General features: G+C 39.5%; 2 protein-coding genes and 1 long non-coding RNA gene across 3 annotated transcripts; all 3 read left to right on the top strand.

Annotated features, from left to right (window-relative positions):
* Nucleotides 1–2316: 2316 nt before the first annotated feature.
* Nucleotides 2317–3228, top strand: LOC310958934 (GTPase IMAP family member 7-like; the record flags this gene model as incomplete). The annotated part of the gene is made up of 2 exons (XM_083930097.1): nucleotides 2317–2344; nucleotides 2441–3228. 2 exons carry the CDS (start codon nucleotides 2317–2319, stop codon nucleotides 3226–3228), a joined length of 816 nt encoding a protein of 271 aa, XP_083786223.1.
* Nucleotides 3229–40327: 37099 nt separating this feature from the next.
* LOC310958530 lies at nucleotides 40328–44001 on the top strand. Its single transcript, XR_014593545.1, has 3 exons — nucleotides 40328–40394; nucleotides 42200–42271; nucleotides 43798–44001. It is a non-coding gene; the product is annotated as an uncharacterized lncRNA (long non-coding RNA).
* Nucleotides 44002–44452: 451 nt separating this feature from the next.
* On the top strand, nucleotides 44453–62468 carry LOC310958933 (uncharacterized protein; the record flags this gene model as incomplete). The annotated part of the gene is made up of 11 exons (XM_083930096.1): nucleotides 44453–44515; nucleotides 53087–53221; nucleotides 54817–55243; nucleotides 56022–56264; nucleotides 56431–56843; nucleotides 60013–60784; nucleotides 60947–61156; nucleotides 61283–61405; nucleotides 61658–62032; nucleotides 62144–62284; nucleotides 62436–62468. Exons 2-11 carry the CDS (start codon nucleotides 53088–53090, stop codon nucleotides 62466–62468), a joined length of 2871 nt encoding a protein of 956 aa, XP_083786222.1. The 5' UTR covers nucleotides 44453–44515; nucleotide 53087.
* Nucleotides 62469–72089: the final 9621 nt, after the last annotated feature.

Below are 72089 nucleotides of genomic sequence, written 5' to 3'. Positions count from 1 at the left end.
CCAGCTATCTGTAATCTGGCTAAGATGCACAGATCTGGTGTTGCTTGTTTTGTAACTTTAGTTGATAAGGTAGTTTGAAAGACGGCAAGCCAGCCAGACCAGCCCCGGGAGTCTGGATGAATTAGCTTAAGTTAGCAACTCTAGTCATAACTGTGCTGCCTTAGTTAGCTAGTGTGTATTGGAGGCATCCAATACACACACTCCCCATCAGAGCAAACTATTTGCTGATGTTACAGGACAGCTGCCAACCATATGTCCATCTACGGTCAACACCTGCCCTGGGGTCGTTTCACAAAGCAGGTTTAATGAAAACTCTGAGTATGTTAACCCTGAAATGAGGGAAACTCTGAGTTTTCCGTTTCACAAAGGGAGGTAACTCAAACCAGAGACAGAGGGGTAACTCTAGCCTGTTTCACAAAGAGAGGTAACTTAACCTCTCGGTCAGTTACCATGGTAACATGCTCTCTGAAACTAACCTGGTCGGGACCAGGTTTTTCTCAGAAAACCTTGAGTTTCTCTCTGTCTCCGCCCTCTTTCAGCCACACACGGTGTTTGATTTCCTCATTCATTCAGTCAGCGGGCGAGTTTTGGCGTAGTATAGTTCTCTCATCTGTTTTTTCAGAAAATCAGTCATTATAAGTTATATTAGGTGGCGACTATTTCCACTACCATGACATGTCTTTTTGATAATGATGTGGATGAAGGTTCAGCATTACTGCACAGAGAATTAAATATTCGTCGGGAGATGATTATCAGACCGCCCATAGACGTTCTTGCATTTCCAGGCAATTCTCTTTTTGAGCGGTAAAGTTTCACGTCACAGTCCATCATTTACATACACAACCTCATCCGTCCTTACATTTCCAACATTAACAACCAAAGTCATGCTCTCATATCCCAGCAGATATTGTGTGTTGCCCTGCGTTTTTTGCAAAAGGGAGTTTTTTACACAACGTATAAAACAGCCACTTACGGTAATATTTATTTTTAATATTTAATATTTAATATTTACAATGTAAAACATCCTCAAAATGAGGTATCACCACGAGATTGTGTCGATGTTTTACCTGTTTAAACAATGTTGATGTTTTCATGTTTCATCTTAAGCTGCTGCCAAGTGCGCTTCTCCCCCGTGGGAATGCACCTAAATGAAATAAATGAATAGACTACCACTCAAGCAGTTCCCCCTGTGATATTACTGTGATTGCAACAGGACTACATTTAAACTTACGCACTGACCCGAGCAGCAATGTTCTCCCGCACCGTCTCCCTCTCTTTTGCTGCAGCAGCGGTATAAACCTGCTCAAACTCACCGTATGAGCGCATTAATATTTACAGTTGCCATGGTGACTCGTCAAATCAGGGCTCCATTGATGCTGTCTTTTGATACTTGTGGTGCACGCGCTTAACTCCAGGTCAAACTACTCTGAGTTGATCAACCTAACGCAAATCAGCTTTTCTGAAACGGAAAACTCAGAGTTTCCTATCTCAGAGTAGATCAACTCAGAGTTCAGGGTTAGACTCAGGGTTTTTTGAACCTGCTTCGTGAAAACGGACCTCAGAGTTTCTGCTCTTTTGAAGTTTATCAGGTTGTCTTTATATAACATCGTCTCATTGTGTCCTCTTTTCTATAATAGTTTAATGACACCTTACTAGAGAATTAACACTTAGTTTAATGACACCTTACTGGAGAATTAACACTACTGAATGTTTATCGCTATGTACCAAAATCCTTATTTCTTTCTTTTGCTATTCCTCTTTATTAATCCACTGTCTAATTTGGTTAAACTTTGATAAAAACATAGCTGCAAAAAGGTTATGCGAGTCATTCAACTATAAAATGACTCACATGACTCGGATTGGTAGTCAGTGTGATCTGCCAATGATAATGTAACGATTTGGTTGGTTGTGTGAAAAAAAATTCTTCATCCTTGTAGATGGAGAACAGAAAAAGAAATGTTTGTGTCTTCATTGTGACCCAAGATTCATGAAAGTCTCACAAGATGTGTACAGTTAGTCATTGAGTACTATGGGACCTTTGTCAAATGTCAGTACCGCAAATAATGCCCTAACCCCTAAAAGAGAAGAAATAATAACTTACATGGTGGATGTCTGTTGGAACGCATTTTAGTTGCTCAGAGAACAGACGGCAGGTTTCACTGGAGTCTTTGGATCAGCTTTGAAGTCAGTCACACTGAATCACACTGATATAGGCTGATCCACCCTGTGGGCGGAGTGCTGAAAACGGCTTCACACTAAAATAATAGGGAGCTCTGTGTCTGTTCATTCTCCAAAGAGTCCAGGACAGAGAGAGAGATGGGTAACCAATCCTCGATTCCTGATGGTGAAGTCTTTCAGCATTCTTAAGCTCTGTTAGGCATACTGCGGTCAGTTCTAATTATGTAGTGGGTTTTACTCTGTGATATATATCTGTTTGCAGGTGCTCCACTGAGGATTGTGATGATTGGGAAAACTGGAGTTGGGAAGAGTGCCGTTGGTAACACCATCGTGGGTAAAAAGGTTTTCCAGTCGTCTGTGAGTGCACAGTCTGTGACGGAGAACTGCGAGAAGGAACGAGTCCATAGTAGCAGAAAGATCCACGTGGTTGATACTCCCGGGATTCTGGATACGTCTAAAAGTGCAGACAGCATAAAGAAGGAGATTGCAAAATGCATCCAGGTGTCCTCTCCCGGTCCTCACGCCTTCCTGTTGGTCATCCGGGTAGGCAGGTTCACCAAAGAAGAAGAAAACTGTGTGCAAGCCCTGGAGAAAATCTTTGGACCCGAGGCGTCTAAGTACATGATCGTTCTGTTCACGTGTGGAGATGAGCTGGGGCGCAGAACCATTCAGGAATATGTGCAATATGGCCATCCGAAACTTCGAGAGGTGATAAACAGATGTGGTAACCGGTACCACGTCTTCAACAACAAGAAAAGGCGGAACAGAACCCAAGTGGCTCAGCTGATCAAGCAGATCGATATGATGGTGGCAGCAAATGGAGGACAGCACTTCAGTGAAGAAATGTATGAGGAAGCAGAGCAGACACTGCAGCAGCAGAGGACAGACCGAGGCACAACAGAAGAGGTTTACAACTTCCCCTTTATGACTGATCTGCTGCAGAGGGTCATTCTGTTCCAGGCCATACTGGCTGCTGCTGGACAGGACAACACCAACAACCAGGAGCACTCTGTCGCAGCCTCCTACTCCAACAGGAGGCCTGCTGCCTGATGGAAACGGCCTTCAGTTCCTGTCCAATTCTCTGCTCATCTCTACAGAACAGCACAATGAGATTCAAATGAAAATCAGCCACGGTAGCTGTAGAAAACAGACATTTAAAAAAAAAATCAAACATGTTTAATGGAGATGCATTGTAGAAACTGTGATTGTATTTGTAATCAAATGTTTTGGTTGATTAATTGGTCATTGGAAAATGGAAATGGAAACTGACCAATCAGTAACAGTTTCAATAGTCAACTAATTATCCAGTAAAAGCAATTTGTAGTAAAGCAAAGGTGTGAAGCGTCTCTATTGTCTTCCAGCGTTGATTTTTGTACAGTAGCTCCTTGATGCAACATGTTTTCAAATCAATCTTCTCTCAACACTCACATACAAAGCTTATGGCATGGTAGGGTTGAGTTTCAAACTGCTGCCTTGGACCTAGTTTTTTTCCACTATAATTATTTTTTAAAGGAATTTCACACAATGGAAATGCACTGTATGCTGATGACCAAATATTTGATCACACAGAACTTCCTTAATGTAACTAGCCTTGTTTGTAAATATTAATAAAATCGTTTTTTGTCTGTGGGGCGATATTATTAAAAATGAATAAATGTGTTAATGAGTGAAGAACTGGAATCACTATCAGTATTCAGTCTGTATATAGATCAGATACATCTTCATTAAACACTTTTTTTAAATCAAGTTCAAAAAGTTTTCTCCAGCCACAGTAAAAATTATGATTGTGATTATTAATTTGTTATTTAATTGGTTCATTGTAGGGCTGTCAATAGATTAAAATATTAAATCACTATTAAACGCATGATTGTCCATAGTTAACTCGAGATTAGTCACAAATTAATCACAACTTTTTGTATCTGTTATGTTTGTTATTATTGCAAAAATCCAAGACAGTGATAAATTATGTCCAGAATATACTCAGAATAACCTCAAAAGTATTAGAGCTCAAAAAATCTACTGAAAGGGCAGATTGACCTAACCTGACTCTCGCCTAGCTCCTCTCAACCTTCTGGGGTCGCTCCATAGGGAAGTGATTTCAGGTGGTCGAGCCAATCAGGACCACCGGGCGGGGTTTTATAGATGTGACGTAGTGGAGTAACGACTGTTTGTGATTCAGACAACAATGGCGGCTTAACATGGATGCTGCTATTTCATCCGTGTGTTGTCCAATCAAATATTTCTTATTTCTTATTTTCTTATTTTCTTTAAAAGAGCAGCAGAGAACAGCTCTGAAGGCTTCTGTTGGTGGAAACCATGTTTTCCCTCTTCTCCCGACCGGGTTTGGCTTTTCCCTGCGTCGCTCTCATCAGTGTCGCAGGTTGGTTTCGATGTGAGTGGTTGAAGTAGCACAAAGATGACGGACAAGTGGTTTTTGATAAGGTCTAGCCTCCGGAAATCACTTTCCTATGGAGAGATCCCAGATGGATGAGTGAAGCAAGGAGGAACCAAATTCATCTGGTGAGAATCAGGTTAATATTGACCTTCATGCATCACAACAATAGACACATTTCTACAACAAGTAAATTTGTCAGTTAAATTGGTCAGTTAAATGACAATGTCATTGTTTCCAACCTCACATGGGAAAAATAAAGGCTCACAAAAACATTCCCTTCTAAGTGGGACCAAAACAGGATGATCCAAAAAATAAACAGTGGCGAGTTTGATACAGAACTAAACTCAGCCTATACAGTGCAGTTAGGATACAGCTTCGACTTCATTTTCTTTAGATGAAACAGTTTGGCTTTACTTGAAACTGTATGTGCCTTTGGTGAGGGGAAGGAGGGATCTCTCCATCAGCTGGATGTTGGCCAGCAAGTGGTATTTGAGATTCAACCTACTCCAGTGGTAACTCAGTTCACATGGACAGTAAATGAACTTTGGTCTAGTCCAGATAACCATCAGGCTTTGAAGCTGAGAGCATCTTTCTTCATTTCTGTTCAAAAAAGGTTTGTTTCTGCTGCCAACCCCAATGTTAATGCTGCATCGCTCCCTGATTTTTCAAACCACGCGATGGGCCGAGGGTCATAATCACAGAATGTGTCAAAAAAATGTCGACCTAGTAACCAAATGAATATTTTAGTAGAACAAGGAATACATACATGATAGATACTTTTCACATAATTTCAATTGATGTAATTTAAAGACAGCATTTTGACTGAATGTAAGGTGAAATTGAAAAGTGAATAAAAAATGAAAAACCTTAAAAGGAAATTCAAATGAAAAGATTCAGCGGGAATGAGTGAATACAAAGTTCCAGGAGAAATAAATAAATAAAAACAAATATATAAACCAAAAACTGTAACTATATGTATATAAATAACTAACTATATATAACAGTGCAATGAATAGTAAAATACAAAGTAAACAACTTTTGGTTTCCTTCTTTATTTCAGTTTTCCTGCAGTTTTCTCACAGCTACAGAATACACCTTTAGTGTTAGGGTCTGTCAATGAGTTCTGCTCATCAATAACATGCAAGCTTTTTGACAAATTGATCAGACTTTTATAAATTTGGATGGGGATTTCAACTGTTGTCTGCCTGCATCTCGCTGCAGTCTGACTTCCTGTTTTTTTATCTGAGGTGAACTATTTGTCATCTTGATAATCTTTGATACAGAAGCTGAGAAAAATATTCCAGGAATTATTGTGGCGTCACCTTCAGTTGCTTAACGTCCTGACCTACTGTTCAACCAGTACTTTGAGGTTGTGGCTGTGTCACTCCAGCACGCAAAATGTTTTGCTGATAAAGTTTCTACCCATTTATGTAAGTCAGATTTGAAATGGAGGACTTTTTCTTAAAATTATATAGTTTCAATTGTGTTATTTATTCATACTCATTAAATGATGTGAATACTACTGTATGAGTTGCACAGTATAAAATGAATATGGCAGTCGGGAAATGTTGTTGTCCAGTTTGTATTATGAGTAAAGGGGAAAGCATGGAGTATGAACAACCTGTTGTTTTAGAATAAAATCATAAAGTGATTAAAAAGTCATAATATTTAGAGTTAAGTGATTGTAAATGTAAATTTTACTAACGTAATTTAGCCAAGACACACATTACAGTCAACTGTACCGAGAACATGACTTTAATGTGGATATTTGATAATGATATTTAATTAAAACAGTTGTAAACTCAGTTCTGTGAGTACATGCTATTCCATTCTATAGATGTATAATAGACTATTGATTTACCTTAGCTTCCAGTCTCTGAGACAGATATTTTCACTCACCACCAAATCAGGTGGAGCCATACATACTCATAAAAATATATATAAAACAGCAGGGAGCTCAGAAGCTAAAGGGGACCTTCTTTCTGCAGCCAGAGCCGCCATCTGCCACACACACACACACGCACGCACGCACGCACGCCCATCCATCCATCCATCCATCTATCCATCCACCCATCTTCAACCACTTGTCCCTGTCGAGGTCGGGGGGCTGGAGCCGATCCCAGCTGACATTTGGCGTGAGGCGGGGTACACCCTGGACAGGACGCCAGTCTATCTTGGCTATGCCTTTGTTAATAACCATATTTGGTGGTTTTACAAATTTTGATCTATATATATCTTTTAACTCACTTTTCAGGTGTGGTCAACTACTTTTCAAATCTCCATTGTACTTTTAAATCAGGGGTGGGGAACCTTTTTCATACCAAGGGCCATTTCAAATTTTACAAAGTCCTCCGAGGGCTACTATTATGAACACATAATTATGGATGAAAAAAAAGACAAAAAAAGTCTATAACCGCTGTGTTACTAAGCCTCATGATTGCTGCATTTCTAGACTCAGCTAATGCGATGGCTGGAACTGTTCTGTTTTTTACCAGGGCATCCGATGTCAGCTGGCAGTGATGATGATACTACTCAAAGCTGGTTTTTCTAAGTTTGAGTCAGTCAGTCTTGAGGGGAAGCGAGTCTTATCAAGAGTCAGTTTTGAAAAGAACTGTTCACAGCGATATGCTCTCCCAATCAGAGATACAAACTTCAGGGCATGTCTCTCTCAGGATGGGAAAATCCTCAACTGGAACATACAGTTTGTAAAAGTCCAGCAGAGAGAGGATGTTGTCCTTGGCTTTGAGCTCGTTGTTGTTTTGCAGCTCAATTATTTCCATTTGGAGGTTGTCTAGCACATCAGATGGTTGCAAATTAAACGGCGTTGCATACATGTCGAGCTCCTTTGTATATTGATTACATCAAGACACCTCTCTCATCAAATGCCTGGAGGAGTTTTGCACTCTCATCGACATATTCAGTCGTAACATCAGGCTTTTGTTCTTGTAGGGTGGGATAGTGCACAGTGTTTACCCTTTCCAGTTGTCCTTGCCACAGCCTCAACTTCACTTTAAATTATTTCACATTTCAAGGCAGATAGCTGATGAGCTGGTTGGGACCTTGCAGCTTGATGTTTAGCTTTGACAGGTGCTTGCTGATTTCCACCATGAAGGCCAGATCACACTTCACAGTGATAAACCAGATCACCGTACTCGGACTCAAGCTCGCTGAGTAGCTCCTTGAACTGGCGGTTGTTCAGCCCTCTGCTTTTAATAATGTTTATGGTGGACACAACTGTTTTCATCACATTGGTGAGCTTCGGGGAATGTGCACACAGACTCTCTTGATACATGATACAGTGGCATACAACCAGGGGCGGAGGGGCTATCGGGAAGACCGGGAGATTTCCTTGAAATAATTTTACTCTGTCGGGCGCAAGCAGCTCCGCGGCGGTTACGAGGCACTCCTTCATGAATTCTCCTTCAGCATGAGGTTTCAGCTTCGTCACTATTAATTCCCTCACCAAAAAACTTGCACGCACAGTATGGTTTTGTTTAAAAGCTGCTTGTTGAGCACCCAAACTCCGACGCAGAGCGTTAATTTTATCCAAACGCATTTGTCCTCTCAACTCATGGAGTTTAGCATGTTTTCGCTGTTGATGGCACTCGACATTTGCATTTTTCATCACTGGCAGAGCCTCGCCACAAACTAGGCACACTGGCTTACCTTTCACTTCAACAAAGAAAAAGTCATTTGTCCGTTTTTCCTGGAATCATACTGCATCCTCCTTCCTTTTCTCTACAGTCGCCCAATGCAATGACACGTACATCGCATGCTGTTTTCACTGACCCTGACGTTGACTCAGACATAGAAATGGCCGTATGTTTTTTCTCAGAAAACTAATGCCTGGCAATTTTTCCCATTTTTTATTTGTTCATATATGCATACATGAAGATATATAATATAAAATTGTATTGAATTGCGGGCCATTTGAAATGGAGCGTGCCGTATACGGCATGGAGGCCGGAAGTTCCCCACCCCGGTTTTAAATGAACCTACCAGAGCAGTGCCTATGGACACTTTACATTTGCTGCTAAAATCCTAATGAGGAACTTGATGATGGCTACAATTGAATATTCATTTGTGATCAAATCTAATCTAATATCATTTTTTGTAATACAAATCAATAGACTTGGTTATGTTAAGGAAAAGATTTGAGTTCTAATAAATATGTAACATATAACTAATGTGCGAGACGTTAGTTTGGAAATGTTACTTGACTTACGTATGTATGTATATAACATAAGAAGTTAAAATAGGTCAACATTGACTTTTGGTCTGACTTATACTGACCTAACTTTTGTATCACAGTCATTTGTGTTTAAAGTGATACTAAACTAAGACAACACTGATGATTTAAATGGACTGGTGCCTGACGAAAATGGTATTAGCAAATGACCCATCAGATATTTAAGAAAGAAACATGTTATATTTTTGTTAAACAATGATTAGTTATATGCTGATGAACATGTTGCATGATGGTGTGCATGTCACAGATGAGACTTGGGGACAGACTGTACAGCTCTATTTTTACCACCACCGCCATATGCTGCCAGTATATCTGTCTATCACACCTATGCCTGCTGTAAATCAGTCACGGATAAGGATATCCCATGTAAATATGAGAATATGGGTCAAACATTTGTACATACTGTTCAGGCTATATTTAAGCTTCAGTTTCTCTGACTTCATCCTCAAGTAAGGCCTATATTCTACCTATACTAAGATTCTTTACCACAGGCTCAATCACTTTTAAGATGGAAGCCCATAGTTATAATACAGTATAATATTACTGGTAGATCAAAAATATGATAAGATTTTTATATTATGTCACAATTTTGGTTGGCTTTATCTCGTAATTTTGATTTATTGTCCCATAATTTTTACTTTGTTTGTAAGTACTATCTCCTAATTTTGATGCACTTTCTGTCATAATTCAGTTTTACTCATATCTCGTAATTTTTAGGCCCATCCTGAATACCCTTTTTTGAGCTTCAGTCCTAACCAACAGTGAATATTCAGATATTTGTTGTCGGCAGAGGCTGCAGGAGGGAGGACATTTGCCTTCAATTGTGATTATCTTCATTAAATTGCCTACAAATGACACTAGGCTGCTACAGTTTAACCACACAGGCCTCTAAACACATCAGACTGCTTGGTTATAACGTGACTCAGACAGAAAGTTCTCCGTTCCCGGCTGAGACAGACGGCACAGTGCTTCAGCGTTTACACTACATATATTATCAGCTAGCGGATTTGATCTGATCAGAACACTGCGCTGAAATTCAGCCTACACTCAAGTTTTTTAAACCTAACATTGTTGAAAGAGAGCAGGGAATATTGGTCACAGAGCAACAATTTGATGGACTGCAGAGTCGTTCCCGAAGCTCCCTGCTGCACACCCAGCCCCAGTGAGAGGATAAAAACCCTAATGTAAATGACAGCAAAACGTAATAAATACACTCACACGTAGCTGAACTGAAAACAACGTGCTTCAACACGTCTTTCAGTTTAATTAAAGGCATTATTTTCTAAGGATTCTGTCATAACTAAATACCAAAGTTGAAATCTGAAAAACCAATCACCGCATTTCTGAGTAGTTAGTTTTTGTAATTTGACTTTGTATTAATTAATATGAGTACTTCTTGTCATTCCTTTCTATTTGTTCTTTTCCTGTTCACAGTGATTCACTTTGGACCATGTTCTTGTAAATGATGTGGAGGAAGCGTCTTCGTTACAGACGTTACAGGTGAAAACTGTACGAGAGCAAAACAAAAGACAAAACAGAAACTATGACAGACGAGGCTGATAACATTGTTTTCAACCACACCCATGACTCATCATTTCCACACTGTGTAAAAACATATGGGTCCAACAGCTGACTCCAGAGCCACCTGAGGACACATCAGAGACAGTGATTTCCCAGAATGATGTTCTTATGACAGATCTGCACACTTTATCTTATCTGAAAAGTGTTGGAGAATTTACCAGTATGTGTGCTCACGTAGGCTTATGTCCTTTATTATATTTCGCAATCCCTTCCACTGCTGTTTGTGCAGTATTCATTCATTTAACATTTACATAATATAAAGACTTCATATGGGTTTCTTGCATCGAGATAGCCTCTCTGCAACCTTTCATGAATAATACATGTATAAATAAATCACAGAATCACAGCCTTTTCAGCCTCAGGAGACATCTGAAAACCCCCTAGGGTACAGATCCTTTTTTCAACTCCTGCTTGGATCAGGTTCCATGTTGGTAAATGCTGATTGGTAAACCCCAATAAAACACCAAGCTCCTAATTTCGAGTCATGACAGCAATGAGCCATTTTTGCAAATAGCTAACATCCGAACTACAACTTAACACAGCAAAAGTGGCTCTTTCAGGCTTCATTTGTCATTTTGACCTGTTGGTGGTGCTAGGAGAAAAGGCTGAGGATCGCCAAATTTATTAAGTTTCATTCTTTGGAGACTACGACTGTACGATTAACTACAACATATTTCATAAGGGTCTTCCATCCATCCATCCATCTTCAATCGCTTGTCCCTGTCAGGGTCATGGGGTGGGGGGTGGGTGGGGAGGTGTGTGATGGGGTCTTTAATATACAAGGTCATTGTATAAACCTTTTCAACGATGTAAACAAAAATATTCTAAATGTGTCCAAGTTTTGATTCGTGTTGCAGTGAATGTGAACAGCTGACAGGAAGTTACCAATGGCCAAGTCTGTTGCCTAGCTATGGAATACCATTAAAAAGGTCTGTACTGTTACGTGTTAGATGCAACAGGCTCCATGTTACTGTTCGAGTAAGAAAACATTGTTAAATCTTCTCTTCTGACAAAGTTAACACTGTTCTCTAACTGTTTTTTTTTCACGAAATAAAGGTTTTTGTTAAAATGCCTTGGTTATTTAAAACACATGCTAGTACAGCAGCATTATAGACACAGTGGATATTCTATCAAATTCTGAACAATAACACATAACAGTATTTCAGAATACATCACGTATTACATTTTTTTTGATCTTCAGTGTAATTCAAAATGACAAGTTAAAGAGTTAATCATGAAACCATGAAAAAATAAGTCAATTCAAATTATGATATACTGTAATATATGAAATCAAAATAACGAGGTAGCAAGTAAAATAAAATGATGACAGTAAGTCAAACATATAGATTCCAAGTAAAAGTTACATGAAAATACATCAAAGTGACCGATAATGTTAATACAAATGATGGGATTGCAAATCAAAATGATTAGATATTATCTAAAAAATAGTATAATTTTGATTTACTAGTACAATGATAAACTTTTAATGACATGGGCTTCCATCTTAAAGCTGATAAAGCCGCCAAAATATCTTTCACAAGTTCAGGTCAAATTTGGTTTACTAAAGGTTTTTACAAATTCAACTCAAAACTCAAACAAAATTAGAAGAGCTGGAAATTCATATACTCATAGATTCATATACTGGCAGCATATGGTGGTGGTGGTAAAAATAGAGCTTTACAGTCTGTCCCCAAGTCTCATGTGTGACATGACACCATCATGCTTCACAGGCACGTTTTGAGGGGCTGTTGCTTTAACCTGACAAAAGGACATGTGATGTGCACATGAGAAGGGAGGGTCCGGTGTGTTTTGTTATAGTATACAGATTCTGCAGGATCCGTAAGCAAGGTTATTGTGACCTCACAAAAGGCGTTTTTTGGCCATAACTCAAGAATTCCTACGCTAATTACGACATTTCATACAAATGTCTAATGAGATAAAATTATGGAGTAATAGCTTTTTCTATCCAAAATGTCAATGGTCAACTTCACTGTGACATCATAATGGTTCATAACTCGGAAACAGATAGAAAGACATTTGGTCGGATATTAAACTGGCAGGGGTGAAAAAAATGGCCGGTAAACTAAAATACGAAAATATACTGTCTCTGAAAAAAATTGCACTTTCAGCACGACAACACGCCTGCTAACGTCAAATTACCAGAAGCAACACCTTTTCACAATATACATTTAACTCGTTCTGAACTGTCTCTGAATTGTGTCTGAACCTTCTGTGCCTCGTTTCACTCAACAGACAACAAAATAGTGTGCGCCAACATGCACAGCAGCTTTCGAAAGCGTTTTAGTAAACAGACGTTTGTTGCAAAGTCTCCCTATTAAAAACGCCATATACAGAAAAATATGTTGATGTTTCGATATTCTGTGTTTAAGTGACAGACAACGAGTGAGCAGCGCGCGTACGGCTGAACCAGATCTTGCGCCAACGTGTGCAGCTGGTTTTCAAAGCGTTTTAGCAGACAGACGTTTGTTGCAAAGTCTGAGACTTTCACACTTTTCACAACAGTGTGATTAAAAAAAAAAAGTACCAGAGTGATAAGAAGTCCTAATGAATGCTTCATAGGTAGACTCTATGAGGAGAGAGAACTCTATGGATTTGATCACATTAAAAGTTGCTGTCGGCTTCCAGGCAGGCTGCAGAGGTGTGTTTGTGTAGCTGAGCACAGCAAGCGAGGAGAGCAAGAGAGCTGTGACTGAGATAAATAAAACATCCGCATTTTAGGAGGGCTGACATTCCCAGCATGTTGTTCTACATGGCCAACTATACTTTTACAGCAGAGGGTTTGAGCCAGATATATGCACCATAAAACTGTAACCTCAAATTACACATGACAGCACTGACCATATTCAGGCTCAGGGTCCTGCAACACACCACAGCATGAAGTCAAACGGTCTCTGACCTTGAAGACTTGAGTTAATTCAAACTTCTATTAAGCAATATTTCAGACCTGCAGGAGTGAAGCCTCAGAAGCAATCTGGCAGTGCTTATGTCAAGCACTTTTGCTTTGAATTTGAATTTGCTGTACATATTCATGCTCCTCATTTTTCCTCAAGCACCATCATCAGAAGGAATATATTATTGCTAAATGACTATATTTTGATTTTAATTCCCACTGCTACAGTATTTGCATACATTATATAAGTATTAGATGCTGGGAGCATGCATCCACGTTAAAGTCCCGTAAATAATTTTTTTTTTAAATTACGTCTGGTGAAGAAAGTGGAACCTCTAGCAGCTGAAGAGTTATTCATAAACTGAACTCAAATAAATTAAGACAGTATTTATAAGACCACCATCTTGTTGCCTCAAATACTCAGAGAGAAGATATAGTTTGCCGTGCAGTTTTTTAAACCTCCAACCCAGGGCTACACCAGCTGAATATGAAAAAGAAGTAGAGAACCAGAGGCTGTCCAAGTTAGATTGGGGCATAATTTGCAAGCCTTGCGAGACCATCCTGATCTCACGAGCTCCATTGTATTTTACCATTTTACTCGCAGATCAGTCTGGTAATGTGCTCACTATGTTTTTTTTTCTCTTGGATCCTACTGTTGAATATGGACCGGGCTCCTGAAATTGTGCCTTTTATCAGTAAATTCAGGTTACACAAACAGCAAGTATCCTTTACCCACATGTTGTTTACTTTCCGAGCTTTGCCCCGATGCTGTTAGTATGTCAAACGGTTGGTCTGATTGATTGATTTGGCCTTATGTTGGTGAAGGACAGATATCCTCCAATATGGTTGGGAAGACAGCCCAACAACCTATCCACATCTGTTACAGAGTAGTAAAAAGTAGAAACATACTTTGACAAAAGTAAGTAAACGTAATGTAATCAGTAGTCTAATAACTTTTTACCGCGCTTGTTGGCTGTCTATTCATCTGTCTGGTCATCAATAAATAGGCTACCCGGACCCTTCTACAATGTATGAATATAGCCAAAATGAATGTATGGATATATTTATTTACACCTACTTGGATATTAACTGGTTATCATTGCTGTACACTGCACACCGATCTACTAACCCCATTAGAATAAAATAGAATAGAATGCCTTTATTGTCATTGTATCATTAAAAAGGTACAACAGGGAAGTCGATCGGTCTGGAGTCACGGAGTTGGTTAGTTGTTTTTTTTACCAATAGTTTTTAATAATAAACAATAACAGTGACCACAATATTACAAATCACCAGCACCACTTCTTGCTCGTATGGTCATGTGCACATTGTGCTAATACATCACTTTTGTGCAGTGGCAGACTCAGACTGTTTGAAGGGCAGGGGCCCCCACCAGCACCAAAAGCTATGACGCATCATGTATGATGAAATAGTCCTTATCCTTGATTAAGATAAGTATAGTATCTATACTCTGTATCGCTTTTCCACTACGGGAACGGACACACTCTTAATCTACTTTTTGCTTTTGTTATTCATTGCAAATTTAAGTACCACTTGACCACAACGCCTCTTTCGCATTCCCTGTTTGTTGGCTACCAAAGAGAGGGACGTCTGCACCTCATTCGCTAACCACAACATGTTTTTTCGGTTCATCATATTCTTGCTTTAGAGGGCACATCGTTTATTGTATGAAGGACCACCCTAGATGGCACTCAATCATTTTTTCACATGTAAAGGGCAGCCGATAAGGCACTTTTTCTCATTTTCAACACTCTATAGAGGACACTTTAGCAACACTTTTTAAACCATGGAGGCACCAGATCCATATTCCAACAAAAGGATCCAAGAGAAAAAAGAGTTAGCGAGCAGCTTCATCGATAGCTGCGCTCATCTCATCCATGGAAGCCGCGTCAAAACCAACGCAGATTGGTTTGGTCGCTTTGGCAAAGTTCTTCAAATTTTCTCTGTCACACATTACCAAACTGATCTGTGAGCAAAATACAATAGAGCTCGCGAGAACAGGATGGGCTCAGAAAACTAGCACCAGACACGCAGAAGGGCACTAGAAGGGCATTCATTAAGGCTTGTTAGCGAATTTTCTTGTTCTAGACGGGAACGTTATCATGATATATTGTATGAAGGGGCACCCTACACGGCACCCAATTATTTTTTGCACATGTAAAGAGCAGCCAATAAAGCACTTCCCCACGTTTTCTTCCAGCTTCCATGCAAACTTCACTGTCTCTTGCTTAAAGTGAATTTTGTTTGCCTCAGTGGCCGGTCACATGTAACTATCCCACAGGGTTTTTTATAGAGAGGATCACCTTGCGTCCCATATAATGTTAACTTTTGGACTCCTTGTTCAGTGTAAGAACAATCATGATTTCAGAGTAAGGACCAATCAGACATTGGATATCTTAATTTCCTCATATTCTGTATTTTTCAATAACCCATCCATCCATCCATCCATCCATCCATCCGCAACCACTTGTCCCTAATCAATTGGATTCGATTCCGGATTCGAAACAGGGACCCTGTTGCTGTGAGGCAACAGTGCCAGCCACCACACCACCATGCCGCCTATTTAAAAAAAAAAAAAAAGATAAAATAGTTACAGGATAGCATGCACATTGCTTGAGGTTATACAGATGGAGTTACCACAAACAGTAATGTTCCAGCCATGTGTTTGTAGAGTAGGCAGTGGACCTTCCTCTCTATTCATGTGTGTGTGTGTGTTGGAGGTTGTTATATTTTTAGTTAGGACAGCCCCTCAAACACCCAACAGCAGGTTAATGACGGAGCGACAGTATATAGAAGCAGAGCTGCTTGCAGTCTCTTCACGCAGATCATACGGAGCATCATTACTGCAAGGTACATCACCGCCACCTCGGCAGGGTTCAGGATATGACACAAATGATCAGCATCCAAAAAAGATTCAAAATCTGGACAAAATAATAATTCTTCTTAATCTTTTTCTCTGTTTGTTCAGGAAGTTTGAAGCAGTTTTGAAGATGTCTAACGAGAAGAATCCGGAGGTAGTCGGCTGTGACGCCTCCATCATGAAGAATGTCTGGGAGATTAGACAGAGAGAGCATGGCCAGAAGATACAGCTGGAGATGGAACGGAAAGACAAGAGTGCTCTGCCCTCGTAAGGACCACAACGTCACAATTTTTCACAAGTTCTTTAATTTCAAATGCACACATGGCATTAAAGAATCGCATGCAAGTTAAAAAACTAAATAAGAATCTAAGGCGTACAATTGTGAGGAAGTTAAATATATAACATACAATATTAAAGAATACACATTTGTTTAAATTTGCAGTGACTGAATGTACAGTATATATTAGCAGTAGAGTGACAGGAAACGTGGCAAGACATTGTTGTTGAAACATTTATCAGATTTGATTTATTTCATTCAAAAAATATATACTTTATTCAAAAATGTGTTAGAATTATTGAATATCTTCACTCGCAGAATAAGATGTTTTCTTTCATTTGAACATGATGCTGACCTTTATACCTACCTGATGTGTTCTAGAAAGAACCCGGGTCTCCTTTTACTGACTGGTCACGGTGTCCTGCAGAGATGAATACAAACTAATCAGGAAACTAATATTCTCTCATCAGTGCTGAATGTACTAGAACAACTAAGACCATATGTTGGTCCTTTTCAAGAAGTTCTCTTTCCTCTCAGAAAAATAAATTCATTAATAAATCCCAGAAGCCCTTATACTTCAAATCTTAAATGTCCTTATTTCATCTTAAAAGTGTTAAAACTAAACTGCTCTCTGATAGACTGTTCTGTCTGACTAATATACTGTAGACGTTAATGCAGATAAAAGTGAACACTGGACCAGTGCTCTTCTTGAATTACAACTGGGCAGGGCCTGAAGTTAACTTTTTTGGCCACCAGCCACCGTGGCAGGCAGATTTCAAAATCCAGTGTTTTTTTTTACCAGTACATTTTTTTTGTGCCTAAAATAAAGGTGAACAACTCAGAAAATGCATAAGAATGGTTCTTGAACGTGTACAGAATCCAAATTAAAGTGCTGTTGAGTTATTTACCAACTTAATCTCATTCATGACTAGAATGACTTACAACTATGTCTGACCTGGTGTGGCAGCGTTTAGAATAGAAAATAAAAAAATAAAAATAGCCAATCATCTCACTGATCGGCTCATTTATTTAGTTAACACCCAACTGCCCAACTGCAGTCCATTAGTCACTGTTTCTTTGTCACTGTAGTGTCATTAGATACACAGGTTCAACAGTTTTATTTTTATTTTAGATTAACAATAAACATTACATTTATGACAAATGACTTCTAAGTTTATGTTACTTTTTAAGAAACTCTCTGGTGTTTGTATTATAAACAGCGTCTCCCTGTCTCTTCTCATCTGTTGTTGGTGTATTTCTGTGGCAGTTATAGCACCACATCCAGGCCTGGCATGTGTACTACAGCGTTATTAGTAGTTTTTTCTGGTTTCGCGTGGACGCAGATATTTCTTAAGTCGAGGCTGTGTGGACAGAAAACTTCTGAAGAAAAGCAGAGAAAAAAAAGGTTGTTTTTCGATGGTGGAAGTACCCTTAGTCATGTAGATGATTAAAACTGGCATCCATGTCAAAAAGGCAAGCAGCCAATAACACAAAAAGGAAGGTAAGGATAAAAACAAGGCAGGTAGGAGAACAAAAGAAGAAGTCTTGAATGCTACAGCTGGTAATACGTATATATACCGGGGAGTTTTGAAGGAATTTGGACACTGTGGACTACTGCTGGACAGGGAGGGAATGGTAGGTTCTGAAATAACAGGAGAGATTAATGACTGACTGACAGACAGTAAAAAACTAATTATATTGTTTCTTCTGTCCCGAACTTGATTTGATAGTCACACATTAATAGATCTCTGAGATCTCTAACATTCAATTCTCATATTCAAAGAGGTCAAAGTAATTTGATCGATCTGCATACTGAAAGATTAGCACTTCACATGAACATCAGAGCTCAGACATGAGAAGTATGATACATGTCACGACCGTTTGGACAGCTTTACATGGAGGAGTAATGAATAGCCAAAGTGACACAAATAGTGCCTTTACAGTCGACACTGAACACTAAGGGAGACAAGCTCATGGTAGAGTTACTGTACATCAGATGTCAAATACAAGGTTTAGTTGTGGTGTCCTGTGCATAAATCCCCACCACCCACTACAAAAAACAAACATAAAATTGTTAAAATAAATTGTGACTAGTGAATGCAATGAAAACCATGAATGTCGGAGAATTAATTATGCTCAATCAAATTTCCTAATTTCTCCTCAGCAATTTGAAGTTGAAAATGACAAATCACAAACATTTCATAGCACATTTGAAATTAGCAGTTTGTGCTTCCATTCACATAGGTTTAAATTTGTATTTTCACTCCTGCTTGAGTTAAACATATCAGTAAAGTAGTAAAGTAGCAGTAGTATGTAGCACCCAGTGGCTCACCTGGTGGAACAGGCGCCCATATTCAGGGGCTGAAGATCCTTGCTGCAGTGGCCAGGGTTTGACTTTCACCTGTGGCCCTTTGCTGAATGTCGCCCTATCTTTCTCTTCCCCATTTCCTATCAACCTCCAGCTGTACTATCAAATAAAGGCATACATTTTGTTTTAAAAATCATTAAAGGTAGCAGTAGTAAATTCTCCACACTATGGTCTATTGACCTGGAGGCAGAACACTCCAAGTTTATTATACATGTAAACAGTGTGGTATTATTGACGTGCTGTCAGTCAGTATTTTTACTGCAGTATCAGTGCATCACTCGGTTACATTACCCCCTCGGCACAGTGTTGTCACAGACCTAAAAATAAACAGTACAGTCATACATATTGCCAACTTTGGACTTCCTCTTTGGATATTAATACGTCACACTTACTGTGCACCACCAACAATTACTCTACTGTACTGGTCTATGTGTTTATTTAAAAGAGTCTCCAAAGATGTTGATGAAGGTCCATTGTTTTGGACCTACATTTCCAACAAATTGTTATGTAAAACTGATGCAATACTAACATAAAACCATTGCGCTGGTATAGTGCAGGGATGAAGTCACCATTGAATATTTTCAGGTTTCGGTAGGTTTAAGTACAAAATGAAATATGTCATTAAGAAATGTTGTCATATGTAGTCATATTTTCTGCTAGGATTTTCACCTCTTACCATATATCTTTTTTCCTGTAGTATTAACCAGGACTGGGCAAATCGTTTGGCTGCCAGACAGGGCACACACAAGAGGGTGGAGAGGAAACCTAAGCCTGCTGAGAATCAGACTGACAACAACAACAACAATGTCTGGAAGAGCAAGCTACCCCAGGTTCCTCCAACTCTTCCTCGTGGTGCAGGTTCAGGTCCACTTGGCAGGCCAGGAGGCCAAAGCAGAGGCTTCTCCACTCAATCCCCCAAGTACAAGGACAAAAAGGGACAGGACAACAATTTAAAAAGGCTACAATTACTCATGTTTATCACTCAGAACCAACCTTCTGCTATGGTGTGGGGGAAGTCATGGAAGTACAACAAATCCTTGCCATTACCAGCAGAGGGTGCTGAAGCTAGCTCAAAGTGGGGGCAGTGCTGGATGTTTGCTACCCAGCAACCGTACTCTGAACCAGGCAAGCCTTGGCTAAATGGACCCAACTTGATGGATCCTCACAGCCATCATCTTTGGAATAAACCTGACTACAGGGTGGTGAAATCACAAGACCTATACTTTAGTCTTTCCCCAGAGGAATGGCAGATGTCCTGGAGAAAATCAGACAAAAACAATAACAAGGATGATGCATCTTCCATAAATGGAGAAAATGTTGCTCAATCTGGATTCTTCACCTTGCTGGTGGAAACTCAGGACCACAATGAAGACTTTTGCTCATCAAAGTGGAGTGACTCGTGGAAATCCACCAAGCCAGCAAGTCAGCAGGGTAATTTTCCTGTTGTGAATGATGCTAAAAAGCAGGATAATGACATAGAGAGGTGGGATGAATGTTGGAGGCTTGTCAACCACCATGGCTGCAACAAATCCATGTTGCCTCAAGTTAACAAATCTCACAATCCAGAGTGGGCCGATTCATGGCGAGCAGCCATGGTGGTATTCAACAACCACAAGAATTCTGATCCCTGTCTGAGGCAAGATCACAATGATACCTATGATGATTGCAGCCAGCAGAGAGAGTCAAATCTCCACACAGGCATGCTTATGTCTCATAAGCAAAAGTATAGAGATATGCACTTGCAGCTCTACAGTGAATTTAAGGAAATATCTGAGTGGAGCAAGTCTTGGAAGGTGACCAAAAACAACTCAAAACCGTGTGAAGAATTAGAAAAAGTCCTGAAGGTCTTGCCATCAAGGATGGAGACTGCTGTGGAGGCTCAGAAGGTGGAGAGCAACCAAAAAGGACAATATTCAACATCAGAGAAAGCAGAGCCATGGTATGAACAACTGAAAAATAATGTGATCTATCGCCCAAAGAGAGAATTTGCGCAATCTAAGCTACTTGATCTGAAACACCGGGAAAATGTCATGTCTGCCTCAGAATGGAGGGACTCGTGGAAGACACTGAAACACAGAATGAGAATGGAGAGAAGAAGAATGAGGCCTGACCCTTCAAGGCCTTTCAGGGCATCTGAGAAGGGAGGAGACATGAAGCCCACTGCCTCAGAGTGGAAAGACTCATGGAAATTCACCTGTCAGCCCCTGCATCAGGAGCCTGAACCTTGGCAGCAGGGTTGGTCCACCACACCCCAAATCCGAGTAGATCGTGCAAGGGATCAAAATCACTTTGCACCTGTAGAACTCCCTAAGAATGGGCCAACCAGTGAGCACAGTTGGGGCCAATCATGGAGGTATTCAAGGCACCAACGTCAATCAGAACCTGGGCAGGGTAGGGCACAAGCCAGCCAAACAAGTGTGGCTTCCCTCCATCCCAGTAATTCAAGGGCACAGAGGAGGTATGTTAGATCAGTTTCTGATTGGCAGGCAGCCTGGATGGTCTCAGAAACTCAGTTCCACCATGATAGACCCTCCTTAACCCAGTGGATGGAATCGTGGAGGTCGTCTGTCTTCCACACAGAACAATGGACTGAGCAAGTGTCCAGAGAGAAAGAAGTGCATGTCACAATGGATTTCCAGCCCCAGAGAGAGAGGCTTTCCTTGCAGAGAGCCGAAGCTAAAATGAGCCGATCTTTTGACAACCAGATGTTCAAGGAAAGATATCCTGAGAAACAGTGGAATGCTTCATGGAAAGCAGGGCCCCTTTTGGACCATCAACCAAGTCATTATGGATCTTCAGGGAAACCTGGAAAAAGAATGAGTGGCACTACTCAGCAGCAACACACAACTGAAAATGGGCATGGATCTAAGTGGGGAAGATCATTTAGGCTTGCCAACCCCATGCCTCACTTGGAGCAACCCTGGGTGGAGTCTTCCCCTAACCCATGTCACTATACAGTTATGTGGTCAAGAGGAGATAACAAACAAAAAAACATCAACACAAACTTTAGCAACAACCCTGCAACCTACAGGCTGTGGGGAAAGTCCCATCAGTTCCTGCAGGGGGTCAGAGCAGAAATAAAAGACAAAACAACATCTAAGGAACCAGTTGACCCTAGGGTTATTATTAGAAACAAAACAAAAACAAGAAGCCATTTGTACTCTAAAATTGACAAGGAAAAACAATCAGAGAAGAAGTGGCCAGGATGCCACCTGTTGGGAAAAACCCAACCACGTCCCAAGAGGGGCCCTGCTTCTGTGAAGAACCATAAGAGGGAGGACAAAACCACAGACAAGTTCTTTGAGGAGTGGGCAGAATCTTGGAGGTTCTCAGTCAGTGGTCTGAAAAAGCAGATGTCTGTCAAGTCACTCTTAGGTTGGGAAGAGTCATGGAAGTTCCTCCTTCCACCATACCAGCCGATGAACGGTCCCAAGGCCAAATAAAAGTCAAAACTAGCCAAATAATCCATATTAATAAAAAACACTGAATGTTTGACCACTTGCACTTGTTGAAAATGTATTTGTGATGGTCAGGTATCCACAGTTGACAAAATCATAAGCCAACATCTGGTTTGGAAATCCCCTTTCAGACATCAGTTTTTATATTTTATATTTTTTATAGTATAGTAATAATCAACATTTTGTCTTGTACTACTTCGCTTCCATTGACATAATTTAAAGAACAACAACATCCATCTTGACCATGCTATTGGGAGCACTGACACTCAGCTAACTTACAAACACATATTACAATGTATGTATATTTAGCCTAAATAGAACTAAATGTTGTTTCTACATAAGCAACAGTGATGTTTACAACAGCAAAGTCACTACATTAACTCAATCTCACTGGAAACTAATCATGTCAGTAAAAGAATGAATCAAAATCATTTTCGTAAGAAAGAATAACACAAACATCAGTAATGTGTAGCCGATTCCAGCTGACATCGGGCGTGAGGCGGGGTACACCCTGGACAGGACGCCAGTCTTTCGCAGGGCACATAGAGACGAACAGAGACAGACAACCATTCACACCTAAGGACAAATTTTGTAGAGTCATCAAACACGGTGGTGTAGTGGTTAGCACTGTCGCCTCAAGGCGAGAGTGGGTTTCCTTCGGGTTCTCCGGTTTCCTCCCACAATCCAATCACATTCACGTGTAGCTGAACAGAAGATCTGAAATGTATTTTGGTCCTAAACCATTCAGTGCTTTGTAAACCAACAGAAGTATTTTGAAATCAAGTCTTTGACAGACAGGAAGCCAGTGTAAAGATCTAAGGACTGGATTGATATGATCGACGTTTTTGGTTTTAGTGAGGACTGGAGCAGCAGCGTTCTGAATGAACTGCAGCTGTCTGATGGACTTTTTAGGGAGACCTGTAAAGACACTGTTACAGTAGTCCAGCCTGCTGAAGATAAATGCATGGACACGTTTTTTTGAATAAATAAATGCAGTATGTTAGCACACAAGTAAGGCAGGAGTTAAAACGATGTTATAAAACATAGTACTGTATATTAGAATCAGAATCCAGATATACAAACATATACATAGATATACACAGAAACATATACAGACAACATATATTAGAAAAACAGAATTTAAATATATGTATCTATATATGAAATATCAAATTTAAATTTACAGAAATTCATATTTATTTACAGTAGTGAAATATATACAAGATCAAAAATACCAGACTAATGAAAGACTAAGAGAACAGACTGTCTGTGGTTGAGTCTGAATCACAGAGAGGAGGTGACAGACTCTCCTAGAGATGTGTTGTATGGTCTATGACCACAGGAAGAAAATATTTCCTGTGGTGCTCTGTGGTGCATCTGGGTGCGAGGAGTCTTCTGCTGAAGGTGCTCCTCTGCTGAAGGTGCTCCTCTGCTGGACCAGTGTGTTGTAGAGAGGGTGGGAGACATTGTCCAGGATAGACCGGAGCCTGGACAGCATCCTCCTCTGTGCTACGGTCGTCAGGGTGTCCAGCTCCTCCCCCACGACATCAGCGGCCCTCCTGATCACTTTGTTCAGTCTGTTGGTGTCTGCGACCTTCAGCCCACCGCCCCAGCGTGTGACAGCAAAGAATTGTTGTGTGCTAGAGTAATTGTAGCATGCGCGCAGTAACCCGACATACAGGAAAAGACTGGAAGCACACAGGCCACTGGTTTTCACCTATCTACTTCTACCAATCTATACCTACTACTATAATCTACTGACTACCACTACCCCTACGAACCCCAACCAACCCTCAACCTACCACAAATATTTCTTCAATAAATGAGTGAATCCACCCAAGTGTGTCCAGATCCTTCCTTTTCAAGTGGGGAAAGCTGTATGGGGCCAACATAACTTGACAATACATATGTATGATATTTTTATTTTCTCAAAATGTATTTATGTCATAAGTTTCAATATCTTATGTATAATATTTGTTATATACTGTGCACTATTCCGTTGTGTGCTATAACAGTAGATGTGGAGATTTTTAAACATTAAGTGTTTTTTTTAGTTCACAATATAATTGAAGTTGTGTTATTACTCACTGTGTACGTACTGAAGTTAAATAAAAATGATTTCGCATGCTTTCACACATTATTATCAACTTATTATAGATGGCATTATATTATAGGGTGTTGCAGATAAGCTCCAGTTTAAAACTAGGTGCAGTAAAATGAGTGGGTCAGCCCCCCAGAAGGCTGGATGCTTCAGAGTAGGGAGTGTTCTTTCTACAGGGGCTGGTGAATCACCCCAGAGAGGTCCTAGGCCAGGCTGAAGATTCTTTGCTGTTGTTTTTATAATAAACTTTTTAAACTTTAAGAAATACTCTGCCTTTTCCTAATGAAGAACACGACAGCACTTCAAGAAAACTTTATTTTGTGAAAAAAAAACAGTGATCAAAATGAGAGAACAGTGTTCACTGTGTCAGAAGAGAAGATTTTTCCAATTTTTCTTCTCTAGGATTCAAAAATGAACAGGAAGTGTAGAGGCCACAGCTTTGAATGACTTCAGCACACCTGCACCCACAGGACATCACTAGTTTCTCACACTGCTCTGGTTTGATCTTGGTCAATTCTGACTCAGTCTCTTCCACAGTTAGGTAACTGTAGTGTGTTTCTTAGACATTACTTTGTCACAGAGGATTTTCCAGAGATTCTCTATGGGATTTAGATCTGGACTCTGGGCTGAAAATTGCGTGCTGATTGGGAGACAGTTGCAGTGAAGGTGTTGCATGTTGCTGAAGGAGGTTCACATAAACATCTACATTCACCCTGCCATGTAGCTTCTTTACACACTTTGGGTTCAGTCTTTCCCCAGTCCTACGCCCAACATAATGTTTTCCATCAGACCCAAATCAATTGAACGTCTTCTCATCACTGAAGTCACTCTGGACCAGTTCTCCTCTGTCCACACAACATGCTCCTCAGCAAAGGCAAGTCTAGCCTTTTATTCTTTCTGCTGATGAGAGGTTTGGTCACTGCAGAGTGGGATTTCACTCCAAATTGTCTTAAACAGACACTGTGTACAGAGACAGATCCTTTTCCTGTTCAGCACTGAACTGGAGACCAACTCCAGCTGCAGAGTTGAACTGATTCCCCATTGAGAGTCTTCTCATAATCCTGTCCTCCAGTGTGATGTCCAAAGGGTCGTCCCTTTGGCCTTCATCTGGACAACCTGCTGTCTCAGGGTTTCAGTCTCCTTAGAGCAGCTTCCATCTTACAAAGTAACCAGGAGAGCTGCAGATAAACAGGATGTGTCCAACAATGAAGTCAACTGTCACCAGGTGCAGATTAACACCAATAACTGGGAGGATCTGAAAGTGTTCTCTAGTTTTGATCACTGCTTTTTTTTCATTTTACAAAATATAGTTTTTTTCTTTGAAGTGCATGGTAATTTAAAAAAACATGCTAGTACAGCAGCAGTATAGCCACAGCTGATATTCTATCAAATTATGAACGGTAACAATAACAGTATTTCAGAATGAATCAAGAATGAATACTTTGTTCTCTAATTTTGATCTTTACTGTATATACTCCATGGGGAAAATATGCTTTTTTATATTTTAGGTTATAGTGGATGTATAAAAAGTCTTACCTCATTGCAGGTGTCCTGATTCTCCAGCTGGAAAATAAAAAAAATTCCTTCCTTGTTCATCTGCAATACCACATTTAAGTTTCATTTATTGTTTATTTTATTTTTGAAAAATTGAGCTGTTAACATGTATCATGTGTTATATCATAAGTTGCAACTGCGATGTAACATGCTTACAAGCAAAAAAGCAAAAAATTCACATGCAAAGATGTTAACTTCCATTCACATGATATAAGTCCTCATGAACATATTCATTGACTGAGAGCTAACAGCCTACAGGCTGCAAGTGATAAACAAAACTGAGGGCAAAGAACAGAACAATTGTGTGTAAACTCAACAGCAAGCCCACAGAGCAGCCACCATGCTGTCTGCTTGGCGATCACTGGAGGCCATACACTCTGTCACTGGTTGTCTCAGAGTCTACTCACACTTACCATTCATACGATGCCCAGGCATGAATCACCATGCCCAGGCATTCACTTTCCAGCTGTGGCCTGGTTAAGAGAGATGGGCTTCAGTAAAGCACGATTGCACATGTAAGAGCATGAGCATGCACATATGTACCAGCACGATTCCTGATGTCTGTTTATTTGTGACTGTTCCCCGCGATGGACATTTAAAAAGATGCTGCCGAAGGGTTCGCGGTGGTGTGATGTAGAGGCAGATATTTACTGCAGATTTAGTCAGATGAAAATATTCATAAACAGTTGGACAAAACAAAAACTCAGAGGGTTGATAAGGGATGAGCAAGAAACAATCCTGCTGAGGCATGGATCGTTTGAATAATGTGAGTACAGGCCAGGCCTGGGCCGCCGGGGAGGAGGGAGGGGGCACAATCACGCTACAGGACAGTACAGCACGGATCATCTGGGCCAAGTGTGAGTAGACCCTCACATTGACTGAGGGCGCACTCACACTGTCCTTCTGGCCAGGGCCAAAACCGTTTTTTCAGCTAAAGCCTTGTACCTTTAAGCAGTGTGAGTGCACCTGTTCCGTGCATAACTGCGGCCAGGGGGCCGTCCACAGAGCCGTTTGCACATGTACGAGCACGAGCGTGCGCACGTGTACGAGCACGAGCACGAGCACGAGCACTACGGCAGTAGCGTTATGTCCGCCTGTTCGGACATGTAAATAGAAGGACGGACCATGCGCGGACATTTAACAACAACAACAATGGCGGTGAAAGGTTCACGTTGATGTGATGGGGAGGTGGAGTGTTTACTGCAGATTTGGTCGGATGAAAATATTCAAAAACAGTCGACAAGACGCACAAAAACTCCGAGGTCTGTGGAAAGATTTGTAAACAAAGCCACACACACGCGATCAATGCGTGTGACGTGTTACGGCGTGATGGCGTATGGACAGCAAGAAGCATTGGCCGGCCCTGGCAGTGTGAGTCCAAACGGGGCTGGGGCGCGGGGGAGAGGGAGGGGGGACAAGTACCCTAAAGCCCGGGTCGCGGTGCGGAAGGACAGTGTGAGTACGCCCTAATGCTCCCCGACTCAACCTGACTTTTGACAATTTGTTGGCGTAAACCTAGGGAGGCACTGGCCCTCTTATTATTGTTCACTTTCCACACAATCAAACCCACATGCATAGACCGGCTTTGTGCATAAATATAGACTGCTAACTTCCAGTTTGTGACACTTTCTTATCTAATATTTTATTCTCGAATTACAACCCCAAGTGAAGTTGGGACGTTGCGTAAAACGTAAATAAAAACAGAATACAATGATTTGACAATCATTTTCAAACTACAGTATATTCAACTGAATACACCTCAAAGAAAATATATTTAATGATTAAACTGTTCACTCGTTTTGAATGAACCCACCGCCGCTGCCTCAGAGACCTTTAGCCTCTTTACATGGGGTGACTGCTCTAACTACTCAGCCACCCCCCCCCCCCCCCCTTGATACATTATTTCAGAAATATGAAACTCCTCAAATGAAAAAAAGTCTAAATATAAGATGAGACACAGGTCTAATATTATGATAAATTATGATTAAAGATGAAATCAGATGAAAGAGTAGATAAACTGGATTATGAATCTGACCAGACATTTGTTGCAAACTTTCAGTACTTTTTTTATACATTTCAGTTATTACAAAAAATAATCTAGATTCATCACCCAGTCCGCATAATATCAAACAAGAATAACTGACCAAATACTTCTGTAAATGATGTTTGTGAACTCACCTTCAGCAAACACTCATCCACCTGCACTCTATATCCTGACACTCTCAGATCTGTGTGTGTGTGTGTGTGTGTGTGTGTGTGTGTGTGCGTGTGTGTGCATCAGGGGTAACTTAAGGTGAAGCCAAACACGCTGAGAGGTTAAGTACATTTTTAAATTCTCTTCTTTCAGTGTTTGTTCTGCAGCTTTCCTTCTGTTTGGTTTGAAGCTCTGCATTCATGAATATAAAAAGCTTCAGTCACGTCTATTGACATTTAGCTGAAAGAAAAAGTTATCTGTGGGTATGAGTATGAGTGGGATGGGAGGGGGGGTTGGAGTGAATGCCCACAGGCTGTTCAAGACGATTTAATGAGCTGTTTTAAATGTTTTAAATATCCTGTTATTGCCTGTTTGTCATGGAGTTTAGGCTAAAGGTGACACACACACACACACACACACACACACACACACAGACACACACACACACACACACACACACACACACACACACACACACACACACACACACACACACACACACACACACACACACACACACACACACACACACACACACACACACACACACACACACACACACACACACACACACACAGTCTCTGTGCCCCCTTCTGTCAGTTCATCTTGTTCCCCTCTGACAGTGTTTTAGCCCTTTCCTTCATGTGAGTTTTGTTACTGACTCCAGGCTGAAGCTGCCTCCACCCAGTCACTATGGCAACCACAGACTCTTTCAGCCGAAAGTATCCAGTTAACGGGTTAAACCCAAACACCGGTCATTGGAGAAAACATCCATCGGAGCAGTGATGTCATCTAGTTTGCTCAGTTTCAGGAGACCTGCAGTGGATTCAACCCGGTCCACTCGACATCAGGTCGGTGCATGTCAGTGTTTCTGAGGCTGTAGGCTGTTCTAATGTCTCATTCTGCTGCTGGTGTCTGTGCTGACCTAAACATTAACCTCCTCAGTAGACCTGCCCCGACGAGAGTCACACATGACCATTGGTCATTCCTTTCCTTCTCAAACTACATCACAAATGCATGTTCAGCCCCAGGGCGACAGATCGTGGTGAGAGTGACTGGAATCCTGCTGCCTTATTCAACACTTCTCTCGTATATAAACAGACAAGATTTCCAAACCTCTCAAAGGTCACCTAGCTCTCCTTGACCTCCCCTCTGAGCTAGATGTACTCATTGCCTTTGCCATTAAGATTGATAAACGACACAGTGAAAGAGAGAAAGGCAGAGTTGACCAGTGATTCCCCTCTATGCCAACAGGGGCAATTTCACTGTTTGGCCACTTTGGCCTTTATCCAGACCTTAGAATCCACACACTCCAGTGTCGATTGATTCATCTGGCATTGTGAAACTGTGGTTTCTCTGTTAAAAACACGGACGAGCCGATGCAGGGGAGTAAGGATTTGCCAATCAGTTAACATCACTGGACAATCACAACCAAGTTGGTTAAATGAGTTCTGCTGTTGATACAATACAGTCTATGGCCGCTAATACTGTGGCTTTAAAACTGTGGATATATTGTTGAGTGTCTGCTAAATACTCATTTTAATATTAGAATCTGATTAGTTTGGTCCGATAACATTTGCGAAGTCTAGAAGAAACACGATTGAATTATTTTACCCCTATTAAAGTAGCATAGCGTAGAACTAAACCGGAAGTACGTCAGCTCAGTCGCAACCGAGCGGCAAAACAACTTAATTCACTTTATAAATGTAAAAAGAGGTTCTCTGCGCTGTGCTGAGTCAGAAGAGTTGATGGAAAAGCTTTTGGAAAAATAAATAGAAGAAGAAATACGATCCTCATTTCCAGTAAGTGTTTGGTGGCAGTGTGTGATTTGAGACAGCACTTACTGGGGGAATTGAGTGAACTGATCATGTCAGTACAGAGGGCACACAGTGCATGAATGTCAGTACACTCACTGCAATGCGCAATTTGGGACACAGCACTGGTGTTAAAATGGCATTTTGAACATAAAGCATAAGAAGATACGAAAATACTGTACTCCTGTATATACTGTACTTCTGTGAAAGATTAATAACTTTAAACTATGAAATTAAATGAAGATTACTCTCATAACGTGGAAAATACTCACGATAAAGACATAAAATGCTACTCCGCTGCTGGTTATACATGTTATTCAGTCTTCTGGTAATACAATCCGTCACACATACATTTAAGCCCCTGATGTATTATTATTTTCTATTCTCAACTACCATTCATGTCATATTTGGTTCTATTATTTCTGTCTCTGTGCTGCTGAAACATCTAAAGGTTGTTTCTAAACAACAATCTAAACAATCTAAATGCTTAAAATATACTAATTAAGCTCTGTGAATTGCTTCATTCTGATTAATTCACTCTTCTAGCATATAATTTTATATGTTGTTTATATAAAACATAATAAAAAATAATAATAGACTCATCTCATCTCATCTCATCTTCACCCTCTTATCCGGGGTCGGGTCGCGGGGGCAGCAGCTTTAGCAGTGGACCCCAAACTTCCCTTTCCCGGGCCACATTAACCAGCTCTAACTGGGGGATCCCGAGGCGTTCCCAGGGCAGTGTGGAGATATAATCTCTCCACCTAGTCCTGGGTCTTCCCCGAGGCCTCCTCCCAGCTGGACATGCCTGGAACACCTCCCTAGGGAGGCTCCCAGGGGGCATCCTTACTAGATGCCCGAACCACCTCAACTGGCTCCTTTCAACGCTAAAGAGCAGCGGCTCTACTCCGAGTTCCTCACGGATGGCTGAACTTCTCACCCTCTCTCTAAGGGAGACTCCAGCCACCCTCCTGTGACCTCGTTCTTTCGGTCATGACCCAGCTTTCATGACCATATATGAGGGTAGGAACGAAGATTGACAGGTAGATCGAGAGCTTTGCCTTCCGGCTCAGCTCTCTTTTCGTCACAACGGTGTGGTAGAGTGACTGCAACAACGCCCCCGCTGCTCCGATTCTCCGGCCAAACTCACGCTCCATCGTCCCCTCACTCGTGAACATGATCCCGAGGTACTTGAACTCCTTCACTTGGGGTAAGGACTCATTCCCTACCTGGAGTAAGCAATCCACCGGTTTCCTGCTAAGAGCCATGGCCTCAGATTTAGAAGTGTTGATCCTCATCCCAGCCGTTTCACACTCGGCTGCGAACCGATCCAGTGAGTGCTGAAGGTCACTGACCGACGATGCCATCAGGACCACATCATCTGCGAAAAAAGCAGAGACGAGATCCTCAGCCCACCGAACTGCAACCCCTCCCCACCACGACTACGCCTTGATATCCTGTCCATGAAAATCACGAACAGGATTGGTGACAAAGCGCACCCCTGGCGGAGGCCAACCCCCACCGGAAACGAATCTGACTTACTGCCGAGGATCCGGACACAGCTCTCGCTTTGGGTGTACAGAGATTGGATGGCCCACAGAAGTGACCCCCTCACCCCATACTCCCGCAGCACCTCCCACAGTATCTCCCGAGGAACCCGGTCATATGCCTTCTCCAGATCCACAAAACACATGTAGACTGGATGAGCATACTCCCAAGCTCCCTCAAGGATCCTTGCGAGAATGAAGAGCTGGTCCGTTGTTCCACGTCCAGGACGGAATCCACATTGTTCCTCTTCAATCTGAGGTTCGACTATAGGACGAACCCTCCTTTCCAGCACCTTGGAGTAGACTTTACCAGGGAGGCTGAGTAGTTTGATACCCCTGTAGTTGACACACACCCTCTGGTCCCCCTTTTTAAAAAGAGGAACTATAGACTTTAATAGACTTCAATAGACTGTATTTGTTATATTGTGGCACTGTTTGCTCTGAGAGAGCGAGACAGTAGTTGAAGGAAGCATTTACAAAAAACAGATAACTTTTTCTTTCAGCTAAATGTCAATAGACGTGACTGAAGCTTTTTATATTCATGGATGCAGAGCTTCAAACCAAACAGAAGAAAAGCTGCAGAACAAACACTGAAAGAAGAGAATTTAAAAATGTACTTAACCTCTCAGCGTGTTTGGCTGCACCTTAACACACACACACACACACACACACACACACACACACACACACACACACACACACACACACACACACACACACACACACACACACACACACACACACACACACACACACACACACGTTAGATATTGGATGCTCAATACTTTGGGAATCTCAAAAACATACATTTCAAGTCTTAGCCTACAGATATAGGGAGCAGCAACTCTATATATGATGACAGCCAATTACTGCAAACATCGAACAGAAGTTTGCCAATGCCTCAGCTCTTGGTTTGGGCATTCCTGCCATCTTCAGGCCCCTAACAGTTAGTTTTTGGAAATTACCAAAGTTTCAAAATATAAACACTAGTTCTTTACAGTTTAACCCTAGTTGGAAAATTGCATCGTTGAGGGGTCAATACTTTAAGACCGTGGTAAGAAGGGCCTTTTCCAGACTGTAGTTGAATGTACATACTCCCTCTAAAATGCTGACTTCTCTACTGTCCTTGTGAACAATAACAACATCTGCTGTATTAGCTGTGACATTTGAAAATACACTGGAGAGCAAAATTAGAAAACCAGTCATTAATATTTGATTTAATCTGATATACTGTTATTTTTTATTGTCCATATTTAATAGAATACTGTACTAGCATGTTTTTTAAATAACCAAGGCACTGTGAAAAAAGCAGTGATCAAAATTAGAGAACACTTTCAGATCCTCCCAGTTATTGGTGTTAATCTGCACCTGGTGACAATTGACTTCATTGTCGGACACACCCTGTTTATCTGCAGCTCTCCTGGTTACTTTGTAAGATGGAAGCTGCTCTAAGGAGACTGAAACCCTGAGACAGCAGGTTGTCCAGATGAAGGCCAAAGGGATGACCCTCTCAGCCATCAGAGAGAGGTTGGGTGTTCACAGTCTTTGATTTCAAGGAGATTGGAACTTTACAAGGACACAGATTCATTTAAGTCCCTCAAAAAGGCCGGTCGTCCACGTAAAACAAGTGCACGAGAGGACAGGATTATGAGAAGACTCTCAATGGGGAATCAGTTCAACTCTGCAGCTGGAGTTGGTCTCCAGTTCAGTGCTGAACAGGACAAAGATCTGTCTCAGCACACAGTGTCTCGTCGTTTAAGACTTTTTGGAGTGAAAGCCCACTCTGCAGTGACCAAACCTCTCATCAGCAGAAAGAATAAACTTGTCTTTGCTGAGGAGCATGTTGTGTGGACAGAGGAGAACTGGTCCAGAGTGATGAGAGGACGTTCAGTTTGCTTGGGTCTGATGGAAACATTATGTTGGGCGTAGGACTGGGGAAAGACTGGACCTAAAGTGTGTGAAGAAGTCAGTTAAATCTGGAGGAGGAAGTGTCATGGTTTGGGGGATGTTTTCTGCAGCAGGAGTTGGGCCTCTTGTACAGCTCCATGGCAGGGTGAATGCAAATGTTTCTGTGAACCTCCTTCAGCAACATGCAACACCTTCACTGCAATTGTCTCCCAATCAGCTGCAATTTCCATGTAATACAAGACAGTAATGTGTAAGAAACCCACTCCAGTTAGTGAACTGTGGAAGAGACTGAGTCAGAATGGACCAGTAAAGGTTTTTGTTGAAGTGCCTTGGTTATCTAAAAAAAAAATTCTAGTAGAGCAGTGTTATAGCCACAGATGATATTCTATGAAATTCTGAACATTAAATTTGTCAGGCCTAGGCAAGGAGGACTCAATCGAGTCAGGGTACAATAAATGCAGGGTTTAATTCCTCGACACGGCTGTGGTAATGGCTAGAGGTACACAAACAGACGATATACTCTGGCAGGGTAAGACCTGGGGCCTGTTTCACAAAGCAGGTTCAACAAACTCTGTCTGACCCTGAACTCTGAGTTGATCTACTCTGAGATAGGAAACTCTCAGTTTTCGGTTCCAGAACAGCTGATTTGAGTTAGTTTGATCAACTCAGTAGTTTCACCTTGAGTGGTGCTATCTGCCTGGTGGAGCCCCCTTCCGCAACAACAGACCTTGTTATTGTAAGTAGGCGATACTTCAAAGATTTTCTCAAATGGTAGTTTAAATATACTGAAAAGTATCACTCATCTAGGATGAAGAGTACGAGGAAACTTTATCTGCTGCCTTTACAGAGGGGGATCCAGAAAGGCCTACAGAGGTAACATCTTGTTATGTTACTGATAGCTCTCTTCCGATTTACATTTCTTTACATTCTGGTGGAATATAGAGTGACATTTAGCCTACACTGAAGTATTAACACATTCTCATCCTTTTTTAACAGGGCATGGCTGGGCAGCAGCAGGAGGGTCCCTCAACTTCCACTGCACAGATTGACACAGTGAGATGGATGTTCAATAAACACCAGAGATTCGTTCTGTGGAATTCATGTGCAACTGTATAATGTCCTCCTTGTATGTATTCCCAGTTACCAATCAAAGACATATACAAAATTCACCTCCTGAAAAAAATACAAAAAACCGACAAAGAAAGGCAATATTTGGACCGGCAGATTAGGAAGGCAGACATAGAAATTGAAATACTGGAGCACAAGTTAGAGGTAGGTGCATGGTCACATGTGAATCATGTTAACTATATTGGAACATTAATTAAACTAGCTCTTGTATTTGCAGGAAATAAAGAAGACCAAATGAAATGTGAGAAACTAGTGATGTCCTGTGGGTGCAGATGTGCTGAAGTCATTCAAAGCTGTGGCCTCTACACTTCCTGTTCATTTTTGAATCCTAGAGAAGAAAACATGGTTGAAATCTTCTCTTCTGACACAATGAACACTGTTTTTTTGATGATGATTTTAATGACTTTTTTTTTTTTTTCACAAAGTAAAGGTTTTTGTTGAAGTGCCTTGGTTATCTAAAAAAAAAATTCTAGTAGAGCAGTGTTATAGCCACAGATGATATTCTATGAAATTCTGAACATTAAATTTGTCAGGCCTAGGCAAGGAGGACTCAATCGAGTCAGGGTACAATAAATGCAGGGTTTAATTCCTCGACAAGGCTGCGGTAATGGCTAGAGGTACACAAACAGACGATATACTCTGGCAGGGTAAGACCTGGGGCCTGTTTCACAAAGCAGGTTCAACAAACTCTGTCTGACCCTGAACTCTGAGTTGATCTACTCTGAGATAGGAAACTCTCAGTTTTCGGTTCCAGAACAGCAGATTTGAGTTAGTTTGATCAACTCAGTAGTTTCACCTTGAGTTAAGCGCGTGCAGCACAAGTATTAAAAGACAGCATCAATGGAGCCCCGATTTGACGTGTCACCATGGCAACGGCGAAGAGGAGGGCTACGTTTTTTACCCCAATGGAATTGGAAATATTAATGCGCTCATACAGTGAGTTTGAGCATGTTTTTCGCCGAAAGTGTAACACCGCTGCAGCAGCTAAAGAGAGGGAGACGGTGCGGGAGAACATTGCAGCTCGGGTCAATGCGTAAGTTTAAATGTGGTCCTTTGCAATCACAGTAATATAACAGGGGAAACTGCTTGAGTGGTAGCCTATTTATTTATTTCATTTAGGTGTATTCCCGTGGGGGAGAAGCGCACTTGGCAGCAGCTTAAGATGAAACATAAAAACATTGTTTAAACAGGTAAAACCTCGACACAAGCTCATGGGGGTACCTCATTTGGATCATGCTTTACATTGTAAAGTAAATATTAAGTGGCTGTTTGACTGTACAGTTGTTTTATCCCCAACATAATGCTGATTTCACATACATAAATGTCTTCTCATCTATATCATGTTCTGTTAAATAATTAAGCCTATTTAAACTAACACAGACTTCTACTCAGCCAACAGAAAGAAAGCAGACGCCTGTAAAACCGGTTCTGGCCCAGCACCGCCACCTCTAACGCAGGCAGAGGAGCCGGCCCTAAGCCAGAATTTAGGAAGGAGGGAATCCCTGGAGGAAGCTCATCCTCTGAGCTCACCCCCCAAGACACAAGTGCTTTTATAAAATGTAATATGCCTAGACCTATATATATATATATATATATATATATATATATATGTATATATATATATTCATAAAAATATTTATTTCCCTTTCATGACTTTTTTTTAACTTTTGTTCCAACAGATTCTGATGGTGCTATCTGCCTGGTGGAGCCCCCTTCCGCAACAACAGACCTTGTTATTGTAAGTAGGCGATACTTCAAAGATTTTCTCAAATGGTAGTTTAAATATACTGAAAAGTATCACTCATCTAGGATGAAGAGTACGAGGAAACTTTATCTGCCGCCTTTACAGAGGGGGATCCAGAAAGGCCTACAGAGGTAACGTCTTGATATGTTACTGATAGCTCTCTTCCGATTTACATTTCTTAACATTCTGGTGGAATATAGAGTGACATTTAGTCTACACTGAAGTATTAACACATTCTCATCCTTTTTTAACAGGGCATGGCTGGGCAGCAGCAGGAGGGTCCCTCAACTTCCACTGCACAGATTGACACAGTGAGATGGATGTTCAATAAACACCAGAGATTCGTTCTGTGGAATTCATGTGCAACTGTATAATGTCCTCCTTGTATGTATTCCCAGTTACCAATCAAAGACATATACAAAATTCACCTCCTGAAAAAAATACAAAAAACCGACAAAGAAAGGCAATATTTGGACCGGCAGATTAGGAAGGCAGACATAGAAATTGAAATACTGGAGCACAAGTTAGAGGTAGGTGCATGGTCACATGTGAATCATGTTAACTATATTGGAACATTAATTAAACTAGCTCTTGTATTTGCAGGAAATAAAGACGACCAAATGAAATGTGTAGTATGTCTTTATTTGACTGCTGTGGTGGTGGTGATGGTGATTCAATCACTAAAGTGATGATGGCATATGGTGTCTCTGACTGCTCTGCCATCCTGCATAGCTGACAGGTCGATGGGGTCATCATCGGGGTCTTCAATTTGTAGGGCAGGGTGTTGCTCTCCTCTAATAGTGGCAATATGAAGAACAACACATGCCACAATAATATCACAGGCCCTCTCAGGGCTCACCCTGAGGGGACGTAGGCACTGGAAACGGGCTTTCAGCAGGCCTATGGTCATCTCAATCCGGGCTCTCGTCCTGCAGTGAGCCCGGTTGAAGTTCTGTTGGGGGCCTGGTTCAGGGTAAGGGGTCAGCAGCCTAGGTTGGCATGGGTAACCCCTGTCACCCAGCAGATGGCCATCAAACTCTCCTGTAATGTATAGTGGATACATTAGATTATATTAAAAGGAGGGAGACAAGTGAAGTATTATGCAAATCTTTAGGCTGCTCACAACGTTGCAGTCCGTTGCTCATGTTGCTCAGGTTAGACTCTCGATAAATCCTTGAGTCATGAACAGACCCAGGCCACTTGGCCTCCACACTGGAAATGATGTATGCAGCATCACATACGATCTTGACAGTGCAGAGAATGACAGATGTTGAACTATGATGCAGTCCTTAACATTTTGAAACAGTAGTCAGTCCACATGTACCTGCACATTTATGTTGTGAATGGACTTCCTATTCACATAATCTGCTTCCTTATGTGATGGAGCCGTGATGGGGATGTGTGTGCCATCTATGCAGCCAATCACACTGGGAAATCCTGAAAAAAATTAAAATGAATGATCCCAGTCTAAGGTTGCAGCACAACGTCATTAACAAAATGTCATTTGATATTCATTTAATAGATCTCTACGTCATCCACCTGCAATCCTGTGGAACTCCTCCTTGATGGCTCTGACAGGTTTATGACCAGGGAAAATGACAAAGATGGGTAGCAGCCGTTTCAGGGCGAGGCACACTTTTCTGACCGCTCTGCATACAGTTGCCTTACTCAAGTGCTCTGCATCTCCGACGATGTACAAAAAACTCCCATTTGCAAAAAAATGCAGGGCATCACCCAATATTTGCTGGGATGTGAGAGCAGCGTTAATGTTGGAAATGAGGACGGATGAGGTTGTGTATGTAAATGATGGACTGTGACGTGAAACTGTACCGCTCAAAAAGATAATTGCCTGGAAATGCAAGAACATCTATAATCAATAGTTTGATAATCATCTCCCGACGAATATTTAATTCTCTGCGCAGTAATGCTGCACCTTCATCTACGGCATGGGTGTCAAACTGATCCAGTAAAGGGCCGTGTGACTGCAGGTTTTCATTCCAACCAATCAAAAACACACCTGGTCCAACAAATCAACTGTGTGAAGACAGTTCAGGTGATTGAGTAAGTCGAGTCAGGTGGGTTCTTGCTTGGTTGGAATGAAAACCTGCGGCCACAGCGGCTCTTTACTGGATCAGTTTGACACCCATGATCTACGGGATCATTATCAAAAGGACACGCCATGGTAGTGAAATAGTCACCACCTAATATAACTTCTAATGTAGGCCTACTGACTGATTTTTGCAGTGATTTTCTGAAAAAACAGTCGACAGAACTATACTACGCCAAAACTCGCCCGCTGACTGAATGAATGAGGAAATCAAACACCGTGTGTGGCTGAAAGAGGGCGGAGACAGAGAGAAACTCAAGGTTTTCTGAGAAAAACCTGGTCCCGACCAGGTTAGTTTCAGAGAGCATGTTACCATGGTAACTGACCGAGAGGTTAAGTTACCTCTCTTTGTGAAACAGGCTAGAGTTACCCCTCTGTCTCTGGTTTGAGTTACCTCCCTTTGTGAAACGGAAAACTCAGAGTTTCCCTCATTTCAGGGTTAACAGACTCAGAGTTTTCACTAAACCTGCTTTGTGAAACGGACGCCAGGACTATATACACATGAGGGAGGGGGACACAGGTGGACACAATCAGGTAATCAGGGAACACAGCTGAGCGGTGACACAGGAGGAAGGGCAAGTGACCTGAATCGAGAGGAAGACTAATCTTTCAAAATAAAACATGAATTTCACAAGACAAAAAAACATAGAAAGGACACCTCTCACTGTGGTGTGACAAAAATATAACAATATTTCAGAATAAATCAAGTATTAATACTAATGTTGATCTCCATTGTACATTATATTGATTATCGTGCAGGAACATGGTAGTTGAGATGAGTTGATTTAAGTGTGGATTAAAGCAAAAGATGGAACCTTTAGAATTATGTCTTTAACTTGTAAGTGAACAATTCTCTCATGACTTATGATGTGCATCTTCTCATACACATAGCAGCCATTCAGGATATATGACAAAGTTTCAGTGACTGAATTATGATCGTGGTGCAGACACTCAGGAGAGAACGTGTTAGGATACCAGAGAGAGAGAGATTGAGTCTAGTTTGAAGGACTTGTCCTCATCAAAGTTATTAATAAATCAGCCTAAAATTAATAGATGTTATAATGATGTAACTGCAGAACAAACAGGCAAAATCTGGATATTTAAAACATTAAGTCTTACAGCCTGTGGGCACCCCCCCCCCCACCTCTCTCTCTCTCTCTCTCTCTCTCACACACACACACACACACACACACACACACACTCACGCACACACACACACACACACACACACACACACACACACACACACACACACACACACACACACACACACACACACACACACACACACACACACACACACACACACACACACACGCACACACTCCTAAACACACAGACAGGTCTGAGAGCGTCAGGATATAAAGTGCAGGTGGATGAGTGTGTGTGATTCAGGTGATTTGAGCGGAAGCTGCTGAAGGTGAGTTCAGTATTTGAGCAGGTATTCTTGTCTTATATTATGCGGAGCGGGTGATAAATATAAATGATCTTTGTAAGAACTGAAATGTATCAAAAAGTACTGAAAGTTGGCATCAAATTCATAATCCTCTTAACCATTTCTGTCATCTAATTTAATCGTTTATCATTATTTAGCCATTAGACTTGGTTTGTGTCTCATCTTGTATTGAGACATTTATCATTTGAGTTTTTTAAGTTCTCATGCTCTCATTTCTCTTTGTGAATAATGTATTAAGGAAAATATTGTTTTGTTATCTGGACTGAACCTCAAGTGCTGTAATGATGAAAGCATAAAAACATTTACTGCAACAGTTCAGGTGCAGGACAACAAGAGGAGCCAAATGCAGACGTACAGAGCTGATTGAATTTCAGGCTTTTTACTGTCATCTGTGGTCAATGGACAGACTTACTGTGTATTATTTTAAATGTAAATGTGAACTGTTAACTGTGACATTTACTGTATGTGTTTTCTCCAGAATGATGAAGACACTGATCATCCTGCTCCTGCTGAGCTCAGTCAGCCTTCCTGTCATTACAGAGGGTAAATAATTAAATATAAAAGAAACCTTTATTAATTATACAGGGCTTAATTCAGCCAGTTCTCATGAATTTTTCATACAGCTATTAAAAGTAATGCAGAGTCATTTGTGACTATTCCATGTGTTTATTTTGTGGGTGTTTAACGCATAAAAAGCAGGGGATGTAGTATAAGATGGCAAATCTCCAATTAAGGAGGCAGGTCAAGGTGGTGGATGGGTCCCAAAACATGACTTTCACCCAGGTGGGTGTTTTTTTTTCCTGTTGCCGTTCATGTACTTTCACAAGGTACTAAACCAAATAACAACCTTTTTTCTAATCCAACCACCTTGGTCCAGTTCTGTTCCTCGCCGTCTCAAAGTCAACTTCTGTTCATCATTTTGTAAAATATCATTTGTCTGCAGGACTTTTCGTACAATATCATACAAACCTTTTCATGATTACAGTTAACATCCAAACTCTTGACTCTTATTCAACGTCCCCTTTTAATAAGTTAAATACACACAAAATAAGCATGTGGAATACACACAAATTATTGTTTATTACCATTGTTGTTATATGTAGGAAGGATTCATGAGAACAGCCTGAACTGGACTGGGTAGTCGGCTGTAGTTCCAGTTCTTTTTGCACTTGTATTCAGCCACAGATCAAATCAGGGAGGATCTGACGGCCAAATTCTTTCCCAGAATCACAGAAAAAAATATTTAATGTCCATTAGTGATGTCATGAACGGTTACAGGGAATAACACAGTGAATTGGACCCAAATGCAGACAAGCACACAGTGAAAGGTTTAAATGAATATTTAATAACAAAGAAACAAAACAAAACGTGACGAGACGGTCGAGGGTGGACAGGAGCAGGAACTCGGGAAACTATAACAAAAGGGAACAAAGAAACAATAGTTAACAAACAAACAAACTACTAAGAGCGAAGATTTGAACAAACAAGTTACGGGAGCCAACCGATGAGAAGTTACCACGTAAATGAGAACAACGGTCTGGCGCCGAATGTGTCCCACATATGGCTTTTTATGCAGCAGGGCAGGTCATCACTGGAACTGGATACAGCTGGGTGAAACCACGCCTCCCAGCTCCAGACAGACAAACACTGAGAGAGGAGACACATGCAGGGAACAACTGACAGAGGGAGGCAGACACAAGCACAAAAGGAAAGGGCTGGCAGAACAGGGATCCTGACAAGTGACATGTATGTTACATTGTTGTTAAGGTAAAATGTCTTTTGTTCTGTAGATCAGTGATTCTCAGCCTATTTCATTATCGATCCCCCAGAATGATTAGGTTGGTGTTTACGAACCTGTTCACCAATACGTGAAATACCAACGTTTTTTCACTACTGTTTGCACTAACAATCACAACAAACACATCACATAGAGAGGGAGAGTTCATTCTCTGCTCAGGACTCCACTACTCTGCTACATCTTTACATTTGTGTTGTGGGATCTCCTGATATACAAGTTTTAATATTTTATTAGAGCAGCTACCAAGTGACAAGAAAAGGGGTGACACTCAGCAGGTCGTTTTTCAAACCTTGGAAACCTTTGAAACGAGAGGCCTCACCATGTTATAATATTTATTTCATAAACCCCTTGGTGAGCCTGATGCCCTGGTTGAGAACCGCTGTTCTAGATGCAGGTATTGGGTTATTTGGCATCAGTCAAATCTGGTAAAACTATATATACGGTAGAGTAGTAGAGCAGATAGAATTCTGAATGTCAATACAACAGACATCAGCTCAATTACCAAACACCAAATCAAAAATAAAAGGGTAATTATAACTCTTTATTACAGAAGAAGCAGAGCTGCAGAAGAAAAGTATTTACCATCACTCCCCTGCAACATCAAGAGCCTGGAGACCACCACGTAAGACTGAGTGTACATCCATATTATGTTGGCTAAACATTTTGAGGGGCTGCTCCAACCATAAAAAAGACAACCACCCACCCACCCCCTACGTTAAATGTGCCCATAGCAGATCATTTCTCTATGCATTCATTAACATTAATAACATTAACATGTGTGCTTTGTTTGCATGTGCATGACTGATCTAATGGTTTTACGTGTTGTCTGCAGAATGAGCAGTTTCGGTTACGATGACGCAATTAAACAGCTTGTCACTATCAATTTGCAGCTGTTCAGTATTTCTAGTAGCAACCTTGAATACACTTTTAGCATTAAAAAGGAAACCCATCGGCACAGCAGTGAAATCGGTCTGTTGCTAAAGCCTTTGTCCTTTCGTGGCTCCTGGCTCCACTTTGTGGCACGGCTGCATCCTGAGACACTTAACTGCATCCACGTCGCCCTACTTTGCGTCTTTCCCTTGTGTCCTACCAACCATTGATGCATGGGGAGATGTAGGAAACCATTTGAGGAGAGAAGAAATGATTAAATATGTTTTTGGGGCAGTCTTTACCAAAGTTAGTGTCAGGACCCATTTTTTGGGGGGCGCTAATCAGCATACTAAAATGCATTACAATGCTATATGTGAATTCCTTTTCCTAATTAAAATAGAAGAGTGTTCCTTTTTCTATGCTGGTCTGTACTGCTCAGATGTCAAAACCTTGACCTGAAGAATGTGTTGATGCTCTCTGGCTGAGGTAATGTTGAGTGTGACTTCTGACTTCCTTCACTCTTGATCGTGTATATTCATGATGTATTTTTGTAAGCTTGTTTCCCAAAGAGACACCAAATGTATCTTTTTGGTCTCAAGCTGGAAAAGTTTGGGAAGTTTTAGACACATGTGCCGTCCTTTCCTCTGAAGCGTCATGTGAAGCGGTGAACGTTTCTGATGACAGTGGCAGCGATTCACAGCTGGCTCAGCTGTAGAGACTTTTGATGCTTAAACAAGATCTGTTGGTCAGTAGGTCACAGACCTGTACTATTTCCAGCACAAGTCTGAAATAGAATATTAAATTACTAAAAGTCATCATAGATAAATAAAGCCAGCAATGTCATGTATTCCATGAGAAATGGCCTGAATCTGTGATAGAAAATGAGAAATCATTTTGTACTTTCTTAGAAATCAACAGCACTGAGATTCTCTAAATAATGAATCTCAGTTTTTTATGTGACTAATGTAAAAAATCATATTAATACAATCCCATGACTTCCTACGATCCTATGGCTTAGCACAGCAATCATAAAGCACAATACTGACTTCTGAAAACCAGCTTTTTCAGACTCCCTCCCTCATTGGTTGAGAAAAGGTGAGTGTGTGCATGTGTGTTGGATTAAAGTGTGTGAACATCATGCTGCCGTCACAGGTGGGTGGGGTTTCTCACGTTGAAGAATATGTTTTTTTAAATATTTATCCCTAAGCTTGAACTCATGTTTCATTAAGTCTTACATGTTGATGACTGTGCTGCTTCTTGTGATCCTTTACCCCCCAGGATATCATCAAAAACCACAACATGGACCATTGTGGGGCTGACACAACTCACCAAAAACCTTCATCATCATCGTCATCATCATCATCATCATCATCATCATCATCATCATCATCATGATCCTTGTGATACCTTTATGTCCTCTACAAGTGAAACCCATCAACCCCACTTCCTGTCAGTTTCCATGGTGATAAGGCTGAGACTGATGATGGGTTTGCATGACAGCTTCAAATAAACACGAGTCATGCTCTTTTTCTTCTCATATTCTGATCATTTACATCTTTTATCAGCTATATTCTGAAAAAAAAACAAGCTGTGGTTTAGTTAAAGTTCACCAACCGTCACAGAGCAACAACTAAGTGCAGCTGAGAACACATAACACAAACATATCACATTAAGTCTATTTGTAATGTGAAATATTATACATGTGAAGGATTGAGTTTGGTTTCTGTGCTTTAATCCAGCTGGTTCAGTGTTACAGATGTACAGACTGAAGCTGGACTTCAGGATTGACTCTGCTCTCTGTTTATGTTTCCTTTTTAGAATGGAGTCTAATTCTGATTCATATAAGGTTTCACTGAAAGCTAGAAACCTGAGGAGAACCATAGAGTAGAAAAACATGTAGAGGGAGAGATGATGTGAGGTAATTGAGAGAGATGAAGGATGGTCAGGATATCAGGAGTTAACAGAGGTGCATCAACATAAAACATGCTACATCGAGGTAGGCTGGCTAACTTACTCATAGATAGCAACTGCTAACGTCATTTAGCGTATGCCTAGCTTGAGGCGTGTGCTTATGATATTGTAACATGCACGAAAGGGGAGAGGGGTGGCGTGTGCACGAACTGTGCCTGAAAGTCAGCTCTGAGCTGAGTGGACAGGATGACACGGGCGCTGTGGATTTTTGCAAAACAAACATCCGGCTCTAGGTGCATGTAGAGGCGTTTTTTCTTTCTAAAACCGGATGATTTAGTTTTAGATAGTGTCGGCTTCAGTGAATATGATCAAACAAATGTTGCTGACTGCAACTTTAATCGTAAGATCTTAAGTTCCATGGTGACATGCCAGCGAGAAGGACAACAAGTTAAATAAAGTCGCTAAAAGCCACCATGTGACATGGTGTCATAGGTTATGATTACTGGGAACCACTGATAAAGTAACAAACTTCTGCCATCTCCACAAGCAAACAAACTTCCACCTGCAGAACTTTCAAACAAATCTTTATTTACAATTGTCAATAGCCAGAACGGTAGGCAGGAGCTGACGGGACATTTTATTTTCCATTTTACATGTGTAGTTTGAGCCCTCAGGTTGTGACTAGATGATCGAACCGTACAGTGTGAACGCCATAAATGGTGAGCTTTGCCTTTATATCACAGACAATTTACTTCAACAGTGTGAGTTGGAATTAAGCAACATTTCAAAAATCCTACAGTGTATGCCCAGCTTTAAGCTATCCACAGGCTAACAATCAATGCTTCTGCCAATACTGATCATCAAAAGCATCAAAACTACATGGTTATGTTTAGGAAAATGTTGTGGTTTGGGTTAAAATAAGTAGGCTACGCTCAAAGAAATTCAATTGGATAGAAAGGACATTAAAGACATTTATATCAGCACAGTAAAATGGTCAGAGTGGCAGCCATATTCATGTGTTCAGTTGCCTGGCAACACACTCATTTCTGTTTAAATCAACTCGCAGCAAGTTGTTGAGGCAAAGTTTTGCAGTAAAAACGACCAAAGGGGCAGTGTATACTCGCTAAATGAGTGACTGTCATATAGCAACTAATGCTTCTACCACACACTGCTGTCACCACGGAGGAAACACATCACTATCACCAAAACAGTGACAGATTTGTTTGGCTTGTTTTCTGTGACCGGTGTGGTGTGGGGGCATGGCGGAGTTAGCAACCTAGCAAACTAGCCAACAGTCCGCTGTGTTTTCAAGTTGCATTTGCGACATAAAATGAGCACACCCACTGACACTGGGTCTAACTATCCTCTGAACCACTGCTGCTGGATCTAAAGGTCTCTCCTCCTCACTCCCTGCAGCTTTGGAGAACATTTACCGACCTGCAAGAGTTGCGTTGGTCCCTTCTCTTTCAAGTATGGACAACTAACAATAATCATGTACTAGTTAACCAAATGAATCAATCTATCCAATTTAATTTATATGGATACGTTTGTTATGTAAGTTTCATTATCACATGGGACCTCACACAAACCCTTGGGTGGAAGTCCCATGTGTGTATAACCCAACTATCCACCCGACCTCCTCCCTGAGCAGAGTTTGAGGCTTGTTACGTCACCTAACTTCTGGACAACTTGCTGTCAGTTGAAAGCCCAGTGTGTGTCATACAGATGCTAGAGGATGCCAGAAATGCTTCATATCAATGTTTCTATGGTTTGCAGAAACTTACAATGCTAAATAAAACCTCTGGCAACTAGGTTGCCGCTCACATTCACATTTAACTCAATTCAATTGAATTTATAGTGTCAAATCATGACAAAAGTCTATAGGCTCCATGGTAGATGGCCATCTGACTTGACTGGTTTGATCATTCCCATTCATTGGTTGCAAACAGATACATTCCGTTCACTGTTCACCAAAAACATGATGAATAGAAATTGCTCTTTTAGCACATTCATTGCACAACACTGAACATAAATAAATATATTATTATATTTATTGTTGGAAGTATATTCATGAAATGTATGTCTTTTTGACATTTAAAGTGCAATTCCGGCGCAAAATCATCCCATGGTCTTTTTCGGCACTAACATACATCCAATAAGCCTTTGAGACAGTTGTTTTTGTGTAACAACTATTAACAGAGAAATCTGAGAGAGTCGCTAACAGTCGGACGTTGCTAACACTGATTAGCTCGGGCAGTACGGTGAAGGCATTAAAACGTCTTTTTTAACCACTAATACTGCTCAAAATAACACCAAACCTCTGCAGCACCATGAGAAGAGTCCTTACACAGAAAACAAAGCACCAACAACGTAGTTAGTGAACCTGGAGTTTATTAAAAGAGTGTTTTAAAGACTTACCTACTGGCCCCTGTACCAGCTCCTCTCATAGTAAAGTCTGTTCAAGTGGATTACCAAAGTCAATCCAAAAGGAAGGAGCCCATTGGTGCTTTATTTTCTGTGTAAGGACTCTTCTCATGCTGCTCCAGAGGTTTGTGTTATTTTGAGCAGTATTAGTGGTTAAAAAAGACGTTTGAATGCCTTCACCGTACTGCCCCAAGCTAATCAGTGTTAGCCACGTCTGACTGTTAGTGACTCTCCGGGATATGTCCGTTAATAGTTGACACGACAAAAACTGTCTCGATGTCTTATTTGATGTATGTAACTACTGAAAAAGACCATGGGATGATTTTGCACTGGAATTACCCCTTAAGCATGTAAAAATATAATAAAGGTCTTACAGTGGGTCCTTGCAGAGTGGTTGATGTAAAAATAGTAGTGAAGCCTGGACTGCAGCTTAGATTGACCTGCTGCAGTTTTCTGTCATCAGCAGCAGAGTGACCGGAGGATCCTGTTACAGGGAGAGGCTTTCCTGCTTCTGAGTGACCGAACAGAAAACTGACCTGTGAACAGCAGCACTAACTGCGCTCCTGCTTAAGTATGTGTTATGTTCTAATAACATGGTCACACTGCGATACATGGGGTTTGCTGTATGTTGTTAAATAGGGGTTAAGGGACCTTTAAGAGACTTATGGGATGTTACGTGACGCGAGAGGCACGTGAAAACGGTAAACAAGGAAGTCATGTATGTAGACATGAGGCTGAAGTAAAAAGGCAGTTGATGTTCTGAAGCGAAACGTCTGTGCGTGTCAGTCTTTCACACACAACAGTATGTATCAAGGAAGTTCAGAATGTCACATTAGCCTGTATTTGGTTTACTTGTTCTTTTCTGTTCAGAGACACAATTACACCAAGAGGTGAAATCTGAAAGAAAAAAAATCTGAAAATCACATGGAGTGGCAGGTAACTCATTCACTGGCCAGTTTTTGTGATGTTATCCTGCATAATTAGCCCCACACAGACACGTCAGGGAAGATCCAAACCATTCATTGTGCTGAGTCACGCTGCACTCCCCTGAGTGTGTGGCTTTATTTATCATCTCTGTCGGTCATGAAGAAATAGTTGTTTACAAGCGTTATTAGTCCTCAGCTGGACCTCATGTGCCCTCTTTATGATAGCCAGGTATAAAAAGGGTGTTTTGACGGATGGTCTGCCGGCTGCGATGGCCGAGTGGTTAAGGCGTTGGACTTGAAATCCAATGGGATCTTCCCGCGCAGGTTCGAACCCTGCTCGCAGCGTTTTAGCAATCTCCCAGCATGAGATCAATAAAGTATTTCTGTTCTATAAGGAGGGGAAATGGTTTCTGTGAAACTAGGATTTGTTTTGTCCATCATTTCTATTAGTAATGATAATATTGTACTCACTGAGTTAATAGATGAGAACGGTGAACTTACTACAAAGAATTTAGATGAGGAGGAAACAATGTCATGTGACCAAATGTATCCAACAGGTCATCCAGATGATCTAAACCTCAAACTAGTACCTTGGATTAGGCCGTATAGAATTGACAGCCAACCCTACTTCATTACAGGTGCACAAGAAAAGCCTATAAAGGGAAAAGAAAAGTAGTTTGCATACTAAATATTGCAAAATAGGGAACGACTCGCTATCGTTCGCAATAGTCAACATTTTTGTGACCAAAAATGTGGAGGATCTGTAGGATAAACAATATCCACAGCACTACCTGACTGGCTACACATCATGAGTAACCGCCTACTGAAGCCAGATTTCATCGTTGTGATAGCACCCCAACCATGGAAGTCATGAATCTATACAGGTGTGTTGCTCATCCTATAGGTATACTGTAATTATACAGTATAAGTATCAGTAGATCAAAATTCACGAGTTCAAAGATGGGTGTGGTCTAAGCAAGGTGCCAGAAGTTTGAAAAAGGCCATTGGCAAACCACTTTATTTCATGGCTGGTGTGATCCAGGATCCCATCGCATGATTGTCTCCCGTTACACATCATCTCAGGTTGATTCGCGTCAGCTCGACGGGGTACACTGCTGTCCTATTTCCCACATGCATCAACAATTTTATCATAAGAGCTTTAAAGATTGACATGTTCCATTTACCGTACCTCTGTCTGTATGACACGTGTGCTACAGGATGTGATGTGATGCTCCAGGACACTCCCATGTGTGCTGTAATAAAGTCAATGGCTGGGGGTCGTCACTCCTGTTTGACAATAACTGAAAGACGTGCACTTAGGGGTCCACAGCTGTAGTTTCTGACATCTGTAGTTTCTGACTTTACAAATAGATGTTTCTCACTAAAGACCACCTTGGGAGTCATAGTTGAATTCTCTCCTTCAGTTTTTATATCCCCGGTTTGTACCTTTGTCCCTGTATCTATTTGACTCTACTGAGGATTTGATCAGATATATCTCATGTCAGTCAAGTGTCTGTCTGTGTGTCTGTCTATGAGAATATAAAGTAGACTTTTACTGCAGGAGCCTTGTATGGCCACAGCTCTAATAACTGCTACACAATCTGCTCACTGATTGGCTGGTTGCCAGGGGAGTATTGTCCTGAGGCGGAGCTTTGATTTGGATCATTGTCAAAGTAATGTACATTCACTGCTGTGAAGAATGACCTTGGTTAGCACACTGCCGTGGTTTCTTGTTGATGTTGTTGCACCTGTTGCGTAAAGATTGATTTCACTTCCATGTTTTCATCCAATTCAAGTCACTTCTCAGCATTCCCAGGCTGCCGGCTGCTCTCCTTGCCTCACCCTGACACTAAATTTAGCCCATGCAGCTCTGGATCTTTTAACGTATGATGTAAAAATAGAAAGGAGGGAAGCCTACACACCACACAGCAGATATACAGGGCAGACTGAGTGTAAGCTGATAAAAGTTAACTGCTCAAACTGTCTTAAGGCATACAGACAGACAGACAGACAGACTGACAGACAGGCAAGCAGAGAGAGACAGGTGCCTTCGGTAGTAACTGTAAAGATCAGAGACAGACAGGCCCAGAGATAGAGACAGACAGACAGACAGACCGACAGTGTTCACATACTGTAGTTCACTTTAATTTAAACTGTTATTGGTTACAGCAGGGGATGTAAACAGACAGACAGGCAGACTGAGAGAGAGACAGAAAGAATCAGGTAAGTCAGGACTGATTTACTCATTTCTTTTAATTTATAGAAAAAAAAAGTTTTTTGTTTGTTTAAAGATACAATCTGTAATATTTCTATCTAGTTAATAGTCTGTTGAGTTCCTATCTGTCAAATAGTGAGTTAAAACAATGGTGATTGATCATATGACCCACTAATGAAAGTACTTGTACAGTACTCGCTACTTTGCTGAGTTTTCCAATCTACCTGTCTGTGGCGACATTCCCTCCCTAAATGCAAATGCTCCGCAGAGTAAGTGACGCTGTTAGATGGATGGATTGATGGGTAGACGGACACTAAGTCAAACCCCCAGCCAATGGGCAACCGAGCAACTATGCTAGCATTCTTTCTGCTAAGCTAAGCTAAACATAAGTTGGAAAGCTTATGCTATAATGAAAGGAACATTCCAATATCTCAGAAAATAACCTTCCTGATTGACTTTTCCACAGCCCGATAAGAAGATGGATATTCATTCGATCCAGTACAGAAAGGGCTCCTAGATGTGTTCGGACAGAACAACAATCCACCATCCAACAACTCTGATTGTGTTTTAAAGTTTGTGTATCTCCGGAGCAGAGACTACTTATAATCTATCCATAGTTGTAAGCAACACACTAGATGTTGAAGCCACTGTTATTCTATTCTCAGCAGTTTTCCTGTGCAGGGGCCTGAAGCCTGAGCTCATTTCCTAATGTTGAGTCATGGCTATTTGGATAAGTCCGCCTCATTATCCACACAGACACTGCTAAGTCCCAGAGTCCAGACAGACAGGGATTAAAGTCTGCGACATTTACACAGCGTTCTCTAAAACACTTTGGATTCTATTACTTTCATTCTATTCTACATTATAGTAGTTGTTTATAGGACCAGTCAGATGTTTTTCATAATTATTTCAGCTTATTAACTATAGATAGTTCCATCCATCACTTTTTTAGATGGATTTCCATTGGTTTCACTTCATTTCTATAAAGAAATCCACTAATTCATCACTGTCAATGTTTCATCGTCTGTGCTTGGTAGTATGTTAAAGAGCAGGAATGGTTTTGCCGATGTGTTCAAAGACATCCTGACATCGGGAGATTCAAGTCAAATGAGAAACCACCAAAGACACATTGTCATTTTCACAGCAGCCATGATTGTTTCTCCGACTGAAATATTTACAAAACTATAAATTTCCATATTAAATTAAAATAAGGCTGGATGTTTATGAAATGTAGATGTTTTCTTATAAAACTGAGTTGACAGAAATAAGAAAGATGAATAATAATGTAATATTAATGACATTTCTTTTTTTAATGCTCAAACCCACCAACAGAAGCAGTATCTCCATCTTTACAGACTAAGTGCACTGGTGTTTTCCGGTTGTTGTTGCTGCTTGAAGCACGCTGCTGGCCTGTGTTTAATTATAGAGTGACGCCTGTCGTGTTGTGTCACGGTTTGAGCAGTCAGTCTTCAACAAGACACTGCACTGAGACCTGGACCAAAACTGGACTAATACATTCATCTGTCTGTCTTGCATAGGTATGAACACCAGAGCTCATTAATTCTGCAAACGTAATGTTATGTCTGTCTGTGTGCTCTTTATATGCTGACTAAGGAACCGGGAAGTTACGCTGGTCAGGAAAAAAGACGTATGACACATGCCTTCAACTGCCCTTGCAAGAAGAGCAGTTTCATAACATTTATTGTTATCTATATACTTAGACCAAAGGGAATTCACTGTTTTTCATGTAAAACATCAACACTTTAATAACCGTAAATGCAGGTATGATGTTCACTGTGACGTAGAGTTGTAATGATTATACAGTAATTCAATCGAGGCTCTAGGAAGCTGTGATTGATTTATTTTTTGACTTGATTTCATAGACCATCGGTTCTCAATCGGTTTCGTGTCAAGGACTCTTAAGTTGATACACATTATGTCATGAACCTCCATCTGATAAGATTTTGCTTCAGGTACCTCCATCTGAAACACTTTATATATGATTAAAGCCAGAAAGCTATAGAAATACTCACAATGTTTGTTTAGAATAACTACCAGTTAGAAAACCCCAGCATCCTGTACAAACAATTCAATGTCTTGGAGTAAACAGGGGTAAGATCTGGATATACTCTCATCTCAATCATCTAAGACGCATGTTTGATGCTTTCATATCTCATTAATAACAACACTTTCATTAACATAAGGTTGGAGACCTAATGTACCTGTACTGTATGGACCCACACCACACAGTACTAAAAGTTAGTCCACCTAGTTAGAAGATGTTGAGATTTAGTTTATCAAGGAAGCTAGCAAAGCCGAGGGCTGGGCCACAACATTAAACTATTTGGATATTTGATCGTTGGGTATGTATTAGTTCTTCAACTTTGGTTTATTTGGTATACTTTTTGGATATTAATTCAATGAAGATAAACACTGTTTATGTCCCACGCTTAATGCCATTGCACAAGGAGTTGGCCAGCTCTTTCCTTTATGCTCAGAACAGCCCTATTTCACTCATCTCTGAAATGAACATCAATCAACAGCTGTCTACTTGGAAGTGATTGCTGTCTATTATTGTCAACTACAGTTGAGATAACTGACTTACTCACATTGAGCTAATTTCTTAAATAGGGAAAATAAACATTTCCCTATTTTTCTGGGGTATTGGCAGAATGAATAATGGAAATATTTGTTAGTTGCAGTAGGAGTTGTCCTGTAGTCTGGCTCACCTACAGTGCTGGGAGAAAACCTGACATCCTGGGCTATCAGGTTACATCCGCTTAGACAAGACGGTTGTGGTTAAAAGAAAAACAAACACGCCACAGTGTTTTTTCCCCCTATACCAAAATGATAAGCCCGTGTACCCAGACACGGATGCAGAGTCCGGTCTGGGAATGTGAGACTTACTGTGATGGAATACTTAAAGATGTCTGATGTCTCCAAGAGTTGATGCCTGTAGTGTAGTAAAATTTACAACTGACCATCAAGTCTCAGATGTCAGCACTTGAATATCCCACAAACAGCCACAGAGAGATACATTACACTGTATACACTGATACACACTACTCTATTTGTGTGTGTCTTCTCACAGGATGTTGTCAAAAAAGGAGGAGCGGAGGTCATTCGGCAATGGGCGGCTGAGAGACCAATGGGAGAAGCAAGCTCAGAGCATCGCAGACCAGAACCAACAGGAGGCCGAATGGAAGAAGAAAAGTTCCCAAAAAATGTGAGAATACCATGGGCAGAAATACATGTCACTAGAAACTGAACTTGAATTTAAATCCCTCTTGAATGCACAACTTGAATTATTGCATTGAAAAATGTATCTGAATAGGTAAATATGAAATTGAATTAATTTTATTTAGATTCTGATTTATTAGTTCGTTGAATTCCAATAAACCTGAAAGTGAATGTAATATGATGAGACTGAATTCAGTCGCCCTGACACCGTATTTTGATTCTCACTGAAAATCCATCTCTCTATATACTCAAGTTAAGTTCCCACAATTAAAATTAAGTTCTTGCAAGGTCTTTCAATTTCAGTTTACTGAGGAGGAGCAAACAAGTGCAGATTCACAGAACGCCAGTCTGTACATTTATCACAAGTACCACACACAAATGAGCACAAGAATGATCTACCTCTAACATGGGGTACAGCTTGCAGTGCTGCTGCCAGATGATGAGATTGTGGAGCAGCTTGACCAATGAAAAATTAAAATAAAATAAAAAGATTTGATTAAAAGAATATTTGTAATGTTTGTAAGAGTGTGAGAAAAGCAAGCACAGTTTTTTTTAAGAGGTAGCTAAAAGTAATGAATCAATGGAACAAATTGCTAAAAGTAATGACTTAACAGTTCAACTTACCAGCTAAGAGAGTCTCTGTACATCATAAATAAGTCATAGAGGACAGTCTGTATATGTAAAGTGTTTTGAGATCACTTTGTAATGATTTGGCACTTTAAATAGAAATTGAATTGAATTAAATTAAAAGTAATGGATAAATGGTTGTAACAGTTAGCATCACTGTAGCTCAATAGTAGTATGATTGCTGACCAAACCAACCTAAATATTGACAGCTTAATTTTATGAAAAAAATAACAATATCCACTGTTATATGTACATTTGGAACATACATTGGGAATCAACCAATTCATCTGATGGAGCTGTGGGGGTACCTCAGACTAAGAGTAGGCACACGCTCCAGTCCCTCCACCTCACTCCCTGCCATGATGAGACTAACTCCCCGGGAGGAGAGAGGATAGAAGCTCCAGAGACAGACCTTCAATTAGCAGTTGTAGGGACTCAAATTCAGCCAGTTCAAACCCAGGTCTAATCTTTGCAACTGCAGGTACAGAAAGTTTGTTGACCAGTGGAGGGTCAGATTGGTCTGGATTAGCAAAGTTTCTGTTGCTGAAACAAGTAAGACCCAGCATAGAGTTGTTACAGCTGCTAACTGAAGGTGGGATTTCTGCCACTTTGGATTTTGTGTCCAGTAAACACACAATCTAAACCATAGACGGTTAAGATGGACAGCTTGACAGCTCTGTGAAAGTCCAGCTAAAACATCTAGATCGCCCCCTGGTGGCTGTTGCAGTACAGGTCATAACCCCAAACCTCTCCATGTTAGTGAAAATGACACGGGTGAAACTAAAAAACATTCACTACTATATACCGTATACACACATGTGAAACTAATACTGTTAACTTTGGCTCCAGTCCAATGACGGTGGCACTTGAGATAAATCAGGACTTGTCTGTACTGTTTACTCATTATGACAATATGACATTGATTTGATTTAATGGTTTTTTCTACATATGCAGATCCTTCTCGAAGTGGAATTATCACTGGTCGCTCGTTTCCAACGGAGACTTCAAGAATCTCACCAGCGGCGCAAATGAAGAGGAAAAAAACAAGCCGAAAATCAAATTTAAAGTCGTCCCTCCTCCTCCCAAACCCAAACATGAGCCTGCTCCTCCTAAGCCTCCACCCAAGAGAACAGCTTCACCCAAACTTCAGAGACTCAAACGCAAGGTTGAAGTGGATGTGTTCAGGTTGTGCTGGGGAGACTCATGGAAGAGCCTAAAGCCTCCAAAGTATCTTTACCTGAAGGCCAAAGAGACTAAAACCAAAATCCCAGGATTCACAACCATAGAGCTGACTAACAACAGGATGTACAAACCAAAGGGCTACGGATCAGAGGCCGACTGGGCGTTTCCTGCTGATAACTGGAGTCACTCCTGGAAACAGGTACTGAGACAGACACAAACTGACTGCTTCACATTACAAGACACTAGAACCCAGACCATTGGAAGGTCATACTGTGGTCAAAGTAAGGGAAGATGTAGTCCAGCTTACCAGATGTACAGTGCTGTGATAAATCGTGACGAGTTGTGCCGGATGTCAGTCATCCTCCTCCACTTCTGGTAAAAATGTTGTAGTCTTAGGTCTAGGTCAGGGGTGGGCCAGGACCGGAATTGCCCACCCCTGGTCTAGGTGTTTAATTTTTGTTTTTTAAAATAAAAGTATAGAAATTAAAATGAGAAATTACAACCTGTGACTGTGGCATCATGCTTTACAGTTGTTGTTTTTTTGGTGATATTCCATCATACATAACATTTTGAGACAATATCCTTCAACATCGCACAAAAAAGTTAATTTAGTCTTTAGTTATTTCGGCTTAAACTTGAATTGAAATTCAAATGTTTTTCCCAGTGTGAATGCACTACAGATTCAATAGTACTAATAGTAATAATATGCAAAAGAATTGGGACATAGATCTTGAGTTTCTAGAATAGCTGCTATGTCTTTTCCAGATTAGAATTTTGGTAACCAAAACCAGTGGCAGCCAAGCAGGTGGTGCGTTTGTCCACTCAGGAGTAGGAAGGTCCATGTTGATGTCTGTGTGTTGGAAAGGGCTGTCAATCATATTTCCCTAGATCATTAGAGAAGAGACAACTCTTTGATAGACGCAAAGTGATCAATCGACATTTTGCAAGTCTGTTATCTTCATTGTTCCATTGTCCAGGTGAAGAGCCCTGCCCAGTTGGAGCACACTGAGGAGAGACAGTTCCAGTGGGAGATTTTGTTTGAAAAAAAACTGGTTTGTAAAGCTGAGATATTAGTATTTACTCTTCCTGTCTGGGCTGGTACTTGGAAGTTCATAAACTTTGCATTCAGACAGGAGAAAAAGTACTGGGATCGTATCTGGCCTGATTACCAACAAAACGTCAGCGACAAGTTTGAGAAAGTACAACAACTGGAGGAGCAGGTAGGGATCAACGTCATTACAGTCAGTGTTTTATTGTTGTCTTTTGCTCTTTCAGCTTGTACATATAGAAGCAAATGTGAAAATACTGTCACATGTCAGGTCAGAAGTCAGATGCTACATGACAATTTTATTCTTGTCATCAAAAATGTTTGTTGTGATCCAACAGGAGGAGCCCTCAGGCTGGGAGAATTCATGGAAACTGTCTGGACACAAGGAGAATGAAGACAAAGAAATGAATGAAGATGACGAGGATGAAGGAGTAGAGGAGGAGGAGGAGGAGGAGGAAGAAGAGGAGGAGGAGGAAGAAGAGGAGGAGGAGGACGATGAGGATTATGAAGATGGTGAAGAGGAGGAAGAGGAGGAGAAGGATGAAGATGAAGATGGCGAGGAGAATGAGGAAGAGGAGGAGGATTATGAAGATGGGGACAAAGAAAGGGAAACCACAGTGATGACGAGGATAAACGATGTGTTCATGCCCGGCTGGAGTGACTCCTGGCTGCTCTCTGCAGCTCCTCTGGGGAATCAAGAAGAACAGGACAAGAACTGGAGGTCCTGCTGGGGATACAGGCAGCAGATCAGGTGGGTTGGTGCTCAGTGTCCCATACCTTATGTGCGGCACGATGTGTGGTGGTTAGCACTTTCGCCTCACAGCAAGAGTGTTCCTGGCTGGGGCTCCTCTGTGTGGAGTTTGCATGTTCTCCCTGTGTCTGCGTGGGATCTTGCTGGGTTCTCCAGTCCAAAGACATGCAGGTGTTAGGTTCATTGATGACTCTAAATTGCCTGTAGGTGTGAATGTTGTTGTGAATGTGAATGGTTGTTTGTCTCTATGTACCCTGTGATAGACGGCGTCCTGTCCAGGGTGTACCCCACCTCACACCCGATGTCAGCTGGGATCGGCTCCAGCCCCCCATGGCCCCAATAGGGGTCATAGATTTGTTTGAAACATTCACAGATTTACAAAAGTGGTTTGGTTTCAATTGAAACAAAACTACTTGGCTAGGTTCAGGAAAAGATCATGGTTTTAAATAAGTACGCTCATTACGTTGTCTTTTATACTATTTACAAACCAGATGATGAACAGCCTGAGATATCTTGCAATTTACACAATATGTCTCAGTTTTCAACTGCATTCTGGTCAGGATGGAACTGAGTCTGATAGCAGCGCTGAATATTATAGTTCCTTGAGAAGTGATGACAACACACGAACCACACTGGCTTCCCATTTACTTCTTAATTGTTTTAGAAAACCTGACACTGTGTGTCCACTTTTCCTCAATTTGACAGACATTCTCCACCAGAGGCTCTCGCATGAACCGTAGCCTATGCTTGACAGTGCGTAGGCTGTTCATAAGCACAGGGCCTGTTAATCGCGTTAGGACAGCGTGACCCCAAGGGGACAAATAGGAATAGTGAAAAATTGGAATTAATAAATTAAGTCATCCAGTGGGTGCAGTGTTGTCAAGAAACTAAGAAAATGTACTTAGTGCACTTATGTACAGTTATGAGGTATTTGCACTTGATACTTGATACATTCCATTTTATGCTACTTTATACTTTTACTCAATATTTATAATTCAATGTTGAAACAGGCAATTGCTAATAGTTTTGTACTCTTACTTCCTACTTTCTTCCAATATTTAGAGCAGGTGATTGGGATTGGTTCTGGTCCTAGGGCTATATGCATGACTGACTGGGAGAGAGAGAGAGAGAGAGAGAGAGAGAGAGAGAGAGAGAGAGAGAGAGAGAGAGAGAGAGAGAGAGAGAGAAGAAACTAACAAACAGAAGACCAAACAAAGGCTACAGTCAAAGTAAAGACAAAGACAAAGAGACAAAATGACAAAGCAAAAGCTCAGAAAATTAAATTAGTGTAACAGGGAGAAGGATGTACAAAGACCTGGAAAATTAAAAAAAATGAAGCAGGATTAGTAGCACTTCCATAAATGTTATTCATTGCCACTAAAAATAAAAATGTAGCAAAATGTAGAGTAAATAGAGTCAAAAGAATAAAAAGAGAAATAAAACGTGTGCCTACAAAAGTTATGAGTACACTAACACTAATTAAAACTATCAGGGCTCTGTATTTGAGAAGTGATTAAGTATCAAAATGCGCTCTCTAAGTTCTTACAGTGCATTTTCACCTGTTTATTACCAAAATAAATAGTTAACAGATGTCCTAATACTGACGGAAATACACAAAATCACATAAGGTAGCATTTTTTTGTCAAGATAGCATAAATAAAAAACGTTTTAGCATGTGCGCTAACCTTAGCGCCTTATTGATAGTTAACATACGACCTCCGTGGCATTCCCAACTGAGTTGTAACTTAAACGTCAAACTGAACTAACTTAGTTACACATGATTTGCAGACAATCACCATGATAGCTCACGCACAAAACACAACATAACAACATAAATTGAGTACACAAACGTGACGGACTTACCAATGCTACGACGTTCAGTGAAACGTGAATGCCACGCCTCCTTCTGGCGCATCACATTTTGATTGGTGTCAAAGGGTAGACGATGACGACATACCCAACACACCGTTTATTGTAGTTATGTATACGACCGCTAAACTCGAAACGTGCCTATGGGTCGTAATAAGCTCCTTGATCAAACGTTTTTGGGTGGAGGACAGGCTGCTTACATTGGAATGAGTTGAAAGCCCCCTGCGTCGGGTTTGTATGTTTAAGGAGCGCTCCTCGAGCTTCAAATATCGCCGCGGACGGGCTTACATTGGAATGAGTTAAAAGCCCCCTGCGTCCGGTTTATACGTTTAAGGAGCGTCCTGAGCTTCAAATATGGACTTTTAAGGAGCGTCCTGAGCTTCAAATATGGACTTTTAAGGAGCGTCCTGAGCTTCAAATATGGACTTTTAAGGAGCGTCCTGAGCTTCAAATATGGACTTTTAAGGAGCGTCCTGAGCTTCAAATATGGACTTTTAAGGAGCGTCCTGAGCTTCAAATATGGACTTTTAAGGAGCGCTCCTCGAGCTTCAAATATCGCCGCGGACGGGCTTACATTGGAATGAGTTAAAAGCCCCCTGCGTCCGGTTTATACGTTTAAGGAGCGTCCTGAGCTTCAAATATGGACTTTTAAGGAGCGTCCTGAGCTTCAAATATGGACTTTTAAGGAGCGTCCTGAGCTTCAAATATGGACTTTTAAGGAGAGCCCTGAGCTTCAAATATCACCGCGGACGGGCTTACATTGGAATGAGTTGAAAGCTCCCTGCGTCGGGTTTGTACGTTTAAGGAGACCTTTTTAGTCAGTAACTAACGCCAAAGGCCCCTGACCAATCGTCAGTTTTTGACGCGTTGGTTGTGAGACTGTGTTGCACCCAATAGAAAACAGTGTGGCTCATTGATGTGTTTTTAACAATAATGTAGCTCTATGTCACAAAGGAAGGATATATATCAATACATTATAACTGGTTTGGTTTACTCATGGGATTTGTTCACAATAAGATTTGATTAATTATTTTTTATATATATATAGTAATATATTTATTACTGGAGGGCAAGGCAAAGATGATTCTAAATATTCTAAAACTTTGCATCAATCTTCAGTCCATGTATACATGCTGTATATATTACTGAACATCAAGTAATCTCACATAAACAGATAAGCACCATTATATTATGGTACATTACTCCTCCTTCCTTAGGTAAGTAGTATATACTCAAATGTTTTACCATTCCTCACACTGATATGAACAAAATAAACTACAAACTACAACTGTATCCACAGGTGGTGTAAGGCTTCACTGGAGTCCAATCACCATCACAGCGCACTGATGATCGAGAGACGCAAAGCCACAAACCTTCTCCTCACTTCACAGCTCGATGGTGAGGTCATAGACAGCACTGAGTGGATGGAGGCCTGGAAGATTCCTAAAGGATGGATCGAACTAGAAGAGGATGAGCTGGAAGAGACACAGGAGGAGGGAGAAGTGGAGGAGATGGATGAAACAGAGAAGATGGAGAAGGAGGAGGAGGAGGAGGATGAAGGAGTGGACAATGAGGAGGATGCAGAAGTAGATGAGGAGGAGGACAAGGACGAAGGTGTAGATGAGGTGGAGGAGATGGAAGATGTCGACAAAAACGAAGACAAAGATGGAGACAAGGAGGACAGGAACAAAGAAATCCACAAAGAGAAGGAAGACAAAGAAATGAACAAGAAGGATGAGGAGGATGAAGGAGTAGATGAGGAGGAGGAAGAAGAGGATGGTGATGATGATGATGATGATGATGATGATGATGATGATGATGAAGAATTTAATATTGAGAAGAAGGACAATGAAGTACACAAGGAGGAAATTATAAACAAGGAAGATAAAGAGGAGGACAGTGAGGAAGAAGATGAAGACAGGGAGGAGGAGGAGGAGGAGGAGGAGGAGGAGGAGGAGGAGGAGGAGGAGAAAGAAGAAAAGGAGAAGCTTGATGACATGGAAGTGCATGAGGATAAGGACCTAGAAGGCAAGGAGGATGAAGAGGAAGAACACGAAGAAAGGGACGAAAAAGTCCGCAAGGAGGAGAACAAAATAAACCAAAATGATGAAGAGGAGGAGGAGGAGGACGAGGAGGAGGAGGAGGAGGAGGAGGAAGAAGACAAAGATGCCGAGGAAGATGAGAAGGAAAAGGAAGAAGTTCATGAGGGGGAGGACAAAAAAGCAAACAAAAAGGACGAGAAGGATAAAGTAGTTAAGGAGAAGGATGACGAAGAAAAGGATGAGAACAAGGACAAAAACATTGAGAAGGTGGAAGAGGAAGACAAAGATGTAGACAAGGAAAAGGAGGATGAAGAAGTAGACAGTGAGGAGGAGGAGGAGGATGAGGAGGATGAAGAAGTTAATGAAAAGGGGGAGGGAGTAAAGGAGGAGGAGAAAAAAGATGTAAGTAACGAGGGCAAGGATAAAGAAGCAGACAAGGAGGATGAGGAGGATGAGGAGGAGGAGGAGGATGAGGAGGATGAGGAGGATGAGGATGAAGAAGTTAATGATAAGGGGGAGGGAGTAAAGGAGGAGGAGAAGGAGGAAAAAGACTTAGGCAACAAGGGCAAGGATAAAGAAGCAGACGAGGAGGATGAGGAGGATGAGGAGGATGAGAATGAAGAAGTTAATGAAAAGGAGGAGGAAAAAGATGTAGGCAAGGAGGACAAGGACAAAGAAGCAGACGAGGAGGAGGAAGAGGAGGAGAAGGAGGATGAGGATGAAGAAGTTAATGAAAAGGAGGAGGAGGGAGTAAAGGTGAAGGAGGAAAAAGATGTAGGCAAGGAGGACAAGGACAAAGAAGCAGAAAAGGAGGAGGAAGAGGAGGAGGAAGAGGAGGAGGAGGAGGAGGAGGAGGAGGAGGAGGATGAAGAAGTTAATGAAAAGAAGGAGGAAGTAAAGCAGGATGAGGAAAAAGATGTAGGCAAGGAGGACAAGGACATAGAAGCAGACGAGGAGGAGGAGGAGGAGGAGGAGGAGGAGGACGACGACGACAAAGTAGACAGGGAGGTGAAAAATGAAGAAGTAGATAAAGACGAGGATGAAGAAGAAGAGGACAAAAAAGTAGACAATGAGGAGGAGGGTGAAGAAGTAGACGAGGAGGAAGAGGAGAACGACGACCATGAGGAAGTAGACGAGAAAGAGGAGGACGACAAAGTAGAGGAGGTAAAGAAACCAATCAAACGCAAACCTAATGTCCCACTCCATCTGCAGTTCCATAAACTGAACGCCTCCTTCTCCTCCTGGAAGCAGTCATCCATGGTGGCGGTAGCTCACAGAGTAGGAGATGAAAATGAGGATGAGGAGGAGGAGGAGGAGGAGGAGGAGGATGAGGAGGAGGCAGAGGAGTGGAAGGCATGGAAAGAGTCGTGGAGGATCTGTCGCTGGAAGAAGCCGGACGAGGACGAGGTGGTTTGCTTCTCCACCAAGCACCGGAGTCAGAGGTACATGGGTCTGATGCATGAGGAGGACGGTATGCCAAAGGATGAATGGACTCTCAGCTGGAGGATGAACACGGCTCGAGCAAAGGATGTAGACACTACAGAAGAAGAAGAAGAAGAAGAAGAAGAGGAGGAGGAGGAGGAGGAGGAGGAGGAGGAGGAGGAGGAGGAGGAAGAAGAAGACGAAAGTTGATTGTTTTTTGATAGCTCAAACATTATGTCTGATCAATGTTTGATCCCAGGGAGGATGGGAGATAGGAGAGTTCTGGTTCTGAATGTGTTCAAAACCAAAAGCTTCTTGTCGTCTACCTGTGTTTTTTCCATGCATCACCCTACAAAAGTCCAGCAACATGAGCGCCCAAGACCCCAAAGAATGGTTAAATTCAGGTTAAAATAAGAACGTTTGAACTACTTGGTTTGGTTTAGGCAACAAAACTACTTGGCTAGGTTCAGGAAAGGAGTCTGTGTTCAAATAAGTTTGTTTGTTATTTAACTTACATACATGACAAATGCTGAGCAAGTAACCTAACAAACCTATTTGAACACAAACCACAATCCTATCCTAAACCTTACCAAGTAGTTCAGACATTCTTGTTTTAAAGTTGTACTCCATAATATTTGACATATGTGGTTTCTAGCCTCCATGGCCTCTGTGGCGGTAAGATTTAATTGCAGGTGAGCCTTTTTTTCAGAGCCTTCATCGCATTTATGGTCACTATGTGTGTTAACATTTGTATTTTGTCTTTGCTCTTTTCTAAACTTTATTGAAACACATTCACCTCTCTACTTCCAGCCTGTCCCCTACATGTTACCCTCTTAGGGCGCACTCACAGTGTCCATTCGTACCGTGCCCAAGCACGCTTCATGGCTAAAGTCTAGTTCGTTTGATCAGTGTGAGTACAACTGTACCACGCCTGGCTGAGGCACGGTTGAGAGAGGTAGGCTTTTGTAAAGCACGGATGCACATGTACAGGCACGAGCCTGCTCACATGTACGAGCCCGAGCGCAAGCATTGACAGCGGTCCTGACAGTGTGAGTGCGCCCTAAAATACACACACACACACACACACACACACACACACACACACACACACACACACACACACACACACACACACACACACACACACACACACACACACACACAATTTCCGATAAAAAGTGAACACAGCAGAGCCGTTGGTGACGATCTGGGCTGGCAGACCAGCCAATGTCAGCACATCACTAACATGGAGACTTATTTACATCTAGAGAGGGAATGTCTCCACAGACACAGATATGGAAATACTCAAGTGCTTTCATTAGTAGGTCATATGATCAGTCACCATTGTTTTAACTCACTCTTTGATAGATATGAACTTAAAAGGCAATTAAATAGATGGAAATCTTCCCGAGTACAACTTTAACCTGAACTTTACCAAGTTTTTTGGACTTTTTGCTCATGTTGCTTGACATTTGTAGGGTCACAAAAGCAAGTTAAATAAGTCAACGCTGACTTTTGCTTTCACACTTGACTCCTGGGTGATTGTTTGACCCATACATCAACCCCATAGTGATGTGAAGTCACTATTATTGACACTTTTATCCAACACGCCCCTCAAAACAAGTGTTTTAAAAAGAACGATGACACACTCTTTTGCACGGCTCTGGGAAAGGAACGGAGCCATGACATCTGGCTCCCACCAAAGAGCTATAATTCACCTCACTACCACCCCAACCTCCCCCCATTTTGTATTCTGTGGCCTGACTCCCTACAAGGCAGACATGCATGTCCTTGCTCACGATTATGTAAGCTACATACAAATTAGATAGTGCATTTCTTTTTGTATTTATGAAAAATGAATGAGAAGAGCCTGGTTTAGATCAGTGTTGGGCCGGCTACTTGAAAACTGAAGTGCCGACCTCAGCTGCATGGTGCTCTAACTTTCAGTGTTACCTCCAAATAAAGTGGAGCTTATCTGGCCAAAATGTTGGCTTGTTTACAACCGGTATGATTGTCTGCCTGCTCATGTTTGTTGCCTCTTTAGATTTATTTTTAGCTAGTTTAAGATCTCATCGATTACTTTGGTGGTAACAATGGTTCATAGCCATAGCCATAGCCAATGGAGCCGATGGAAAATTAAACCATGTTGTACTAAACCTTATTTTTTCTTTAACTATTGAGACCCTGTGACCTTCTTCAGAACTATGAAGTCGGCCCCAGAAGTCATCTACTCTCCGTCCTTAATGTGAAGCTGAAAGGCAGTGAACCCCAAATCATTCACTATCTTTAAAAAACAAAACAAGATCCCACCAGTTTTGTTGTCAGTTGCTTTGTGTTCTCACGAGCCAAACAGCTAACATTTTTTGTTCCCATGTTGAAAACACAACCTTCAAGGCAGCAATACTTATACAACTGTGTAATTAAACAGAACTGTTTAAAGTGTTAAAAGCTAACAGGGGGGAAAAAATAACGCATAAGGTGCCCTGAAATAATGTAATTATTTTCTCTATGTGGAAGAATCCATTCATTGTAGATGATTGAATAAGGGATTCACAGGGTTAATTCACATTACCAAAGGTGGGCAGTAACACTGTCCAAGTGAAGGGAACGGATTGTGATATTGATGGAGGTTTGAAAAACAACAGAAAACTGAAGACTAGGCCAACAGATTTCTAACTTTTATATATATAAATAAACATGAAGAACATACGTGAGCATGTTAAGGGCGAGATTAATAGAGCTTGAATTGTGACTGTCTGGGAAAATGAAGCACTTTATTAGAGATGACAGATGTGAATGTTTCAAAACACGTAGAAAGTGTAATGTGTGAAAATGTCATATTCAGTGGTGTACATGTGAAAGACGATGCAGAGATCAGTCTTAACAGTTTGTATAATGCTGTGTATCTTTACTGTGTTGTTGTAACGAAGATAATGTCTAAATATGTAACTGCATGTGTTAAAGTTATGAATTCTATATTAAACAAACACAAACGAGGTAGACAAATGTTTGACAATTAATAAAGTTGGTTTAAAGAAACAGCTCAACATTCTGGATGATGCACTTTTTCACTTTCTTTCTGACAGTGAGATCCCAAGATCATAATCATTCCTGCTACTATTATAACCTATAACCTTAGCTGTGCTTGTTTCTACTATTCTGCTGTATTACATATGAGTCATATTCACATTACTATAGATATTATTATAGTTACTGGAAGTGTGTCTGTCTCTGTCTTTGTGTCTGTCTTTGTCTCTCTCTGTCCATCTGTCTGTCTTTTCTCTCTTTCTCTCTCCTTTTCTTCCTGGGTCTGCTGGGTCTGTCTGGCGTTCCTGCCTGTAATAGGGAAGGTTTTCAACGCCACCGTACTCAACGGGGGAATTGTTGGGTCTCTGTAAATCATAAATAAGTCATTGAGTGTGGTCTTTACCTACTCTGTAAAGTGTCCTGAGATAACTTTTGTTATGATTTGGCACTGTAAATAAAATCGAATTGAATTGAATTAATCAATCCCATATGGTTGGTGGTGGTTAGCCTAGCTAAGCATAAAGACTGGAAGAAGGGGTCCCAAGATCAAAAATACACCCACTCAAACTGAGACTATTTTCTTCAGTCATAACAAATAAGTCACTGAAAAAAGATGCATTCATTTATACAGTCTATGTGCTGCACGGATACACGGTCGGTCAAGAAATAGTTCCAGTTGGCTCCTCTTAAACGATTGTTCAGATACGGAGGCCCCCTTTTTCTCCTGCTTCTTTGTGTTTGAGTCATTAATGTAATTATTTGTTTTATGTTATTAATTGTGATCTTATTATGTTTGTGCCTCCTTCACCTGAATGTATTCTGTAAGCTGTAATTCTATAGGTGGGTGGGCCAACACATTCTCATTGGCGTCACTATTTTACACTCTATGTACCCCTATGGTGTACTAATTCAACATGCAGGGTGTGGTAAGGTTTAGGAAAAGATCATGGCTTGGATTAAAACAAGTATGTTTGTTACTTTAGTCAAGTACATCATGTTAAGCATGCTATGTACATAAAATACAATACGTTAACTTCCATAGGTTACCATAAGTTAAAATAAGTACTACCCATCTCCCATCCACTCTGACAGCATTCCAAAATAGACTTTGTCGCTCTTTATACTACGTCATCTCACAGTGCCAGGGTTGAGCAGTTGCTCTGAGTGTCTAACATTGCGTTAGTTTATTGAGTTAGTTGACAGCCTGGTGCGTCTTATTCATGCCCCCCCTACCCATCCCGGTCCCCTGTATAATATAACGTATAATATTCAAAATTGAACACATTTATTTTTAGACTTCCCATTCTTCACATTTTAGATTCACATCATTAAAACAAATGAAAATATATATAAAAAATAATTTTGTTGGGTCAACTCGTGTTTATTGTGCTCTTCCAACCGTGTGTTTACCAGCATAACTGGTGTAGTAAAAACATGATCGGTTAGTTTACACAACTTGGTTAGGGCTTCATATTTTCATATTCACCCAAATCAATTAATCATAATCATGCATCAAGTAGTCCCCTACACTGGGAGAGAAGGAAGATGGTGAGAAGAACTGGGGCTGAGGAGACTTTACATGCCTGAGACCCTTAGAATGATGATTTACTAATATAACAGTAAAAATGGTGATTTACTAATATAACAGTTAAAATGGTGATTTACTAATATAACAGTTAAAATGGTGATTTACTAATATAACAGTTAAAATGATGATTTACTAATATAACAGTTCAAATGATGATTTACTAATATAACAGTTCAGTAAATGATGATTTACTAATATAACAGTTAAAATGATGATTTACTAATATAACAGTTCAGTAAAATGATGATTTACTAATATAACAGTTAAAATGATGATTTACTAATATAACAGTTAAAATTATGATTTACTAATATAACAGTTAAAATTATGATTTACTAATATAACAATTCAGTAAAATGATGATTTACTAATATAACAGTTAAATGATGATTTACTAATATAACAGTTAAAATGATGATTTACTAATATAACAGTTAAAATGATGATTTACTAATATAACAGTTAAAATGATGATTTACTAATATAACAGTTAAAATGATGATTTACTAATATAACAGTTAAAATGATGATTTACTAATATAACAATTCAGTAAAATGATGATTTACTAATATAACAGTTAAATGATGATTTACTAATATAACAGTTAAAATTATGATTTACTAATATAACAGTTAAAATTATGATTTACTAATATAACAATTCAGTAAAATGATGATTTACTAATATAACAGTTAAATGATGATTTACTAATATAACAGTTAAAATGATGATTTACTAATATAACAGTTAAAATGATGATTTACTAATATAACAATTCAGTAAAATGATGATTTACTAATATAACAGTTAAATGATGATTTACTAATATAACAGTTAAAATGATGATTTACTAATATAACATTTAAAATGATGATTTACTAATACAACAGTTAAAATGATGATTTACTAATACAACAGTTAAAATGATGATTTACTAATATAACAGTTCAGTAAATGATGATTTACTAATATAACAGTTAAAATGATGATTTACTAATATAACAGATAAAATGATGATTTACTAATATAACAGTTAAAATGATGATTTACTAATATAACAGTTAAAATGATGATTTACTAATATAACAGTTAAATGATGATTTACTAATATAACAGTTAAAATGATGATTTACTAATATAACAGTTTGAATGATGATTTACTAATATAACATTTAAAATGATGATTTACTAATATAACAGTTAAAATGATGATTTACTAATATAACAGTTAAATGATGATTTACTAATAAAACAGTTAAAAAAATGATTTACTAATATAACAGTTAAAATGATGATTTATTAATATAACAGTTAAAATGATGATTTACTAATATAACAGTTAAAATGATGATTTACTAATATAACAGTTAAAATGATGATTTACTAATATAACAGTTAAAATAATGATTTACTAATATAACAGTTCAGTAAATGATGATTTACTAATATAACAGTTAAAATGATGATTTACTAATATAACAGTTATAATGATGATTTACTAATATAACAGTTAAAATGATGATTTACTAATATAACAGTTAAAAGGATGATTTACTAATATAACAGTTAAAATGATGATTTACTAATATAACAGTTAAAATAATGATTTACTAATATAACAGTAAAATGATGATTTACTAATATAACAGTTAAAATGATTATTTACTAATATAACAGTTAAAATGATGATTTACTACTATAACAGTTAAAATGATGATTTACTAATATAACAGTTAAAATGATGATTTACTAATATAACAGTTCAGTAAATGATGATTTACTAATATAACAGTTAAAATGATGATTTACTAATATAACAGTTAAAATGATGATTTACTAATATAACAGTTAAAATGATGATTTACTAATATAACAGTTAAAATGATGATTTACTAATATAACAGTAAAATGATGATTTACTAATATAACAGTTAAAATGATGATTTACTAATATAACAGTTCAGTAAAATGATAATTTACTAATATAACAGTTAAAATGATGATTTACTACTATAACAGTTAAATGATGATTTACTAATATAACAGTTAAAATGATGATTTACTAATATAACAGTTCAGTAAAATGATGATTTACTAATAAAACAGTTCAGTAAAATGATGATTTACTAATATAACAGTTCAGTAAATGATGATTTACTAATATAACAGTTAAAATGATGATTTACTAATATAACAGTTAAAATGATGATTTACTAATATAACAGTTAAAATAATGATTTACTAATATAACAGTTAAAATTATGATTTACTAATATAACAGTTAAAATGATGATTTACTAATATAACAGTTAAAATGATGATTTACTAATATAACAGTTAAAATGATGATTTACTAATATAACAGTTAAATGATGATTTACTAATATAACAGTTCAGTAAAATGATGATTTACTAATATAACAGTTAAAATGATGATTTACTAATATAACAGTTAAAATGATGATTTATTAATATAACAGTTAAAATGATGATTTACTAATATAACATTTAAAATGATGATTTACTAATATAACAGTTAAAATGATGATTTATTAATATAACAGTTAAAATGATGATTTACTAATATAACAGTTCAGTAAAATGATGATTTACTAATATAACAGTTCAGTAAAATGATGATTTACTAATATAACAGTAAAATGATGATTTACTAATATAACAGTTAAAATGATGATTTACTAATATAACAGTTAAAATGATGATTCACTAATATAACAGTTCAGTAAATGATGATTTACTAATATAACAGTTAAAATGATGATTTACTAATATAACAGTTAAAATGATGATTTACTAGTATAACAGTTAAAATGATGATTTACTAATATAACAGTTAAAATGATGATTTACTAATATAACAGTTAAAATAATGATTTACTAATATAACAGTTAAAATGATGATTTACTAATATAACAGTTAAATGATGATTTACTAGTATAACAGTTAAAATGATGATTTACTAATATAACAGTTAAAATGATGATTTACTAATATAACAGTAAAATGATGATTTACTAATATAACAGTTCAGTAAAATGATGATTTACTAATATAACAGTTAAAATGATGATTTACTAATATAACAGTTAAAATGATGATTTACTTATATAACAGTTAAAATGATGATTTACTAATATAACAGTTCAGTAAAATGATGATTTACTAATATAACATTTAAAATGATGATTTACTAATATAACAGTTAAAATGATGATTTACTAATATAACAGTTAAAATGATGATTTACTAATATAACAGTTAAAATGATGATTTACTAATATAACAGTTCAGTAAATGATGATTTACTAATATAACAGTTAAAATAATGATTTACTAATATAACAGTTAAAATGATGATTTACTAATATAACAGTTAAAATGATGATTTACTAATATAACAGTTAAAATAATGATTTACTAATATAACAGTTAAAATGATGATTTACTAATATAACAGTTAAATGATGATTTACTAGTATAACAGTTAAAATGATGATTTACTAATATAACAGTTAAAATGATGATTTACTAATATAACAGTTAAAATGATGATTTACTAATAAAACAGTTCAGTAAAATGATGATTTACTAATATAACAGTTAAAATGATGATTTACTAATATAAGAGTTAAAATGATGATTTACTAATATAACAGTTAAAATGATGATTTACTAATATAACAGTTCAGTAAAATGATGATTTACTAATATAACAGTTAAAATGATGATTTACTAATATAACAGTTAAAATGATGATTTACTTATATAACAGTTAAAATGATGATTTACTAATATAACAGTTAAAATGATGATTCACTAATATAACAGTTCAGTAAAATGATGATTTACTAATATAACAGTTAAAATGATGATTTACTAATATAACAGTTCAGTAAAATGATGATTTACTAATATAACATTTAAAATGATGATTTACTAATATAACAGTTAAAATGATGATTTACTAATATAACAGTTCAGTAAAATGATGATTTACTAATATAACATTTAAAATGATGATTTACTAATATAACAGTTAAAATGATGATTCACTAATATAACAGTTCAGTAAATGATGATTTACTAATATAACAGTTAAAATGATGATTTACTAATATAACAGTTCAGTAAATGATGATTTACTAATATAACAGTTCAGTAAATTATGATTTACTAATATAACAGTTAAAATGATGATTTACTAATATAACAGTTAAAATGATGATTTACTAATATAACAGTTAAAATGATGATTTACTAATAAAACAGTTCAGTAAAATGATGATTTACTAATATAACAGTTCAGTAAAATGATGATTTACTAATATAACAGTTAAAATGATGATTTACTAATATAACAGTTAAAATGATGATTTACTAATATAACAGTTCAGTAAAATGATGATTTACTAATATAACAGTTCAGTAAATTATGATTTACTAATATAACAGTTAAAATGATGATTTACTAATATAACAGTTAAAATGATGATTTACTAATATAACAGTTAAAATGATGATTTACTAATATAGCAGTTAAAATGATGATTTACTAATACAACAGTTAAAATGATGATTCACTAATATAACAGTTAAAATGATGATTTACTAATATAACAGTTAAAATGATGATTTACTAATATTACAGTTCAGTAAAATGATGATTTACTAATATAACAGTTAAAATGATGATTTACTAATATAACAGTTAAAATGATGATTTACTAATATAACAGTTAAAATGATGATTTACTAATATAACAGTTCAGTAAATGATGATTTACTAATATAACAGTTCAGTAAAATGATGATTTACTAATATAACAGTTAAAATGATGATTTACTAATATAACAGTTAAAATGATGATTTACTAATATAACAGTTCAGTAAAATGATGATTTACTAATATAACAGTTCAGTAAAATGATGATTTACTAATATAACAGTTCAGTAAAATGATGATTTACTAATATAACAGTTCAGTAAAATGATTATTTACTAATATAACAGTTAAAATGATGATTTACTAATATAACAGTTAAAATGATGATTTACTAATATAACAGTTCAGTAAAATGATGATTTACTAATATAACAGTTCAGTAAAATGATTATTTACTAATATAACAGTTAAAATGATGATTTACTTATATAACAGTTCAGTAAAATGATGATTTACTAATATAACAGTTCAGTAAAATGATGATTTACTAATATAACATTTAAAATGATGATTTACTAATATAACAGTTAAAATAATGATTTACTAATACA

This window comes from Echiichthys vipera (genome assembly GCF_963691815.1).
Source record: "Echiichthys vipera genome assembly, chromosome: 16".
In the NCBI taxonomy this organism is placed as follows: domain Eukaryota; kingdom Metazoa; phylum Chordata; class Actinopteri; order Perciformes; family Trachinidae; genus Echiichthys; species Echiichthys vipera.
This window is presented reverse-complemented; position numbering and strand designations above follow the sequence as displayed.